The sequence below is a fragment of the Zootoca vivipara genome, chromosome 3, assembly GCF_965207765.1.
Source record: "Zootoca vivipara chromosome 3, rZooViv2.hap1.1, whole genome shotgun sequence".
NCBI classification, from domain to species: domain Eukaryota; kingdom Metazoa; phylum Chordata; class Lepidosauria; order Squamata; family Lacertidae; genus Zootoca; species Zootoca vivipara.
The window spans coordinates 91,786,861-91,858,949 of NC_142586.1; the positions used below are offsets into that span (position 1 = coordinate 91,786,861).

Consider the following 72,089-nt stretch of genomic DNA (forward strand, 5'->3'; position numbering starts at 1 on the left):
ATTTACCCAACAAAGCTTTCGAAAAGAAACACAAAAACAGTTGTTTCGCAACAAATTGTTTTTGAAACTCCAATCGGCTTCTAAAGGGATGCATCACGTAGCATAGAAATCCCAAAGTCTCCCTGGGTGCATGGAATTAGTTACACAATCCTCTGGATCCCAGCCTTGGTATCTCAAATTTCAATTAACTTTCAGAGTGCAAACTTAATAAATTAAAGAGAATTCAAAGCCATTACCCCCTCCACACACAAACACACATATGGAAAAAGGAGAGGACACAGTATGGCTACATTTCCTGGCTTTTCCACCTCCTTTTAAAATTAAGTTTTCATGGTCGTCTCCAGTTATATCAACGCTCAGAGACCAAAATCACACATTAATGGTTGCTTTATTACCTACAAAGCCCTTTGAAGCCAAGAAAGGTTAAGTCTCTATAGAAGCAAATAATTTTACATGGTAAGGGTAGTTCACTGTTTTATTTTATGAACTGATAAACACCTAGCCAAGTTACAAACAGAGAGGTGGAAATGCAAGCATCATGTTAATATTTAAACTCATAGAGACCTTGGCAAAAAACCCTCCCTTTTTCCGACTGGGCAGGTGCTGCTGTTTTGACTATACAGCTTTGTTTTGGAAATATGTATAAATTAGACATCTTTAGAGATTTCAGGATTGTTGGACGATGCTTTGTTAAAACAAGTTTCCCTTCAACCTTCAAAGAGACCGTCTGTAAGAAAAAAGGCATCCTTCCTTGAACAAGAATCTTTATATTAACCACCACCCCAAAAAAACCCACTAGTTTTTGAACCGCTTTGGATTTCAACGGTCTGAGTCACTTTCACTCTCCTCCTTGATTCCACTGTCTTCTCCAACAGCGTTTTCCCCATCACTCTGTTTATCCCAGTCTTTCATGGAAGCTCCCATCATGAAGTCGTCTCGCAATATACTCCAGGCCGGTCCCTCTTCCGATCTAGATTCATCCTGAGGGTTGGGAAAGGAGAAGAGTGTGAATGGTAATATCAAGCAGAAGCAAATTAAGTTACCTTAACTGGAAGCATCCAAGACTGACTATATTTAGAATTACAGATATGCTACCTGGTCCCTACATGGATCTTGCTTTAAAAAGTAATGGAAATATTTAAAAAGTAATGAAAGCATTCCCAGGCAGAGGGCCTTCTTAGTATCACAGTAGTCTCTCACCCACGGCAGTGGACCGCCCTCCTCTCAGATGTCATGGTACTAAACAACTATCTGACTTTAGAAGACATCCAAAGCCAGCCCTGTATGGGGAAGTTTTTAATGTTTGATGCTTTACTGTGGTTTTCTAATCTGTTGCAAGCCATCCAGAGGACAACCCAGTCATATGGGTGGCATGAAATGTGAAGAAGTGCATGCACACGAAAGCTCATACCTATGACAAACTTAGTTGGTCCCTAAGGTGCTACTGGAAGGATTTGTTTTGTTTTGTTTTGACTATGTCAGACCAACACGGCTACCTACCTGTAACTAGTAATATAAATTACTATTATTAATAGCTTCACTCAAACCCCACCTTACTTGGCTCACAACCGACACCTACTCACATGGCTAGAGCTTACAAAAGAAAGGCCCAAGATCCAATTTAAAAAAGAAATTAATGTACGTAAGCAAACCATCTTAAAAGCAAGAAAATCAGTAAGTCAAAGAAGCACCAAAATGGTCCTTTCTCCAGTAGCTTACTCATGACACCCCATAGAGTGGAGGTACTCAGAGAAGACGTGCCTCTACTGAAGGTTTTAGCAGGGAGTCCTTCACAGTCCTGAAGTCAACTAAACCCAGACTGGGAGCTTGCAGAGCTGACAAAGCACTGCTACAAACCGATCATGATGCCTGATGGCAGCCCCATGTAGTAGCCCAACCAGCAGGTTACTGAAACATAGGTTATCAGAAGAACATAGAACACTGAAGTTGGGCTATATCTACCCAAAGCAGACCTGTACCTGGCATGCCTGCCAACCTAAGCTGGTGAAAGGCATCCTGGCCTACAGAGGCAACATGTGCCCTCACTGACAATGCTGGAACACCCCCAGGCAGGCAGCCCCTTTTTGGGGTAGTACAACCCTGTCAAGAACAGGGTGAACCACCCACCAGGGAGACACCAAAACATGAGTAGAAGAACAACAGTCTGCCAGCACATCTTTTGGAAGAGGCCACTGAACAAAAGCACTTGAAAATGGTGCTTCAAATTCCAAGCCATAGGATACCGTGGTCAATTGCATTTAAAGCTACCGAGGAGAATTGCACGCAAACTCCTGGTGGTCTTGGTCCCTGGAGGTGACCAAAAGCAGGCCTAAATCCTACAAGAAATGGCTCTAGAGACTCAGCCCTCATCCAAGAGTGCTTGGCATTGTATGGCAATCACATAAGCTCCGTGAATCCCCAAATACGGGTGATTCCCACCTCTAAAAACTAAAGATGTTTAACCGGAGACTTCTTCAGTAAATAGTTTACAGCATACTCCATTATCAAACATGTTAGAGCGCTTATTTTGACATCTGTAAGAAATGCAGCGTTTTAGTAGTAATCCGAGGGCTGGCTCATGCATGACATACGTCACTTAATCTCTCAGCACTCGAGGACTAGCAGCTGAACGCAAAAACTACATCTGGGATCTACAGGAAAGCACAGAGCGCTGCAGAGTGTACAGGAATGCACAACGACATCTCCCCCAAATCTCTCTTGGTGGATCAAGTTAAAAAGCTTTCGGATCATGCATGCAACTCCCAACTCTGTGTCATTCCAAGAGATTTCAAAATACATGTGAACTGAGGACCGGCTTCATTTTATATCTGCAAACAAGGTGCGTGCAAGGACAAAGCATTGGATGCTTAAGTAGAAAGAGTGCTGGCTATTTTCAGACAGGCTACGAGCATGGCATGGTGCACTTTGACCTCTCCCCACCCCCATGGATTAATTTATAGTTAACTCAGGAAACAGTGTCTTTAAAAAAGACTTCTATGTGGCAATCCAAGCTGCCTCTCTTTTATTACTCTCAAGATACAGCTTCATTAAGATATTTCCTGGCACATTTCACCAACACAAAACATGGGTTTCATAAAGCCCTGAAACAAACAACTCACCCCAAAGTTAACATTTAGCGTATCTGGTTAGTTACCTAAAAGCCTCCTTGGTGTGAGCCAGTCATATGGGGAAATATCTGACGGTAGTCACTCAGAGGAGACCCACTGATTTCAGTGGGTCTATTCAGAGTATGACTTAATTGTCTATCATCCATAGCAGAAAGCTGTCATGTGGTTGTTGTTGTTGTTGTTCAACAAGTTCATATCTGGATAGCAATACACTGGTAATTTGGAAGCAGCTAGTATGAGGCTACTTTGAGAAGGTATAAAAGAGACAGAAGAGAGATGCGGAGTTTGGTTTTCACTGAGGATTTAGAACTTCACTAGTTGTCCGTTATTTGAGAATGAAGAAGAAAAAAGGACATTTTCTACAGTGCAACAGCACCACTTTGTGGTGGCTACAATTCAAGCAGTAGCATACTAAAGCATAGCTATGATAGCCTTTGCAGCAAAAGCTCAACGTGACCTGTGGCTTAACAAATTTAGTTAGCATTCCTATATACAATTACGTGGGGATAAATCCCACTGAATTCAATGGAGCTTATTTCTAGATAGACACATATAGGACTGCAGTGCTATTGCATCAACAAGGCATTTTAGCGCTTTCTTTTTAATAAACATTTACCAAAGAAAATTTACAGAGATCCAGTGTTAATTCAATCACCCACTCCCACCACGAGGAGGAAGTAATACCCCTTCCCACCCTCTCACTATATATAAGCACCTGGTGACTTCTGTTTCAGTGTATCTGAAGAAGTGTGCATGCACACGAAAGCTCATACCAATGACAAACTTTGTTGGCCTCTAAGGTGCTCATGGAATTGTCTGTGTCACCATTAAGAAGAAGGGGGTAGGAATAGGCCAATAGGTATGTGGACTGTCCCTGGATAAAGTGACTTTTTTCTTCTTTTAGTTCTCAAGGGTTGTCATCTGAAGTAGCCAGATGTTTAACTGATAATCAATCACAGTCAGTCAAACATTTGAAAAATAAGGCTTTAGAGCCGTCTTGCCCCCAAATGGCAACTAGACATTCTATTTGGGTGACTGTAACCTTGGTTTAAGGAGCTATTTGGCATCTAGCTTATATATCTGAATTTCTAACACTGATCTGCTATATGTAAAGTGAGAAGTCCTGGGTTTCTGTACCACATCTACATAGCAAAATATGCCCCTTTCATACATCACTGTGTATATGAAGAGTATATGTGATTTTCTACGTGGAAGTGACAGCCATATGGAAAATTTGTCTTGCGGGAGGACACCTATAGACAGAGAAGCACTGTGGGCCACCTAACATATTTTTAAAACTCAAAAGCCCACAAACACAAATCAGCACATCTGATGTGCACATTGACTTCACCCCAAGGGACAACATGTGAATCGATTCTGACCCAGTTCTCCTAAAAGAGAAGAGAGTCCAAAGAACACAATAAGGTCCTTGTCTACATGATTAGCAATTAGCTCACATCGACTCTCCCTCTGCAAAAACGTATTATCCAATGCCAGAATCCAACTTCCTCTAACAAACTTATTCCTGGCACCTGCAACATGATGCAACTTTAATTCTACCTTATTAAGCCAAGGCCTACATTCCTTGCCTTCCAAAATGGCACATTCCTGAGAAGCCAAAACAATTTGTATCTTGGCACAGCAGTGCAGAGGTGTGTATATTCACAAACCCCCACATCTACATAGGCACCTACATAGCGGTAGGCACTTCTTTTTGCTTTTTTGTAATAAGAATAATACAATCATACGGCTGAAGTAATAGTGTGCAAAATTCCTCACCCACCCAGAAAAGAAGGTGACTGGTCTTCCACGTTTGCTTCATTGGTGCAAAGCAAAAAAATTGTAAATTTCAATGGGGACTGGGTAGTCTTGTCTTATTTACTAACATTATCCTTGCATCAAAGGCCTGCTTCTGGTGGAAGAAACTGCAGTTTCTTCTACACCAGAAGCAGAAGCTTTGCCTCTCCTCTCCTCATACACACAGAGCACAATGGAGGGCCGAAATCCCAAGACTGGTGCTCATAACAAACCATTGTTTATTGTTGCTTCCCAACCAGTCCAACGTGTATGTGAGAAATACTTCTTAGAAACGGCAAACTTAAGCTCTTGTACTGAAATCAAAAGGACTTACAAGTAAACATGTTTTGCACTAGCTTTTTGCTCATTACTCTGAGGACTCATTTACAAGGGCAAACTAATCTCCATTTAGTAGAAACATATTGGCAGTCCAAGCTCAATTAGTAAAATAAAAATAGAGACAAGTTGGGGGTTCCTAGTTGGGGCACTGCAATTCTTACAGGGTGGCTGAATGTGAATCATTGTAAAGCATTCAAAGCTTCATCCCCCCAAAATTTTGGGGTGGAGGGTGGGCTTGTGACTTGTCTAGTTAGGTATGTAAAATCTTCATTTGGCCTTGCACAGGATTGTGGCCAAACTTTGAAGCTGAGAATTTACCTAGGAATTCTCCTGTCACTGAATTTGCCAAGCCACAGCACAAGCGAGCTTCTACCCATTTTCCCTGCTTTAATTCTTGATCGCATGAGCAGTCTTTGGGTGTAAAAACAAATTGAGTTTTTGATAGGCAAAGACATCAGCTGGGACATTGAGAGAACGCTATATACAGAGAATGGCTAAATACAACCACTGCAAGCTCTAACATTTAAGCTCCCTATGAATCAATGGGACTGAGACCGAAAAGGGCATTACTTTCCCAGCTATATTGACTTAGCATCTCTCCTTCATAGCAAAAGGAGATTTAAAGTAAATCTTAAGATGGCTTTTCCTTCCCATCTGCATTTGTAGCTACCATGTATATTGCACATCAGGAACAAACTTGACCTCCCTCACCCACCCCCCTCCTCAGTAAAAATAGGTAACTGAAGCAAACAGTGCACAGTGGGAATCAATGGCAATACAGCATTTAAAGGTAAAGGGACCCCTGACCATTAGGTCCAGTCATGACCGACTCTGGGGTTGCAGCGCTCATCTCGCGTTATTGGCCGAGGGAGCCGGCGTACAGCTTCCGGGTCATGTGGCCAGCATGACAAAGCCGCTTCTGGTGAACCAGAGCACACGGAAACGCCATTTACCTTCCCGCTGTAGCAGTACCTATTTATCTACTTGCACTTTGACGTGCTTTCGAACTGCTAGGTTGGCAGGAGCTGGGACCGAGCAACGGGAGCTCACCCCGTCGCGGAAATTCGAACCGCCAACCTTCTGATCGGCAAGCCCTAGGCTCTGTGGATTAACCCATAGCGCCACTTAAATACAGCATTTAAGTGTTCCCTAATGCTGTCTGATAGGACTTGAACTTGCTTCATTCTTAAGCCATTGTGACTTTGGTGCATTACTGTAATAATTACTGTACATCACAGGTCCCCAAAATGAGGAGGAATATTAAAGACATTTATTTCTTTCATCTGGCAACTTTGGTTTATCAGGTCGTTTAGAATTTCTACGATGAAGAAACAAAAATCCCTCTAGGGCCTCAAAGGGGCATTGCAGCTTTGGAAATATGCAAAATGCATTTAGATTTAAGCAAAGGCAAGTAATAATCATTTTAAAAAAAAGGCTTCAGTCAGTTGAGAGCCATACTGAAAATAAACTCCAGTCCTCTCTGTAGACTGTGCAATTTCAATTGGTGGGTGGGTGATGAAATTGGCCACTGCTGCCTTGGAACAAAACCCAAGCAGCAAGTTATACTGGCTTCAAAACTCAAAATGTGAAAAATGATGTACACAATTGAACACCCACAGTCCCATCAGCAGCTCTTAATCAGGAGGTTCTGCTGCAGCTGCTGGAAAGCATTCCCAGTAAGCAAACATTGCAGAGACTTGTTTACAGCACCTGGTCTCCATTCTATTCTGGATAACTTCATCTCCAGCACACAGAAGTGTTGTGTTTGTCCTGCTTTAATTAGCCACAGAGCTGTGGAATTACAGGTTCGCTTTCTGAGTCTTTGCTGGGGGACCACCCAAGGAAGGCAACCTGTCTCCATGTACACCCAATATTTAACAGCCTCACTTGGGTTCTGTTTCAAACCATGTGAATAAACACATGCCTCAGGTTGACACTGACCAAGGATGAAGCTCCTGCAATCTTAAGCCCAGCACTTAATCAGAAAAATGCACGGAGGGCATCAATGGGCCATACAGCACTTCTAGGATCAGAGGAAGCCTGCCTCTGAATACCAGTCAATAGGGAATTGTAGCAAGTCAGGGATATCGTGCTCACCGCCCGCCTGGGGTGCTTTCCCAAAGTATCTAGTCTCCCACTGTAGGAAACAGGATGCTTTGATAGACAGGTCTTTTGTCTGATCTGGCAGGGTAAGCTAAAGCATGATACAAATAGTGGACACCACAATTAACATCAGGCCTTTGGGTGCAACCTTACTTACTCCCAGTTTCATCCCATCTACCTTGCTTATGACAGAGTTTTTCCCTGGCCACATTCACTCCTTATCAGCTGGAATGTGCACAGTTTCTATAGCAGTTCTTTGACACGGAGGCAATGGCCACTTTCACACCATGCTGCTTTAAATGTATAGCATACAGAAACTCTGCACAATCAAACTGACAGATTCAGTTGCTTCCAATACTATTCCTCTCCAGCTGCTGACTGTTCCATTTTTGGCATTCAGGATTCAGCGACGGCCCAATACCATCTCTCCTCTACTCCCCTGGTTTATGCACTGGTACACGTCAGTGGCGGCTCATTTAATCAGGTCAGATATTCAGCACATACATAAAAATGGGTAAATGACTCATGTTTTCCTACTTCCAGCCCAGTAGTGGTTGGTGCCCTGGTTTTCCCCGCTTCCTCCTCTACAAAGTCAATACTGAGCCCAAGGAGCAGGATGCCGATGGGCAGTGCCACCCCCTTGACCTGGTTGCAAGGAGTCAGGCAGGTAGAAATCGAGGGCAGAATGTGTTTGGTGGGGCAGTGCCCCACTGGCCCTACGGAATCAGCCTCCAGTGCCCCAGTCCAAGCTGCTGAATTCCAGGGCACTAACAGATCGACAGGATTTGCTTCTGAATAAACAGGGATAAAACTAGACTGCTTTCCAGCCTACAGAACTTTACTTTGAACAACAAAACGGCAGTAGAATTATAGAAATGAGCATGCATAAAGTCACGTCAAAGCAGCTAGTTAAGCAGCAGCAGCTACAGTGGCTTTCAAACTACAACTCAATGAGCAGACAAGTGGCAAATTGCACCTGCAAATTAACCTGGAGGGGCCTTAGAAGCAGGGTCCTAATTATCCTTTTCAGTCCCATGGCTCTATGAGATTTGCAACATTGCCAGATAATTTCCATGTGACCCGCCAGTGTTCAGCGCTGTTCCACCCCTGGGATTCCATGTTCGAAAATATATACAATTAGTACTGGGGCAGAAAAGCTTCATTGTTCTATAAAGGGGAAAAAAAACACTTATTAACTTAAATCTGCATCACTAAACTTGAGATGTTTTCAATAGACCAAGATTCTCTGTAGAATTCCCCCTACTTTTAAGAATGCACTTCTTATTAGGGGAATATGTACAGAGCCAGTTGAGAGACTGGCAGTACTAGGGTCTAAATTCTCTGTTCATGAGCCAGGTAGGGTTAACGAAGGCGTAATGCTTTGTTGAACATCTTAATCCCGACCTGGAAAGATCAGACCGTCTATCGGAAAGAACCCATTTTTATGCTAGCTTAGCCCTTGGCCTCACTGGAGAAGAGCCTGCCAAATCCTGGCCATTCTGTACCAATTCCTAAACTGTGATATGGACCATATAAAAAAGCTTGGACTGCGATTTGCCAGTTAATTCCAAAGCCTCTATGATCTTTCCAGGTTGTTACTAAGATGCAAGCTCAATAAGGCACACAAACACACACACACACAATAAAAGCAAAACTGCTTCCCAAGGTGCACTGCTTACTGATGGTTAAACATGAGGCTCTGATAGCAGCAGGCTGGCTACTGAAAAGCAACAGGATGGTGGGTGCAAAGTCTCACAAACGAGGACAAATACAGCTCGATGCACCACGAGCTAAGGAGCAGGGGAAGAGAGAGAGGCATCCTCCTTCCTTCCCATCTTCTTCTGACTGGTTTGCTAGGAAATGCCCTTTCCTGACCACTTTCTTAACAGGGGGGGGGGGGGTAAAGTCACATCTTCATTACCAAGGACTTTCATTCCACATTGCTTAACACATTTCCAAAACCCTGAAGAAATCTGGAGGCAACGTTCTGCAAGAAAAAGGCACGCTGTCTATTCTATACAACTGAGTCCAAAGCTAGAAGTCAATTTGGAATTAAAAAGATACCTAACGAAAGCTTAGGAAGTTTATATTTCAGAATTTACTATGGTCATGGTAGTCCACAACAATGTGGCTCAACAAAGACCTGAATGGTGCCATTTTCAACTTCAATGTAAAAGACAGCTTAGGGTTGGGGGAGCCTAAATGAGAGGTAGTGCAGGTGAATGAGCATCCGAGACAATCATGACCACAGGAATAACAGAAGCTGTTAGTACAATGCTGTCAAGTTAAAACTCAAATAAAATATCTGTGACTATCATGCTTCTAAAGTTCAATAAAGCAGTCCTAATTGAATTAGATGTCTGTGCATAATACATGTACTAGATAAAAAGGTGTGTATCACAGGTTGTTCCAAGTTATTTTATATACCATTTTTATATTTAAATAAAAAACAAAAACAAAAAAACCATTCTGGCAGCAATACCAGGGGGAAATAAGGTAACAACCCGAGATCCCCTTGCAAGATATTTCAACACAATGGATAGTACTGGTTGTTAATTTAAGGTCCTGCATTACATATGAACACATGCACAAAACAGGTCATGTAATTGTTGATTTATCACCACTATGATTTAATACGGGGTGTTTTTTTTCTGTTGCAAGTTTCTACAATGCAGTCCTGTTCTTCGGGCTACTTAACACGTTCCAAACGTCTCCCTAGCTCATATATTATAATAGCAGAGGGAGATTCTGGTATGCAGACAAGCAGCTACAGTGCTTCTAGCAGAGCCACCCAGCAGAGGCACCTCCACTTTTGCACAAGAATTGTTAGGATATATGAGGTTCAGCTACACTTCGCATAACAAACTTTTAAAAAGCACAGAGGAGCTTTTTAACTGCTCCTCTCCCCAAGTGTCTCCTTAGTGCGGACTTGGACGCAGCCTGACTACAGAGTGCAGATATGCAGACGTACAACACAACTGCAGGAGCAAGGGGAGCAAAAACACAAGACTTTTCCCAATTGCAGAGGGGATGCATTATGATGAACAAGGGAGCAAGATCCTGACCAGTAGGGAGGGAGACTCTGCATCTTGCATCTAGCCTCAGTGGAAGAGGGGCAGTGTAGAAATCAACAGTACGGCGCAGCCTGCCAAGTTCTTGCATTATCTCCCTCCAAAACCACGCTGGTGCTCATCCTCTATCTCCCAGAAGATTGTATCTTAGTACTCCCTGTGCAAAGGGGTCCAAGGCAGGGTTGGTATTCCTGGCTGGCCCTACAGTGGGCACTGGAGCAGTGGAGATAAAACCCTTCAAGTACTGGGGAACATCCAATAAAGATATACTCAGAGTAGACTCAATGTCCCCATTATGCCTATGTGAGAGGCCATGCTCAGAATAACTCAACTCAACGCTGAGAATACAAATGTTCCAAGCCTGCCACCCCTCACTGCTACCACACTCTAAGTAGTGCAGCACAAACAAGCCCTGCTGCCTTCTCCAAGCAGGCTTTCCAGATAAGGAAGATGGGAAGAGGGCAGAGACCACAAGATCCTGCCCAGAAACAAGCATTGTGTACCTTGGAGAGAGGAAAAAAATATATTACAAAAGTCAGCAGGTTCGGCGAGGATTAAGAAATACTTTGATAAACCGTTAATGATATGAAAGGCAAAGTCCTTGGATCCTGTTCAAAAAAATAATTACTCCCATCTGAGCACACAAAATCTGCAGAGAGGGCTACAGTTTTTAAAAGAAGCATGAACAACTTTTTAAACACCAGACCGTGAAACCTCACTGCAGCTGTAGAGGAGACAGGCGATAGGAAAACCCTTCTCAGCTGGAGAACGTGAACAAGCATGCACAGGATCTGCAGAAGCAGCAAAATTAGGTGGCACGATAAAGACGGTATCAGATTGTAAGCAGGGGTGGGGAAGGAAATCAGACTGTGGTTCCCCCCCCAAAACACACACACACACACAAAATGCTGGCTTTCTAGCTGCATACAATTTTAGGCAGGGAAACTTCCCACACTTCCCAAACTTTGGGATATTACCACCTTATTCCGCTTCATGTAAAGATCTGCCTTACATCTTTTGCAGTTGTAGAACGCCAAAAGCTTCAAAAAGACCCCCCCAAAAAAATCCAGCTCACAATGTAGCGAGGAAGATGTACCACAAACCCTTCCTAGGAATGTACCCTCCATGGCATTAAATTCCTCTATTAAATAAAAAACAAGGCACTTAGGCAGCGAGGGTGGTGTTCAACTACTTCAGATCCTGCTTGTGCCGCTCTCTTCAACTTTGGGTCCCCAGATGGTGTGGGACAACTCCCATTGCCCCATCAATGCTGGGCAAAGCTGGCATTGGATCATGGGACCTAGAAGCCAACAACATCTGGGGCCCAAGGTTGAAGAATTCTGCGTTATAGCATGCTCTGTTCTCTAAGGATCGCATGTGCTACTTTGAGAACGTGGTGAGATAAGGTGTATGCTTGAACACAAGCAAAGCAGGTCTAACCTACAGCATGCAGTTACTTAGGAAAGCTATACAGAATCGCAGGCACTGGAGAGGTCTTGCTCTCTGTTTCAAGGTTTGATCAGGAGCACATCTGCTGCCCACACGACAGTTCAGGCGATGGTGTGTACTGCTGAGCAGGCAGTGTCATACTGGAGAGGCAAAATAAATCCTTTCATCATGACGAGGGCTTCTGAATGACCTGTGGCTGACCTTAAGCTACCATAGTGTAGGAACTGATAAGATTCCTTCCCTGTGGCCTTGGAATATCGACACTTACAAGTTGGCCTACCAGAGCATTTGTTCTTCAAGTTCAATTAAAACTTTTCAAGTTTAATTAAAACTTGCTTTCCAAAGCTGGATTTGCCAGGTTAAAAAGAGAGAGAGAGAGAGAGAGAGATCTGCTCAAAGCAGTTTAGAAACCTAATAACCACACATTTATAGGCATTCCCACACAAAGGACACAAAGTGGTGGTGCACACTTTTGGCAATGCATAGCACAAAAATGTGCACAGTTCTGACATCTACTCATTTCATAGAGCCAGAGGAAATTTTGTGTTCCCCACCTCTCTCTGATCTATGGCCACAATCAAGCTTAATAACCCCCCCAATTAATACATTGACAGTATTTATCCATTGCAAACTGATTACCCTAGAGATATTCATGCAAATTCCATCTTTCGCGGTTCCACTCAATGCATTAACAACCTACCTGTCACATAAAGGCTGCAGAAATCCTTAAGGAAGGAACGCTTAATACACATGTCCCCCAAATACCCCCCATCCACAAATATTTGTGTTCTGAGGTCAAGTTCCTATCTGATGCTAAACATTTCAATTCCCATTTATTTCTTTAGAAGGTGAAGGGTGGGGAACAAAAGCAAAACCAAAGCCAGCCTTGACTGAGAGCTGCATGGCAACCCCCCCCCCAAGTTGGTTTAGTTGAATAGTAGGAAGAGATTTAGAGTTCAAAAAGTTGCAGGAAGTGAAAAGGGGGGGGGGAGAGAATAGCCACAAATACCAAGGCATTACTGTAAAGGCAGATTTTGCCGCAAATGCATATGATCTAAAAATCCAGGATTTCGCACACCTCCGCACCAGCTTTATAACATTATTTCAACTAAGGGGTTGAGGGGAAGGTATCAGATGTTAGGTTTGGGAAGCTGACAAAAGCTTCTGCCATCCAAAATTGATTTCCTGAAATACCTACCAGGCGGGGGGTGGGGAGAGAACCAAACACCCCACATCATACTTTTTACCATGCAAAAAGACAACCAGGACATTTCAGCCGTACAGAAACAAGACGTCCTCCAGCGCCCGTTTCGCTCATCAGTTCTGCGGGTAAGATATGTATGGGGCCTAGTCAAATCACAGGAGTCTCTGCTTGGCAACTATGCATATTGGCTAGATACTGTTCACAGCACACCTGCATATACTGCCGAGTTGTGCGCAGTCTCCATTTAACCCACAGTAAAACTGAACACGAACACACACACACACACACACACACACACACACGACTTCACAAGAGGAGCTTGTTCTCTTCTCATTCTGCAAGTACTCCAGGCAAAAGGAGAGTGAAGACCCTCCCAAATGGGAGCCTGCCCAGTCCCGCCCCCCCCAATATACCATAATGGCATGGGTTTCATTCTCCTTGGCTAGGCCACTCTTGCATATTACCCCCTCCTTACTTCCACATAGCTCCTGGCCTGCCTTCCCACCCAACCTCAATGATTTTTAGTGACAAGACCTGCTCCATCAGCAACCAAAGCACCAACTCTGACCACAGTACTAGCTAGCTATGCAACACGCCCTGTAAGTCAGTTTTAAGTTTCTGTGTACCAACAGATTACGAACAGCAGCACTGGAGAGCTTCTATTACAACATCAAGCTTATTATTCTAATTTTTCCAGCCTTTGAAATCAAGCAAGCCGGGCAGATTTAAGGAGAAATGGAACACTTGGCGACAGTCTAAGTTACTCTTATTACCCAATGAATTTTTAAAATACTTTAATCGTACACTTGCGTGAAATTCAGAGGGCTCTTCATGCCACGGAGTGTTTCGGCATGCTTCCCGAAAGCACACTAAACAAAGAACGCATGACAAACTGTTGTCTCCCAACTGATTAAAGTATTTCTTGCTGGCACAGGAAAGCGCTTAGTTAACTCCAATGGAATGGGGCCAAGAGAAGTATTCCACCCACTAGCGAGCACAAAGTTCAAGCATGAACACAAATATGCATTATAAACATGCAGCTTCTGAAATTCTAGATTCCGAAACCCCAAGTCCTGCTCCCTTTCAAATATGACTGATCCAACATCTTTGCCCTTGAACGACTTTTTAAAAGCAGATTCCTCTCGGAAGGAATTCTTGTGTCGGCAGGAACCCTGGAGCTGGGCTGGAACACAGGTAACTCGGCAGAACTTTTCATGAAAACTAAAACACTGCAGGTAAAGTCTCTCCCCAATTCAAATCAGTGTGAACAAATGTCATTCTGAGGTCAGCCCCAGAACCAAGTCATTCACAAGCCCACCACAGGTAATGGTAAGTACCAGATGAAATGTAGGAAAGACAGAATTTCTAACCTCCAACCTGTTGTTTCAAGTTTTCAACAGTCTTAATATACAGAATGTAAACAGTCCTTCTGGTTCAGATCAATGGCCCATCAGTCAAGTATCCATAGCAAGAGTGGTTGACAGAGGCTGGGTTGATACGCAACACAAACTCATGATTTGCTTATTTTAAACCAGGCATAGGCAAACTCCGGCCCTCCAGATGTTTAGGACTACAATTCCCATCATCCCTGACCACTGGTCCTGTTAGCAAGGGATGATGGGAATTGTAGTCCCAAACATCTGGAGGGCCGGAGTTTGCTTATGCCTGTTTTAAACTGTAGTTCCATAATGTCTGATTGTGAGCCTACTCACATTTGGAGCTATCGAACTCAAAGCATGGCTTGAAGCTAGGATAAGCTGTGGTATACTTTTATGTTTGAATTGACAGATCACTGATAAGCTTGTTTAGGGCCACTGCTCCAGCTCATGAGGCTACTGCAGATGGAGATGGGAGTGAACTAACGAAGCTGAATGATGAGCAAATAGGAAACAATTCAGATAAGCACCATCGTTTGGCTTCTTAACTATGGCTTGGCATTATGCCTGAACTCAGCCAATGCATGTCGCAAAGATGTGCAGAGAAGGACAATAGGGGATAAAGTGGACCACTTGAAAGCAGAGATGGTAGCTTGGAGTTAGAACAATGCTGCCATAAGATCTCCTTTTTCCTCTTCAACCAAGATGAGAGCGCCAAGGTTTCCTGCAAGTGCTGACATAGTTTCTAACTCAAATTTCAATACCATTTCCCAGAAAAAAAAATCTGTCCAAGACTAAACACTGAAGGACCAAAAGGGGGAAATCTGTCTTAGAAAGTTAGCAGTACTGAATATGTTCATCTCTCCTTAAGATGCTCCAAAAGAAGATACCCAGGACTCTATTGAAAATGTGAAGCGGTAACTTCCAGTGGGGCATTTGGTGTCAATGGCTGTGTTCTTCTAAGTTCCATTGCCCCACCAAGCCCATTCAACGCTATCCAGACCCCAAGGAGGGCAAAACAAAAATGTGAACGAGATAAGGACTTTGCTTAGGGAAAACCTTAGCAACTGAATCTGTAAGAGCTCTTCGAGAGTGGACTAGACCCATAGCTGCCAAGTTTTCCCTTTTCTCGCGAGGAAGCCTATTCAGCATAAGGGAAAATCCCTTTAAAAAAGGGATAACTTGGCAGCTATGACTAGACCGCCTTGGGAAATGGTGGGCTTTACTTTCCTGGAGGTATCCAAGCTAGACTGCCATCTGTCAGGGGTACTGCAACTGCAGAATCCAGCACTCTCTAAAAGTCAGCAGCAAGGGTCATGAAACACAGCATGTCTGGGGAACCTTGGGCCCTCCAGGTGTTGCTGAACCCTCATCTTTGCTGGCCAAGCTTTCTGTGGCTGACGGGAGTCTTAGTTCAGCAAATCTGGAAGGCCTAAGGTTCCCCAGACAGGCTATATAGCTTCCAAAACTTTGAATAACATTCAAGCAGTAACTTACCTGACACCGAAAAAGTTCCATAATCATTTGAAGCCAGGAGAGCAAAATTACACAAAGACACAAGTTGAATGGGTCACTCTGCCACATTAGAACAACTGCTCCAAGAAGTGGCGCCTACCTGTTCGCTTTTCAAGGTCTTCCTGGCAGCTTTTTGCTCCGTTTCCATCCCTTCCATTCCTCTCAATACGTTGATAAAGTCTCTCTTTGAAACGGAGGAGATCAATTTTGCCCGTTTTCTTTCGGAACTCCCTGCTTCTTTCACCTTCTCACTGACGTTCTGTTGATGCTTCCGGACAGCATTAAATAACTGAACGACTCCCCTGGCAGATGAAAGGAGGAGTGGTTAGGCACCTGTTGTTTCATTGCCACACCTCCTAGGTAGCATGGCTTTGATAAAGCGTCTCCTCAGCCCCACTGCACCAGACACACAAAGTAACAACAAGAGGAGTCAGGGTAATAAGTCGGAACGCAAGTGGGTTTAAAACACAATTCAAAAGCCAAAAGGGATCCAAATTATGCACTTTTCGTAAAGTCAAAGAACAGTGAAATGTCAGGACACCGCATACAGTCACCGACCCAAAGGCTAAGAGACCTTGGCCCCCAATTTGTGACGGCAACAATGTGTACTCCTTCAAGCATCCAGTAAACATTCTAAGCCCAGTTTAACACCACACACCAGTTTGCGCTTGGAGAGTAGCACCATGTTAAGGAAAATCAAATTAAGAGACATCACAATCCCATGCTACTTGTGTGCCATGAGCATCGGTATCTTCAGGCTTGCTTGTAACCTTAACCAAACCCACGGACCAGTATTGCCACAAAAAATGACGTGGCCCTATAGAAAAAGCAAGGAATATTCCTACCATTAGCAAAGTGTCCTATGAACCAGGCTGTTGATGCCCATTTTGTGTTAGTGAGTTTGGTTTGTGTGCTGTTTGCTGCGACGGAACTAAGCCTCATTTCCAACACTTTTGTCCAGTAGGTTGTGTGGAATTATTCTCAGTATTTTACAGTATCTTTCAGATGGCCTATAAAAATGTCTTATTCCTGAAACGATTTACATGGATACACAGGATTCATCTCCTCCTTTTATAGTGCCCCTGGGTAACTGTTATCGAAGAACACTGGGCTTAATTCATAAACGACATATTTTCAGTGCACCGTGGGGGTCACCTCCCCTATTGTTTTAGTGCCTCTTCACTTTCCCCCCATTTCTGGGAACCAGGTGGCCTTCTGTGGCACCCAGTTTGAGAAAAGACTTAGTAAAAGTTATTGGTCCCACGTTTTAGCAATTACTGGAAGAAGGGTGGATGCCTCCCTCACATTCCAGAGGAATCTCAAGCAGAGTTTTTTTTTACCATCTCCCTTGGTCTGAGAGAAGTAGCTGTTATTAGCTGCATCCTCCTGTACTTAAGTCAAGACGCAAGTCGCATCTTCCTCTGAGGACAGAAAAATCAAAGAACCCCTTGGCTCTGTAAGCAGAGTCAGCACAGAAAAGGCATTTGCTTCATGCAAAACCTCTCTTCTTGGCATGGAGTGCACACACTGGCAGAGTATCTGTGTGCATGTCTATGCAACCTGTCAGGTGTGTGTATGCACACTGGATAAATTATCAAAATGCTTTTATTCCTGCTAAGGGTCAGTGCACGCAAAAATGACAGAAGCAGAAGGGAAAAGGAACTCGGAACCAACAAGTAGTAAACAAACTGAAAAGTGTGACACTAGGTTCTGGGACATACCAGAGGAGTCAGCCAATGACTTAGCACACCCACCTCCGCAAAGTTCAGAGGCAAGCTTTTAAAGCAGTCTCTGTGGAGGTAAGGATGTCAAAAACAAGCCCACTGATATGATCAAGAAAATGCACTGGTTATGTGCTAGACCAGAGCCATGTGGTGCAATGCTAGGTTAATGCAAGACAGTAATCTGACCGCAAGAACAGCGAGTTTTGGTGAATGCACTTTAGAGAAATACAAAGAGTGGGAGAAGTGATTGATCTGTGTATTTTCTAAGTATGGAATTAACAAAAACGATGAGCTCAGGCCCAGAACTCCTGCTGGGCGAACACTTAACACGTTATAGTCTTGTCCAAATTTTAAGCTTTCATAAGACTTCTGAAATCTTTTGTTGAACTTGATACTGTACGAGACAGAACTAGGTATAAATCATTTGACTCCCACGAGTCACTTCTTAAGAGTTCAATTTGATTAGAAGCAGATTACTCAGGCATGCCTTTAGATCTGTTTTCAAAAGCCCAAACACACACTCTTACCTCGTGGCAATTCTCTGAAGGCTTCTCTCCATTTCTCTGTCTTTCGCAACATCTGGCTTCACTCTGCACATCATTTCCCACTCCCGCTTTTTATCAAGCTGCATCATAAATATTGTTATGTGAAAGAGCATTAGGCATTTTAAAAATGCAGCATGCACATATAGATATTTCTTAAGAAAACCGAGTTGATAAATCATGTAGGACGACGTTAGGTGAGGATGGGGAGAATACAACTACGCTTAACAGCATCATTCCTCTAGTGCCAAGCAATAGGCCCAACAGGTCAGTGGTGTGGATTTTCACATAACAGGCTCTCCAGTGAACCTTTCCAACTACAATAGAACCAATGGATCAAGCGGATTCCTGAGCAGGGATGTTCTGGGCGTTGAGTTCTCCTGCCAGTCAAAGTCAACAACTGCAGTGTGACCAGGACCTTTGGGTGCTCACCCAGGCAGGCGATTATTTGTTCTCACCAAGAACAAAGAAACTCAGTCAAACAACATCACACCTACTTTGAACCATTTATCCTGGGCAAGTTAATGTTTAAAGCTGATCTGCAAGGTTGAAATAGTTAACTTAGAGCATAGCCTCTTATGAAATGAATTCTAAACTAGAGTTGAAGGGTATGCAGGTCCCAACTCATTTGTGGGGCATTACCCCCTTCCCAGATGGTTTGCAGCACCATCTGGCCACCACAGATGAATAATATACAGGGCAGCTCTTCAAGAATGACTTGAGTAAGTTTGCCCGCAAATAAGCAGTGGTGCCCAGTGATAGTGACCTTGTATTCAGACTCTAAATGTTTTGGGAGCAAATGAGCAACCTCAGTACTCTGACAATATATGTGACTATTGCATTTTATGGGGAACCTTGAACAATATCCGAGACTAGAAATCATTCCAATGGTACAACCATCCAAGCCTAAGACACTAGAAGCAAAGAAGCTTCTAGATCAGTGGTGTCCAAACTTTTTTCAAAGAGGGCCAGATTTGATGAAGTGAAGGGCCGTGAGGGCCAACCAAAGTTGTTGCCTAGGATTGAAGTTGTTGAGCTTTTTTTAGGACTGAAGTTTTTTATCCCAGGAAATAAACTGCCACAGGGGCCAGATTAGACCCCTGAAATGGACTTTGGACATGCCTGTTCTAGATGCACACAACTTTAAATTGGAGTATGATACATACTATAGCTATGCTTAGCTATTGTCCAGACCTTTCTTCAACTTTTAAGGAGGTGTGACAGAGAAGATACTTCCTTCCAATACTCAACTCCCAGTGTCTGTTTTGAAATCCACCTGTCTTACTGATGCCAAAACGTTTCTCAGTTCATCCGCTATTTTGTCAGACACTTTTAAAGTTGTTTAACATAGCTCAGAACAAATGCAGTTAGTTTTTCAAAAATAAAAGGATTGCCATTTTTAAGTAGGGTGGAGCCATCAAACTTCTTCATACAGCCAGACTTCAACTTTAACACAACAGTTAAATCAGCTTGCTAAAAGTTTATATTAAATGTGTAACACTTGAGAGAGAGAGTTACATATTTAATATAACATGAACCAATTGTTTTCCAGTAATTATTTACAGTTAAAACTGGAGTTTATGCTTTACATGAGAGAGCAGACAGCTTCAATGCCAATATGCAGATGTCTTAGCTGCAGTTCCAAAGCAAATATGCAGAAGCTTGTCAATTAGAGATAAAGAGCGTTATCATGATTTTTGGAATACTGGAGACATTTCCCACTTCATTTTAATAACGTAGCACTTTACTTATGAAGATTAAGACTGGGATTTACGGTATTATATTTTGAGATAGCCCAATGTTTAGTGAGAAAAAGAAACCAGCTTCAGTGTGTAAAGATTTCTTGATTTAGACACGAAAACCAAACCCAATCACGGTTCCTATCTTTATCGACAGCAATTTCATACACACACAAACACACACATCTATGTTTATTATCCTACCTTTCCCCGGACTCTACTTTAGCAAAACCGACTGTCATGCTTCTTAAAACAATTGAACAGCAAGTTAACATTGTTTGAACCCTCTTAACACTAAGTCTCCATTACCCACAGCCTCTTTTTATGAAGTTATAGAAAACTCTTATCTTTATAATTCCAGGCAGACCGCTATGAATTCATGTCTTGATGACTACGCTCTGGCCTCTGATCAAACAGCTAACCCTATTTTAGTTTTCCATCAGCATGGAATCAATAAAAGGCAGGCTGTTTCAAGTTTATCTCATGATGAACAAATCAGTTTATAGACTAACAGCACACCACCAATTTGTGGTACCCCACATATTTATCTGATAAAACCAGATTCAGAGAGCAAACAGTGACTGAATAGATCCTATATTATAGCCTTACATTTTCATCCGAAAATATCGGGAGTAAGTAAAGCAGCTGTGGTCTGGTAACACAGTGGTATTGAAATGAAGCCGTTTCAATACACATTAGAGCTTCATTAGATTCATACCAAGTAAGAGCAGCTGGCTTACTTGGTACCCTGGCTTACTTGGGTAATGAATCACACCATATAAATCAGTTCAGTTTATACAGCACCACTGTCCAGTCATTAAAAGATGTGAAACACCAGACCCAAGAATTGTAGCCCACCTTATCACTGTCATCAACAGAGTGGAAAACCTAAGTGTCTTTCAAAAGAGACTAGTACCTTGTTCACCAGGTGAATCAGCAGTGACCTAAGCATGTCTTATTAACTCCCAGAAAAGCACTGCTTCCCAAAATTTTACACTTTGACACAGGGAGCACTGTCAGCCGTAAGGACCAGGAACCATGCAAACCCCGGGCCTAAAATGTAGTACTACACAAATTATTGGCTCATTTACAGGGCCAGGAACCAGCATCCTTCAAACAATAAATAACTTTAAATCACAAAAGTGCCAACCAGTGCTTTGAATTCTGATTTAGGAGTTGGCTTATTGAGGGGAGGGGCCTGTTCCTTCCTGGACTCTGAGACACAACAATGCAAAGGTTGAGTATGCATCATCTGTTTTGAGTGACATGTTCATTCTGCATAGATAACTTGCCAGAACTCGTCCCAGTTTCGGTTTTCCCAGTGCTAATATGCTAACTGAGATGGAATCAACAGTCTGAGGTTGAATTCAGATGGTACTTTTAGTAAATTGCGGGCATGGTCCCAGGTCAGCAGCTAGGGAGCAAACTTGCTCCTCCAATGAGCTTTGAACTCCTGCACAAGCATAACTTTGCTTATGTTTCGGCTGCTTTTTTTTACCCTTGGAGCACACTAGTGATCCCTACCATGACACGCCAAAGCATATGCACAGAGCGCAAGCTTCATAGGAACCCAGAGGTGTCTCTCAAACTGACCTTTCATAAATCACTGCCTGCAAAAGGTTAGCAATCTGGCTACTGAGAGTTAGTGTGAATAAATGCTAAAGGGGAGGACTGTTTTTATGGAAGACATAATGTATGGTATCATAATGTTGCATCTGCTTCCTTACCTTTCTCCTCTTCTCCAGCCTCTCCTGCTTTTCCTTCTCTCGTTCCCTATCCCGCTCTTTGTTTTTAACCAGTATGGTGGGCTTACTCTGGGGAACTTTCTTACTGAGCACTTTTGCCATGGCATCAGCCCAGCCAGCATTTCCAGCATCTTTGGCTTTCGTGTCTGGGGTCTGAGGCTCATCCTCATCATCGCCATCAAGTTCTTCACCCCCTGAAGAGAAGCTGTCCTCTGGAATGCCTGAGCTGCACTCAGAACCTAAAAGAAGAGCAGTGGAGAAAAATCAAACTCAATGAGCATGTATGCAACGGTCTTCGTTTTCTAGCAAGATACCTTTATTTGCCAGAGGGAACGTTCCTCCGCAGTCCCTGGGGGGAACTGGAGCAGATTTTAGGGGCACAAAGCAGGAGAAGAGGAAGGCGAAGTCCCACTACACTTGCAGAGTTGCAATTGTAGAGCTTTGGCTGCAACCCTTCATATTTCTAATAGATTTGGGATACCAATACAATGGGATAGCTCAGTTGGTAAGAGCATGAGGCTCTTAATCCCAGGGTCATGGGTTCGAGCCCCACATTGGGCAAAAATAATCCTGTATTGCAGGGGTTTGGACTAATGTCCCTCATGGTCCCTTCCCTTAACTATGATTCTATGACTAATTTAAAACCATCTTAGATAAGTGTGTTAGTCCTAAAGTTCATCTCTAAACAGAACCAATGTCTCTATTACATACACTGAGATAAGGAAGGGTTTTCTCCACAAATGACGAACCAATCAGATTACTTCTTAATACATGATAAACTTCCACCTACCACCCAAGCACAGCCAGGTATTTCATGTTCACCTAAAAATAAATAAAGTGTTCGAGTTTGTTCAGCAACTACTCAGAAAGTGCTTCAACCTGTCACTCACAGGGTTTTGTAATGTTTTCTTTGCGTTCTGTTTTTGTGAGGGTGGGATTGCACCAGCAAAATGGAGCAACTCTGGCAAGAGGAAGAGAAAGTAAAGTTTTCCAGTGCTCAGGGTTCCTATATTCCTAGGCTTTGCCTTGGCTGCAATACCCAAGGCCACTTCTATTCTGGACAAGCTTCCTGGGGGCACATGCCAGGCAAAAGTGGGCAGAGAGGTGAATGTGAGTTTTGCCTTTGTACAATAGACTGGCTTCTACCCACACCCCTCTCTACCCTCCATCCAAACAAGCAAGAGGCAGAACTCTAGGGCACATTCCAGCCAGGCAAAGATGCTTAGGATGCAAAGCAGAGTTATGGAGGAGAGTGTTCCTAAGGGCAGAAAAAGAGGCTGTGTATTTGGCCCCCAGGTCTGAAGTTCTCTAGCCCTATCCCAGTCATACCTTGGTTTTTGGAACAGCTTAGTTCCCAAACGGTTTGGCTCCCAAATGCTGCAAACCTGGAAGTGACTGTTCTGGTTTGCGAACTATTTTTGGAAGCCAAACATCTGACAGGGCTTCCATGGCTTCCAACTGGCTGCAGGAGCTTTTTGCAGCCAATCAGAAGCAGCACTTTGGTTTCCAAACGTTTTGGAAGTCGAATGGACTTCCAGAACGGATTCCGTTTGATTTCCAAGGTACAACTGTATTTGGAAACATTTAAAAGATATTCTCTCTAGAGGTAGAAAAGCAAACCATGTAAAATTAACACATACCACACAACAAAGAAATGTAGTGGCTGGTTGTAAAAATGAAACAATAGTGCAAGTAATTCTCCAGTAAGCTATTTTGTTTAGTGGTCAAATTTGCACCATTACAAAACTATCCACAGGAACCTTTATTTAATAAGACAATAGAAATTGGCCTGTCTCCTTGCTGTTAAATCATGATTTAAACTGCAATTCACCCTGAGAGGAGGTATGCCCAGTTCCTTGCTACTTGGACAGCATCTTTAACCAAGGATAATTTGTCCCAAGTTACTGGAATTCAAAGGACCAGTCACCACTTCCTGCTGTAACTAACCTGCAAAAAAACTATTTGCAGCAAATTGAGAAAATATGAGGATCCACATCATGCAAAATAAAAACAAACACAAAATCCTTTTCAGAACAAAGATTTCAGAAGTCATGGCAGAAGAATCAACAAAACCCCAATACTTTATTATGGAATTAATGTTTTGGGTAAGAGCAACACATTTGAGGGGGGAAACGTGTTTCTGGTTTATTTAAAGAGATTACAATCACAACACTGACATCTAGTGTTGAAATGCCAAAATCAAGATAGATTAAAATAAGCATGTGATACAAGCCAATTCAGCATATACGGTACATGCCAAGTGTACCTCTGATTTCACTTGGTGCAAGTTTGATTAAAACGGTCACTGGTATTTCCTCCATACAGAGAAGATAATCTGAGGCTTCACTCTGCTGTAATTGTCCATCCCTTCTATTCTGATACCTCTTAAAGGAATAAAGCTAAGGCTACTACATCTATGTTGTAAGAATTTAGTTGACCAGGCTGTAAGAATTTATAGTTTGTTAGTGGTTGATAAGGGGAAGAAAACATCCAGCAGCCCATTGGGAAAAGAGAAAAGATTACTAGGACACATTTTCTTACTGCTCTTCCCACCCAATAGTTTCAGAAAACCCCACAGGGAAGCAGGCTGAAAAGACAGCCAAAACACCTTTCAATACACTTTGGTACAGCTTTCTTGTTTTTTTAACAGATTAAGTAGCTGGCAGTATCAGCCACAGCCTACCACCAATCAAAATCCTTACAACCCTTAGCTAACATTATTTCAGAAAAGACTAAACACAGTTCATGTTTAATCAACTCTAATTCTCAAACAAACCTCAGTCATTCTACAACAAATGATGGGCAGAAGAATGTACAGTGGAACCTCGGTTTATGAACACCTCGGTTTATGAATTTTCAGTTTATGAACGCCGCGGACCCATCTGGAACGGATTAATTCACTTTCCATTACTTCTAATGGGAAAGTTCGCTTCAGTTTATGAACGCTTCAGTTTATGAACAGACTTCCGAAACCAATTACACCCATGTTTCAGTTTATGAACGCTTCAGTTTAAGTACTTCGCGGACCCGTCTGGAACGGATTAATCCACTTTCCATTACTTTCAATGGAAAAGTTCGCTTCAATTTATGAACGGTTACTCCGCGGACCGTCTGGAACGGATTAATCCACTTTCCATTACTTTCAATGGGAAAGTTCGCTTCAGTTTATGAACGCTTCAGTTTATGAACAGACTTCCGGAACCAATTGTGTTCATAAACCGAGGTACCACTGTACTGTACTTTGGCACATGGCACAGAATTTGCTCCCACAATATATAGCAGATAGCACTTTCAGTCTCTGAACTGGCTGACAGACATCTGCCACAAGAGATGTTAAAGTGACAATGCAGTAATAATAATAATAATAATTGTATTATTTATACCCTGCCCATATGGTTGGGTACTCCCATCAATAACATCCCAGCCACTCCCATCAATAACATTTTCTCATCAATTTCTGGCTACCAACAACATATGCAAGTCTGAGTAACACAGCACTCTACATGATGTGCCTGACCTATTATGTATGCTATGTTTTCAGAGAACAAAGTATCAATTGTCCATATTATCCTGTGATGATATTTACTTGTCAATCATCAGGGAACAAAGTCCCTCCAATACCCAAGGTGAAAGCTTGCTTACAAGGTACCTACTAAAATTCAAATACAGTACTGTAGACTACTGTCAATCTGTCCAAAAGTAGATATGAAAAACACTGCTTAGCATCTGATAACATTGAATGACCTCATCCATCTCTATGAAGTACAGAGTATGCAGACTAACACTAGCCGGCCACCAAAACCAAACCAAATTAACCACTAATCCACCTTTGACATTCAAAGAGGATGTGGGAGAGAGCATTTTGCCAGTTCAAAAATATTAAATGAGTTTCATTCTAGTGAAAGAGCATCAGATTAATTCTGCATCTGCACTTATGTACAAAGATTAGCATAAAAACAATATGTGTTGGGCCTTAAGAAAAAAAACTGCTAAGTCCTCATGTTTGTAATACTTTTATTCAGGCCAACCCCCCCCCCCCAATCACAGAAATGTGGAAAGTGACAACCCAAAAATGGACTGTAAGAATTTGCCTATTTTACTCACTGCAGCTGAGCAGTACAAATATATTCATAAGCACAATAAAATCATTTCCTCAGCAGCTGAAGTTCAATATTGGCAAGTACAAGCAGTTCCTGGCTCAGTTAATAAATTCACAACAGGATGCCGATTTATCAGCAGCCAAAAAACATCCCCTGACCTAGGACAAAGTTAACTCAGGAGTTTCACCATTATTTCTAGATTGCAGTACATGCTTTCAAGCCCTTAATCCCAATTATCCTTAGCGTAGAGGTATTTCTTATCACCATTTGACAGACTGTAATTTGCCAAGCATCAGGTGATATCACTTAAGTAGATGCCAGCCTCAGCTATAAAGGAGTAAAGCACTTGTATAGAAAGCATGTTCAAGATCACAAGTATATAAAAAACATGAGAAGAGGCCAGCTGGATCAGAGCAAAGGCCCACCTAGTCCAGAATTCTTTCCTCACAGCAAACTGTCCTTTGTGTAGATAACTGTCTGTACAACACAACTGCATGTCTGATGGCATGATCCTATACAAACCTATCAAGGAGTAATTCCCATTGTGTTCCATGGAGTTTAACTCCCAAATGGGTACAAGACTGCAGAATAAAAATCAGGGGTTCGAACAGATAACCCTCGGGGTCCCTTCCAACTCTATCATTCTTGGATTCTAAGTTATAGGATCAGTACACAATCACACACCAAATTTGTCTTCACTTGTTCCACTCTATATCACCTTTCATATCAAAATTTTGTAAGGTGTAAAACAGTCCTAAACTAGCTAGTTAAGTTTTTAACAAGGACTAAATCTCTTTGACACTGGCTACTGCAGTGCTATTGGGCCAATATATAAGCCAATAACACACTGGGTGATCTTCTATTTGCAACTACCCTTACTTTTCGTAGCTGACACTTGAGTGATGCTCCATTTTTGTCCAGTAAAAAAATGTGTGAAATCTAAAGGCTTTCAACTTCATCAGTAATAATAAATAAATAAATAATAGTACAAATAATTTAAAGGTCTAAAAATTGACCCAAGTCATCAGATTCTGTCTCCCAAAGTGATTTCTATTTCTACATAATGAGGATATGAACCAGAGCAATAACAAGGCTGCATCATTAAGGAAAGGAAAGCTCATTACTGTTCCCTGCTATTCAGAGAAAGCCATCCTACTGTTCTTTCTCCTTCCACTCCCCACAGCATAGTGGGTGCTGTCTCTCCAAGTGTGCTGAGAGAGAGATAGAAAAGGGGTATATGAAGAACGGGGAGGGTAAATACATAGCAATCTTATCTAGGGGGGGGGGGTTGTCATAGAATTGAACGGTCCTCCAAGGCTCATCTAGTCCAACTCCCTGGAATCCAAATCTCAACACGTGATCCCCGATCCAATTTGAAACCATACCCGACCCTGTTCAAGCTTTGCAAATAGGCTAGCAGGTTTTTGTTCTTGTTTGCTGCACCACATAATCCAGGAAGCTTAGAAAAGACAACGAAGATCAAGATTCAGGCATCCTGGATAACAAGTTCGCGTTAGGCACAGAAATGAAACCAGCAGTGGGTTGTTGTTTTTTCTGGGGGGAAGCATAACATTTTGTGAATCTTTGTACCGGTACTTTTGTCCATTTACTGTATTTATTTTCCCCGATTTGAACTATAAAATGGTGATTTTCTTGAGTCAAAACGAGAGTGCCCCTAAACATTTTTTAAAAGAAGGGGGGGAGCACTGGAAACCAGCATACAACAGTGGGAGAGAAGAACACGGAACTGTGTAGAAAGCAAGAATGAGGCGTAGAAACAAAGGGAACGAGGAAGTGGGGCGAAGACCGTACTTGATCCCAGGCACTTTCGCCCCATTCCACTCTCCGGCGGTGCAGAGGAGCGAGTTTCTCCACCGCTGCCCATCCACGCGCCCCGTAACTTCTCCCTTTACAACACCTGGCTGCCACCCCCTTCCACCACCGGGGTTCCCCACCCAGCGCAAACAGGGTCCTCGCGCCCGTTACCGCTCTCTTCGACTTCGGCTCCGGCAGCCTCGGCCTCCCCACGTGAACCCGCCATGGCAGCGGCCATCTTGCCCTCGGTATGTCCCTCTTCTTAAACCGTCCGGGTGACCCGCGCAGCTGTCACGGACGTTCCGGGAAGAAACGAGCACCTCGAGATGCCTGGAGAGAGGGAGGGGGCGGAAAGGAAGCTCTCGCGGGCAGCAAAACTGCGGGCAGCATTTTATCTTAAAGGAGCTGCCAAGGCATACGCGCCTCCGGTTCTCAGTGAGACGTACTCGGGGCGACGGATACGAAAACACCCCTGGAGGCATAAATATCCTTATTAATGGGTTACCATCGAGGCGTGGGGCTGGATACATACAGAATTGGAATAAGGAACAGGAAGCAAGAGCTGTGCTCTTCGCTTCTCCTTCCCCCATCTCTTTGGTTGCGGGAGGTTTCCGCTTCATGCAGAGATGGGGCGAAGGCGCGAAGCTGAACCCCTCCAGATGTTGCTGGACTCCCAGCCCCGACCAGCAGTGCCAGTAGTCAAGGATGGTGGGAGCTGTAGCCCTGCAACATCTAGAGCATCTAGATCCAATCCCTGATCATTGTACTAATTGGAGCTGGTGGGAGTTGATGCCCTGGCCATATCAAATACTGTATCATATTTCATATTTGTCCAAAAGGGACTCAAGGCGGCTTACAGATAAAATAAGAACAACTGTAAACATGAGTTTGCAAATCATATTTTTCATTCATTCATTCATTATTAAAAGTACTTGCAATCTGCTCTTCACCCAAAGGTCCCAAGGGGAGAAAATTACAGAGTCCAAATCAAAAGTTAAGCAATAAAATTAAAACACTATAAAGCAAAATACAGTACAGAGTTCAGCTCTATAAGCAGCAACAAGAGAAGTTCAAATTCCCAATACAGTATACCTCTACCCTTCTTCAAAAGGCAAAGAGGTGTCTCTTCACCTGCCGACAAAAAGGCATCAGTGTCTTGGTTAGATGCAGGGGTCACGAAAGAGAAAGGTTGCCAGTGGGCCCTCACACAACGAATCTCATAAGGCTGTTGGGACCACCAGCAAAACGTCCCTTGCAAATCTTAAAATGTACGTAGGTTGGTGTAGGACGACAAACTTCTCCTTCAACTACTTGTGGCTTAGGTCATTTGGGGTCTCAAACATTAACACATTAAATTGGGACAGGCAACCACTACAATTGTTTTCAGAAATTATTTATTTCTTTATTTATTGCACTTATATTTCAAATCTCCACATAGTTCTTCGCCCCACCCCCCAACAAACCTGTGAGGTAGGTACGGCTGAGAATGAGTTAGGTGAATGATCCAAAGTCACCATGTGATCTTTATGGCTAAGTGAGGATTTGAACCCACGCTGCCCAGGTGCAAGTCTGACACTCTAACCACTACCCCACACTGTCTATTCCAGGACACCCGCTAGCAACCAGACCACAACAGTTGCAACTTCCAGACCATTTTCAAGGACAGCCCCATTTTCATAGTTCCACCTGGGAAGTTCCCAGAGCATGAATAACTGAACTACTTCTGTCCAGGAATGGCTAAAGCTGGTGTACCAGCCACTGCAGCCAAATGGTGAGCCAGTGTGGTGTAGTGGTTGAAGTGTTGGACTAGGATAGGAGACCAAAGTTTCAAATCCCTACTCAGCTATGAAGCTCACTGGGTGACTTTGGGCCTAACTTACCTCACAGGGTTGTTGTGAAGAAAAATGGGGAGGAAGAGAATTATGTACGCTGCCTTGAGTTCCTTGGGAAGAAAGGTGGGATACAAATGCAATAAATAAAAAGTGACAAAAATGACTCAAAGAGCCACATGCCTGTACCTTCAAGGGGAATGCAGCCCTGTATAGAACAGGCTGCCTCACCCATGCCTGTACCCACCCACCCACAGAATCACCATAGATTTCCACCCATGACCTATGTGCATCCATTCAAAGATTGAAGAGAGCCCCCAAGGGTACAACTTTAAGGAGAAATACTGCAACTCAGTGGGAGAGCATTGCTTTGCAAGCAAAAAGTCCCAGGCTCGGCTGCCTGAAACTCTGGAGAGGTGCTGCTAGTCAGTGTAAACAAATACGAAACGTGATACAGCCTTTATGTCAGGCTGTCCCGATCTTGTGTTCTCCCGTTGTTTTGGCTGTAGTGGTGGTTGGGGATGGTGGGAGCCCTGGCCCCAAACAACTGGATGGCTGGGCACCAGATTGGAAAAAGGTTTCTGAACATTGAGAGCTGACTAACAGCTGCAGCAGACAGCAGAAGGGAGCAATTGCCTTTGTGTCGTGCTTGTGGGCTTTCCAAAGGTATCTGCCTGACCACTTTGGGGCAAAAGGAAGCTGGGCTAGATGGACCAGTTAGTGTGAGCTGGGAAAGCTCCTCTTAGGAACAAAGGAAGCTGCCTTAAGCAAGTCAGGCCATTGGTCCATCTAGCTCAGTATTGTCTACTCTGACTGGCAGCAGCTCTCCAGGGTTTCTGATATGGGTCTCCCCCAGCCCTACCTGGAGATGCTGGGAACTGAATGTGGGACCTTCTGCAAAGTGAATTCTCTACCACTTAGCTACACCCCCCATCCTCCTAGAGTTTCAGCAAAATGCTGCTCCTCTCTTACATGCAAGGCAATTTGAGTGAATAAAATTTCACTGTGGGACCAGGCCAGTAGATATTACAGCAAAGGACTGGGTGACATCATTCCCGGATCAAGCCTGGAAATTAGGCCCTGTGCTTCCAGGACTGTGACAATGATAAGAAAATATTATCCAGACCCTTTTAAAACTAATTATGAGAGGTGTGTGAGAGAAGCCCTGATGGAACCTTGCAAAGGCTGCCTCCTTTTTGGCTTCAGGAAAGGGTGTCCCTTTATATTCTCTCTACAAGTCCATGGTATGTACTTACGTAATGGATTCTCGCCTCTCCCTCTCTTTTTATTTGCATGTGTTAGCCTTTTTTATTGCAAATAGGGTTCTAAATCTTACTTTGGAAAAGAAAATTGCACTGTATAGGAGTGTGTGTTCAAAGGAAGCTATCAATAATGTTAGTTATGAAAACCTGATCATAAGTGTTTTTAGTCCATTAGCCATTCCGGTTTATTTATGTCCCCTTTCCGGCAGAGTTTGGAGCCAGTAATTCAAGAGATGAAATTTGGAAGAGGCACACAGTGCACAAGGATATAAAACACTGACATATCCTTTATGCTAGAAGATCCTTTTTATTTTCTTTTAACTAAACTCTGCAGACACCTACTTTGGAAAGACCACGGGATGTTAACCTTCTTCTAATCTTTGTTTTTCCTAGGGCTGTTAAAGCATAATACCTCTCAAGGATCAACTGGAAGCATTAAATCCAAAATAACCCTAACCCTAACCCTAACCCTAATTTCCTGTGTAAAATTAAAGCAAAGAAGCAATATTAACCAAGTAAGCCTCTCTCCATCAGACCTGGTGGCCAGGACAGAATTGCTCCTTACTACCCTTCTCTGGTGCTGGTGGAAAATATAGTGGTGCCTCGCTAGACGAATTTAATTCATCCCGCGAGTCGCTTTGTATAGCGAAAAATTCATTTTGCGAAGCGGCTCCCATAGGAACGCATTGAAGTGCGGTTTACCATAGGGTGCCTCGCAAGATGGGGGGAAAATTAGTCTTGCGAGGCACCCTATGGGACAAAAAAAAAATCGTCTCGTGAAGCGCGCCATAGGAAACTTCGTCTTGCGAGTCTCCATTGAAATCACAAAACACTTTCGTTTTGCGAGTTTCCATTGAAATCGCAAAACGCTTTCGTTTTGCGAGTTTTTCGTCTTGTGAGGCATTCATCTAGCGAGGTACCACTGTACATTACAATGACATAGCAATATCCTTATTTGTATTTATTTAATTAGTTGCTTAATTATTTGTAAAATGCACTGCAAATACGGCGAAGCAGTATACAACATAAAAACACAATGCTACGATAGCAACAGCATATCAACAAAAACCGGTTGGTAAAAAACACACAAAAGAAATAAATCACATTCTAAACACCAGTCTAAAGAATACAGTTTTTAATCGCCATCTGAGAGAAAACTAAGCTTCTGTTAGCAAGAAGTTCCACAAGGCAGGAACTCAGTAGCTCTGATGGATAAACTACATTTGTCTGTATATACGAGTATGTGTGTGTTTGTGTGCACTTTCAGTGTATGGTCCGTATGCAGCTAGAGAAAAAGGGGGACAAAATTCCAACACCCTAAACCAGGACTGTGCAACAGAACACAGGTTGGGTTGATTCCCCCGACTCCACATTTCCCCAGGCCGTTCTTATGTTTTACGAAGGTTAGTAAAAGAGAGGCTTACAGCAATTAACGAAGAAATGTTGCTGTGAATCAGATTTTCTTTATTCCCCAAATCAAGAATGGTCTTTTTTTTTCTTTGTTGGTCTGAGGGCGTTTTCAGGGTTTCTTTCTTTCTTTTTTCTTTCTGTCTTTTAATGCTTTAATTAAATACTACACAATAATACAATTTGCAGTATATTCCACTGGGCCATGTTCGAAGGCACAGTAACCTCTTTAAAGCTTGGTTGATGGGAGTGGAAAACTTGTTGGACGAGCCCCTCTCAGTTCCCGTCTTGAACTTCTCTTCGCTGGTATTGGACTCAGGAGCCTTGGCCCTTGGATTTTCCGTCGGGGTCTTCTCCGCCAACCCTTTGCCTCGTGAGAGCTCTGGGATCGGATTAGCTCCTTTCCTGCTGCTGAGTCTGTAACATTATTCTGCTTAAATAAAGCTCACTTCCTTGTTCTTACAGTATTTCATATCAGTTATACACCAGAGGGGAGGACGACCTTAAAACGGTTTACAAGCAAGAGAGTCTGCTGAGATGTTTTGGGGTGGGAGTTAGGAGAACCACCACCAAGACGGTGGAATGCATTCCCAAGTGGGGCTCATCGCAACTCAGAATGCTACAAAATTAATAAATAATTCTTTTTAATTTTTTTTATTTTGTTTCAACTACGCCAGACCAACATGGCTACTTAGAATCATAGAATCATAGAGTTGGAAGAGACCATGAGGGCCATCCAGTCCAACCCCCTGCAAGCAGGAAACACCATCAAAGCATTCTTGACATATGCCTGCAAAGCCTCTGCTTAAAGACCTCCAAAGAAGGAGACTCCACCACACTCCTTGGTAGCAAATTCCACTGCCGAACAGCTCTTACTGTCAGTTCTACCTAATGTTTAGGTGGAATCTTCTTTCTTGTAGTTTGAATCCATTGCTCCGTGTCCGCTTCTCTGGAGCAGGAGAAGACAACCTTTCTCCCTCCTCTATATGACATCCTTTTATATATTTGAACATGGCTATCATATCACCCCTTAACCTTCTCTTCTCCAGGCTAAACATACCCAGCTCCCTAAGCCGTTCCTCATAAGGCACTGTTTCCAGGCCTTTGACCATTTTGGTTGCCCTCTTCTGGACACATTCCAGCTTGTCAGTATTACCTACTTGTAATCAGAATGCTACAGCACGATTGCTGGCAGGAAGGAAACCTTCACGTTACACCAGGCCAAATTAAAGGTTACTTTTTGTATAAATAGTGTTGAATGGCTTGAGACCAGTTTGCTCAAAGGATCACCTTACTTCATATATGCCCACTCAAGTGACTTCAATCTGTGGAGCTGCCATTTTAACAAGTGTCATGTAATGTTTATTCCACACTTATAAAGAACCAATCTTTTCGCACCCATGCACAGAAACTCCCTGCCCATTGACATAATGCAGATGCCTTTGCTGTACTGTTTACAGCGGCTGCTAAACACTATTTTTTAAAGGCAAATCTATGGTGGGATGCGGGTGGCGCTGTGGGTTAAACCACAGAGCCTAGGGCTTGCCGATCAGAAGGTCGGTGGTTCGAATCCCCGCGACGGGGTGAGCTCCCGTTGCTCGGTCCCAGCTCCTGCCAACCTAGCAGTTCGAAAGCACATCAAAGTGCAAGTAGATAATAGGTACCGCTCCGGTAGGAAGGTAAACAGCGTTTCCATGTGCTGCTCTGGTTTGCCAGAAGCGACTTTGTCATGCTGGCCACATGACCTGGAAGCTGTATGCTGGCTCCCTCGGCCAATAATGCGAGATGAGCGCCGTAACCCCAGAATCAGTCATGACTGGACCTAATGGTCAGGGGTCGCTTTACCTTTACCCAGATATTTAATGCTAATATGTATTTTGCTATGCTTTTTTATTTTTTTAACTGCTGCTTGTATTTCTGTTTTGAAAAATCTTTTAGGCTACCTTGATTTTAACTTCTGACTTTTATCGATAATTTTAATGTATCTTTTATATAACCCACTTGGAAGCTTTTACAATTAAACAGTAAACAAATTCTGTTAAATAAAACACACAAATCCCGATTTATCTCTTTTTTAGGTAACGTATGTTGCATCTAGGTTCCATTGAGGTTTATTTGTGTGTATTTAACTGCCGTTGCTTCTGTTGGTGTATTTTTTTTTAAATAAAAAAACCAGTCACTTCAATCTGTTTCTGACCTATGATATTCAGTTAAACTATCATGTTAAAACATGATATTATTGTTGTGAGCCACTGTGGGGGTCTGTATGAGTTAAAACGCAGAGAGTTATACCCTAAATGAATAGTAATACAGACAGAGAGCGTTTTCAGGGATGCTAGTGTTCTCATTGAGGAATCCTTAATAAGCTTCCCAAACTCCTCAGGCGCTGCTGGAAAACAATCTGAAGACCCTTCGTACACACGGAGATCAGCTGCCCATTGAACCTGGGAGCAGGTCTGATTAATACCTACTTAAAAATCCACATTTTAAATCTCCAGTTAAATCAATTGATTAATTACACCAATTAATCAGATAATGCTGCCAGGCACAATAAAAATTGTATTTGGGTGACATAAATGGCACAGCCAGCGTTTTAGTGATTGTGTCCAGCTCCAAGGCGGAAGTTCAGTGCATTTTTCTCTGCACGGTGATAACTTCCCCTATAACTTCCAAACTCATTTCATTGAGGGGACGATGCCACATATCTGGACACATAATTTAGACAAAAACGAACGCAAAGGCAAGATCCTTGAGTCACCTAGTCCTTCTCACCAGAATTGTTTCTAATTGAATGTTAAGATCAAAGTTTAAGTTTATAAGAGTAAAAAACAAGCACAGATAAATAGTTATTATCTGACATCCTTATGAAAATTCATGACCTGCAGCTTTATCGGGGACCTTTTAAGAATTCTAATTGTGAAGTATGCAGAACTGTTAAATGGCTAGTGCTCCAGTCTCTTGATAAGAAGTGAGTTAAATAATTGTCCTGTTTAACTTGTGCTTGTTAACCTTTAAGGTCAACTAGTTTGAACATACGTTTAATGAAATCCTGGAGCCAGAATTTATGATACTGCTGCTGAATGTTAAATTGGACAATTTACATAAGCAGGACATTAACCTTCTGAGTACTAAATAGCATTTTAGCACTTAGCCGCTGGGGACAATAAGGGACATGTTCTATATATTTGTGATTAGCTTGCCTGGAAACTCTCATGATGACCAATTGGCCTACCAAGTTTAGCAGCATAATTAAATGAATGGACTCAGCCTAAGTAAATTATCATTGCTGTGTACAGTATATCATTATAGTCCTAAGGAGGAGGGGGAGGGGGGAGAAAGGATATGAATAATTTAATATTACATTACTAATTTATCAATGCTAAGTGACTGTGAGGAGACTCTCTGTAATTCATTGGTTTAAATTTGATATTTGATTTACTGGTGGTGTGATTAAACTTGAGCCTACTTAATTTCTTTATCAGAAATTTATGGTAACTCAGAATTTATGATAGCGCTCCCAACTGCCCCCTCCCCTCTCACACACACATACACACCTTCCCTTTCCGGCAACGGATGCATTTTTCGTTTTCTTCTTCTTTGTTAATAACAGCAAATGCAAAGTATTACGCATAATCAAGCTTGTCATTAAGCCATTTTTCACAGCTCGGGGCGGCTACTTTTCCTCCCTGGCTGGGTCTCTCATAAGAGCCACCTTCAGCTTCACCTGCGGGGAAAGCGGGATACAAATTTAACATGTTAACCAACTGATAATAATTAAATAAATGACGTGCCAGCCTTGGAATTCCCTATACGAAAGTCATGTCTCCAGGGAAAATGTCCCAATCAGATCTAAAAGATAAAGCCAGCCTGATAACCTGCTCCTTCTCCTTGCCTCACACTGAGCCTAGGGCTTGCTGATCAGAAGGTCGGCGGTTCGAATCCCTGCGACGGGGTGAGCTCCCGCTGCTCGGTCCCAGCTCCTGCCAACCTAGCAGTTCGAAAGCACGTCAAAATGCAAGTAGATAAATAGGAACCGCTACAGCGGGAAGGTAAACGGCGTTTCCATGTGCTGCTCTGGTTTGCCAGAAGCGACTTTGTCATGCTGGCCACATGACCTGGAAGCTGTACACCGGCTCCTTGGCCAGTAATGCGAGATGAGCGCGCAACTCCAGAGTCGGTCATGACTGGACCTAATGGTCAGGGGCCCCCTTTACCTTAAATGTCAGGTAGTTGTTTATCTCTCTGACCTCTGATGGGAGGGTGTTCCACAGGGCGGGTGCCACTACCGAGAAGGCCCTCCGCCTGGTTCCCTGTAGCTTTGCTTCTTGCAGTGAGGGAACCACCAGAAGGCCCTTGGCGCTGGACCTCAGTGTCCGGGCAGAACGATGGGGGTGGAGACGCTCCTTCAGGTATACTGGACCGAGGCCGTTTAGGGCTTTAAAGGTCAGCACCAACACTTTGAATTGTGCTCAGAAACGTACTCATTGTAGGAGCCAGATATGATGAGTAATCAAATTTGTCATTTTTCACAGCTGGCTGCATCTTGCTCCCCCTTGCTACACGTGACATAGAATCGTAGAGGTGGAAGGGACCCTGAGGGCCATTCAGTCCACCCCCTGCAATGCAGGAAACTCAAGTAAAGAAGAAGATGGCCATCCAAGCTCTGTGGGAAAACCTCCAATGAGGGAGGTCCTTCCGAGGGACTCCAATCCACAGCCATACAGCTCTTACCAGGGCCGTTTTTACCCAGGGGTGCAAGGGGTGCGGGGCACCCGAGTGCCAAATTTTGGGGGGCGCCAGGCACCCGCCGCTGAAGCCGCCTCAGCATATTGTATTGGGCTGCTATGCGGCAGCGGGGTCAGTGGCGCCATTGACATGACTGATCTCGCACACAGGCTCCGGAACCTTCCCAAAAAGAACTCGTATATGTGTGCTCGCAAGGGCCCTCCCAGCTCCTCTAGAAATAAGGTTGCTCCCACAATGAAAGGCTGGCCGAGATGGCTCTCCCACGCATGCGCACTATGCCCGACCGTCTCATATTTCAGACACCTGCCTACGACCATAAGCGTGCATGCGTGGAGTCTTTACATCGACTCCCAGTGTGTTCTTTGTCTTTAGAAAAGCTGGTTTTAAACAAAAAAAACCCCTCCTTTTGGAGCCCCGCAGGTGTGAGCACTATTTATCAAATGATAATAGTGACATAAGCATAATAAAAGTTCATTTGGGGGCTAAACTAAATTTGGGGGCGCTGGGCGGATCTTTGCACCCCAGCGGCGCATATGCTATGACGGCCCTGGCTCTTAGCATCAGAAAGGTATTCCTAATACTGCAGACATGACTCCTCTGCACACCCAACCAATCACTGTGCTCTGTGGGAGAGGACATCCTACAGATACCATCATATCAGGAGGTCCAATCCACATTGGGGCTTTAGTGTGACAGCACCTGCCCCACAATGCCTATCAGACAGGCACCTTCTATATTGATTTTCCATTGCCTTCTAAAATATCCCACTTGGTTTCTGTCCTGGATCTAAATTAATCTTATGTATTTACTGCTGTTGTTGTTTTTTATCTTTTTTATATTTATAGTTGTCTTTGTCCATTGAGTTTTCTTGACAGGGATACTGGAGTGGCTTGCCAGTTCCTTCTCCAGGTGGATCACGTTTAGTCAAAACTCTCCACTATGACCTGTCCATCTTGGGTGGCCCTGCATGGCATAGCTCATAGCTTCTCTGAGTTATTCAAGCCCCTTCGCCACGACAAGGCATTGATCCACTGGAAGGACAGATCCTGAAGCTGAGGCTCCAATACTTTGGCCACCTCATGAGAAGAGATGACTCCCTGGAAAAAACCCTGATGTTGGGAAAGATGGAGGGCACTAGGAGAAGGGGACGACAGAGGATGAGATGGTTGGACAGTGTTCTCGAAGCTACGAACATGAGTTTGACCAAACTGCGGGAGGCAGTGGAAGACAGGAGTGCCTGGCATGCTATGGTCCACGGGGTCACGAAGAGTCGGACATGACTAAACGACTAAACAACAACAATATTTATAGTTGTTTTCTAAAATTGGTTTAATATGCAATAGGGTTTTTTTTTTAAAAAAAATACTTTCCTATTCAACAGCAACCCCAGCTGCTTTTCACCACACAGAGAGGAAAACCACTATGTATTCCCCCCAAAAAATATGAAGAAAAGCAGCCCAGAAGGATTTTGAATGGGGAAAGAGCCCAAAGGGGAAAGGGCTGAGCAGCCTTTCTCCGTACAGTGTTCAGCTCAAAACAGTATCTTCCAACCACATTTCTTTCAAAAGGGGGTGGGTGGGTGGGGAAGAAGACTCGGGTAAATTTACTTGCAATTGCATGCTATGTATAGTTTGGCCCTCAGCCATTAAGGTGACTCGGGAGTCCAAGCGGAAGAACTGAGCAAGGCATGATGGATGGCAGTTCAAGAAACCGTGCAGACTTCCCGGCTGTTGCTGCTGTGCCTCATATAGGCAGAGCAGGGCAGTTATTAGGCCCTGTGTTCAGGTTAAGCCTTTGTGGCTCTGATGAAGGGAGAGACAATGGGAAGGCCATGACTTGCTCCCTAGAGCCTCCATTTACGGCGGACATGGCGGCGATGGGAAAGGAGCGCCGAGGCTCCACAGCCTAAATGCTCTTCCTGGTGCCTGCTGCTGTTCCTTAGTCATAGGGGAAGGGGGAAGCCAATGGGGTTGCAGGACCCCGATGAAACCGAATCTGTCACTGTCGAAGCACGAGAGCAGAAACCTCACGAGATGATTTATACGCTTCAGCCTGGATGTGATGGATCATGCAGATGCCGAGCCCAACTGCATTAGCCCAGGAGCCAGGGTGGGCGAGAACCAACCAGACACCAACAATGGCACTTGACAGGGAGTGGGGGTGGGGAGGAAGGAGATGTCAACATAAAAAATGGCAGTGTTGACATTTATAGTCTGAGTCTGATGCAGTTTTGCAAAAGCTCAACAAATAGCTCCAGGATGGATGCATGATGTTAATAATGCTTCTCTCAGAAAACACTCATTTATAGTGGGGTTTGAAGTTATGCAAAACGATCCTATTTCAGAATCAGAATACTACATTCATTGTTTATAAATGCATTGTCTCAGTGGCCGTATCAATACTGTAGGAACAGCTTGTCTGTGATGTTCAAATAGCTCCCTCTCTGACTGCCTTCCTCTGGCTTCTGAATGCTTTGCAATTATCATTTCTGTGGGCTTTTAACTTGACACACTGGAATAGATGTTTTATGTCCCGGCCTTTGCTTGGTTGATTTTGCGCTTCTGATTTCATATAGTGATTTTAACTACTGCAAACCTCCTTAAGTAATGCATGCGTAAATATCACAGTATACATTTTTATAAGAAAAAACAAGCACACTCAATCAAGGCTGGATTAAAAGGGGCAAGGGCTATAGGCTGAAGCATTTTCTTTGGTCTCTCCCATCGCCAATCCGAACGCTATACATTGTTTTCATTAATTTTCCTGAGACAAGTGCCCCAATGTGCACCTGTGTGTGTATAAGTGCACACAAACACATTTTCAACTTCACGACTTCTCTCGCCTATCCTGCTCTGTCTTCTAGGATGTTCTTTGGCGGGTTCTTGGATTCACACCATTTGGGATGGAGGCCAACATTTATTTTTAGCATCTTTATGCCACAATTCTCTGCTACAAACGGTACTCAGAATTTCAAAAGCATATAGTAAAAACAACCCAATAAAAACCAGCACGGCTAAAACAATCTGCAGTCAAAGTTAACAACAGGACAGGACAGCAGCAAAGGAAAAAGAATGCTCAGTGGGCACCTTCCTAGGCAGCATGCAAAAATAAAAAAATAAAATAAAAATCCCACAAAAAAACCTCCAGACCCCCTCCAGACTGGTGGAGTTTTTGCAGTCATATTCTGCTGTGTGTCACTGAGCTGTGCACATAGCTGCCAAGTTATCCCTTTTTTAAAGGGATTTTCCCTTATGCTGAATAGGCTTCCTCGTAAGAAAAGGGAAAACTTGGCAGCTATGGCTGTGCATTAGCAGTGGGCCGGGGGGGGGGGCTGGGTCCCTTCAAACTCTATGATTCTGTGGTTGTTTCAATAATAATGCATTAGTGCTGTATTCATACTGGATCATCCAAACATCGGCTACATTCATACCATACATTTAAAGCACTGTGATACCACTTCAAGCAGTCATGGCCTCCCCCAAAGAGTTCTGGGGATTGTAGTCTGTTAAGAGTACTGAGTGTTTATCAGGAGAGTCCCTAGCCCCCTCACAGAACTACAAATCCCAGAGTTCCCTGGGAAGAGGAATTAATTGTCAAGCCACTCCGGAATTATAAGTAGCTCTGTGAGAGGAATTGAGAGGCAGACTCCCCAATAATGGATTATTGGGGATACAGTGATTTCTTGTCTTGGATAGGGAAAGGATGGCGAAGAAATAGCATAAATCCCCAGTGAGGACCCAGTGACCCCACGTGAGAGTAGAGATCTCGCCACTCATTTGCACAGGGGAAGGCATAGAACCATGTAAAAAATGCAGTTTTTAATTCCTCCCCCAGTTGGAGTGCCTTCGGAAAAGAGTTCACTGTCATGAAAATCTCAACTTGTTCCTCAAAATGAAAGATCTCCCACTTCTCCACCCCTCCCGTCTTGAGGTCAGGATGTTTTTCCCCATCTGCTTGGTCTCACATCTCAGGAGGTGGGGTGTCTGTGCACTTTTTGGACAACCAAGCCATACAGCCTCCCAGAAGCTTAGGGAGCCAATGATCTGCATCAAGACACTTAGTTAACAGTGTGATTCAACTCAGAAATGTCAAAATCACCCCCAATTCAACCCAGTTCACCTGGTATTGTTTTTTTTAAAAAACATTTTCATTTCACCAGCTGTTGGCATCCGTCTGTCTCAGGAGACATTGAAAGAGCGTGCCCATACTATCCATATCCATCTGAACCACTTGTTAATTATTTGTTTTTTTCAATGTAACATCAACTAAGCCTGTGCAGTGTTGCAATGGAGTTAACAAAGAACAAACCAGGGAAAGGCAGGAGTGCCATGACTTCCATATTGCAAACATGGTTTGGGTGAATGGATCCTGTATCTGTCTGAGCAGTGGGTTCCGCATTAATATAAAGGGTAATGCCCTTTTACTTTTCTTTTACTTTCTTTTACTTTGACTGTGACAGCTCCCCAGGTGAAGAGCAGTCAAGTCTTCACTAGCCATTCTAGGTACTAATACCTGTTTAAGAACAGCAACAACCTTGGACCACATTCTAAATATATTTCAGGGCTCAGTCCTGAGTAGCAATCCGGAGTAAGTCTTAGAAACTGGGAGTCTGAAACCAAGAGAGAGGGCTGGAAAACAGGTCTCTGGCTGGAGGGTGCTTGGGAGGAAGGTGGCAGTTCGGGCACCCTGCCTGAAAATGCAGCATGGGGCCGGCACATGCCAGCCACATCCCTGCTAGGCGCTGCAGTCACTCCAGTATGCACCCTGCACCCATGGTGTGCCATGCCCTAGGCGCCAGTGGGGTTGCCACGCCACTGATGAGACCCAGGTAGACCATGTTGCTCAAGCAAGTCTCAGCTGGAAAAGGAAGTCTCTTTATACTCCTTCCTGCAACTTGGCTCCCAGGACATTTTCGAGCACAATTCAAAGTGTTGGTGCTGCCCTTTAAAGCCCTAAACGGCCTTGGCCCAGTATACCTGAAGGAGCGTCTCCACCCCTATCGTTCTGCCCGGACACTGAGGTCCAGCGCCGAGGGCCTTCTGACGGTTCCCTCACTGCAAGAAGTGAGGTTACAGGGAACAAGGCAGAGGGCCTTCTTGGTAGTGGTGCCTGCCCTGTGGAACGCCCTCCCATCAGATGTCAAGGAAATAAACAACTATCTGACATTTAGAAGACATCTGAAGGCAGCCCTGTTTAGGGAGGTTTTTAATGTTTGATGTTTTATTGTGCTTTTAATTCTGCTGGGAGCCGCCCAGAGTGGCTGGGGAAACCCAGCCAGATGGGCGGGGTATGTATAAATAAATAAATAAATAAATAAATAAATAAATAAATAAATAAATAATTTATTATTTATACCCCACCCATCTGGCCGGGTTCCCCCAGCCACTCTGGGCGGCTTCCAACAAAACAGAAATTCTAAAATACAGAAATCCATCAAACATTAAAATACAGAAATCCATCAAACATTAAAAGCTTCCCTAAACAGGGCTGCCTTGAGATGTCTTCTAAGGGTCTGGTAATTGTTGTTCTCTTTGAGCTCTAGTGGGAGGGCATTCCACAGGGTGGGTGCCACTACCGAGAAGGCCCTCTGCCTGGTTCCCTGTAACTTGGCTTCTTGTAGTGAGGGAACTGCCAGAAGGCACTCGGAGCTGGACCTCAGTGTCCGGGCAGAACGATGGGGGTGGAGACGCTCCTTCAGGTATACCGGACCGAGGCCTCCAATAAATAAATAGCAACAGGATAAACCAGTAGCCAACCCGGATGGGTAGAAATCAGCCATCTTCCCAGACAGGCTGCAGTTATGCTACAGTTGTGCAAATTGGTGGTGTTTTTGAGGGTAGAGGAGCTACTGAGGATACCATGTAACTGGGCCTCCAAAACAAGAGGTGTGCAACATTTTTGCTACTAGATTGTTTCCGTCCTGTTTTGAGACTGAAGCTGATGAGGGGCAGGCTGACAGATTTTTAACTAATTGATTTTAATTGGAATTGAGTGACCCAGCATTGGCTTAAAAGCAGTGTTCGAATCTCCCATTGTTCTAGGCGCATTTTGTGATAGGGAATTTCATTAGCCGTGAGCAGCTTCTGAGCTCTGCGCCTAAGATTTCAGATTAAAACCCCAGAGTGGAAGGAGAGGAGGACCTTTTTTCTGCCTCCCCACTTCCAGCTACGCTCTGAAGACTGGAGAAGAGACCCTCTTAAGAATATTGGGGGTGGGCGGGCAGGGGAAGGACTAGACCATGTGAAAAATGAACATAATATTTTGGCTGCAGTTCATTTTCAGCTTTGTATTCTTGTTATCAAAAATGTGCACCCAAACATTCCTCTACTTAAAAAAAAACAAATGCAAAGGAAAACCCACCACCTTCTGAAGCGTCAGTAGTGAGTACCACCAGGAAGTGCTCCCTCATTTGCTTTCTTGTAATTCAAAGTCTTACTCTCTGGAGCCAGAGAAAAGAAGAAGAAAGAAGAAGAAGAAGAAGAAGAAGAAGAAGAAGAAGAAGAAGAAGAAGAAGAAGAAGAAGAAGAAGAAGAAGAAGAAGAAGAAGAAGAGGAGGAGGAGGAGGGGGAGGGGGAGGAGGAGGAGGAGGAGGAGTTTGGATTTGATATCCTGCTTTGTCACTAAGGAGTCTCAAAGCGGCTAACAATCTCCTTTCCCTTCCTCTCCCACAACAAACACTCTGTGAGTGGAGCTGAGAGACTTCAAAGAAGTGTGACTAGCCCAAGGTCACCCAGCAGCTGCATGTGGAGGAGTGGAGACGCGAACCCGGTTCCCCAGATTACAAGTCTACCGCTCTTAATCACTACACCACACTGGCCACTTTCACCTCTTGTTCTGCCCCATGGAGGTTGTGCAGAAGGGAATGTGCCCCCCCCCCAGCTGAAAAATGTCCCGTCCCTCCGACCAAAGAGATGTTCGCTGGTGGTTGCAGCAGATAGAACACATCTAGGTGGTCGGCTGGTCTGACATGTTTCAGTTTGAAAGCAACTCATTGAAGGGAGCACATCTTTTCTTATAATGACACCTCAAAGGAATCAGGCCCGGGTATATTTTGTGCTAAAAGGAATCTAGAATACTGCAGCGACGTCATCCAAATGATTTGCTCGAAAAGACCGAATTCTCAGAACAGTACAAAACCAGAACTTCTGTTACTGTACTTTTTTCTTTTAAGAAAAAAGAAAAACATATACACTTTAAAATGTCAAATACAGGAAGCACATCTGAAAGCACACGTGTTGTCCAATGAAAACACACAGGCCCGGCAACACTATCAATACTTCCAGTAATCAATCACTGTTTCACAGAGTATAAAACGTATAGATCTAAGGATTTATTACCATCTTCTCATTAGTCCCATTTCATCATCAAGCAGAATTGAGATAAGCTATATGTGTGGCCTAGTCATAACCACTAAGTGAAAGGGTTGTGACTGTTAGCTCCTGTACCAGCCATTGGCTATAAGGGACAAATTGTCCAGGATACTATCTCTAATTATAAGCTGTATATAAATTTATTGACACCAACTAGGAGCTTGTTTCCAATGCTAACTGCAGTATGTCTGGGGTGGGGTGGGAGCAATTTCCTGCAAGATCATAGCTAGAGAAGGAAGGCTTAAACCTCCCCTCCCTATTCCCATGCCATTGGTGTCTAGATCAGGGGTTCCCAAACTAAGGGGTTCCCAGATGCGGCCCAATCGCCTTCTAAATCCAGCCCGTGGACGGTCCGGGAATCAGCATGTTTTTACATGAGTAGAATGTGTCCTTTTATTTAAAATGCATCTCTGGGTTATTTGTGGGCCATAGGAATTCGTTCGTTGTTTCCCCCCCCCCCCCAAAAAATATAGTCTGGCCCTCCACAAGGTCTGAGGGACAGTGGACCGGCCCCCTGCTGAAAAAGTTTGCTCTTATATATGTTTTAAACTGCTGTGTAAATGATGTTTTTTTATCAATCACACTCTGCTTTGCACCCATATGTTTGTTGCACATATTCATGGCACTGTTTGTAAAATGTATGGTTTTGCATTGACGTTTGAAACGAAACTGGACTGGACGGAATCCCGTAAGTCATACATCAGCCTTTTTTTAGCTCAAGAAAGTGGTGTGTGTGTGTGTTTAAGATACATTGCCTGCATCACCTGGCTCTATTTTTCTCCTTTGTTGTTGATGTCACTGCAGTGCATCAGTGCTTTCAATCAGCTGTCACCAGGAGTACAAGGAGCAGGGGTCCTCAGAAACAATTTGAAAAGAGCTGTTCCATGTCAGACGTGTTCCTCTCCTTTCCCTTCCTCCACCTTCCAGGTTATTCTTCATTTGAGACACTTCTTCGTGCATCTGGAAAACCTTCTTAACAAACAAACAAACAAACAAACAAACAAGCATCACAACTCGACACTTTGCACTTTCCCACAGAGGTGAAGAAATCCCCAAAGCAATGCATGGACAGAATGTATTATCCCAGTATGATGTGCTATGAGAAGACTATTAGTGTGTTGTGGGAAATTATGTTGAAAAATTAAGAGCATTGAGGGCCCATCAAAGGCCCCCGTCTGGGCCAGCACCCTGGCAGAGTATTTAAAAGCAGATGCTCTCACTTGGAGGGTGCCTCAGTGTGCTGCGTTACACACAATGACCAGCCAGATGCCTCTGGGAACCCCAAAAGCAGGACAGGGAGGCAGTAGCTCTCCCCCACCACTGCTCTCCAGGGACTGCAGGAATCACAACTCTCTGTGAGTCATTCCTCTGGCATTGCCCCTTTCTTATTGGCATCTGTTGGAGAAGAGCAGCTCTAAGGGAGATGGAATGGCTTAGCCAAGCCTGCCCAGTGTACAGAGATGAAGCAAAATTGCATGTCCTCAGAGGAGTTTGCCAGTTGCATCTCTGCATGATTTACTGTTCTGGCCTTGTCCCCTTCCAACCAGCTTTTGCTGTGGGCAGGTCATTCTGCAACACACCTCTGAACTGGTAAGTCTGGCTCACTCAGTTGCTTCCAGTGCAGAGACACAGCCAAAGTGTTTGCCCGCAGCAGAGGTTGCCCATCTTCTCTCTGCCTGAGTTACTGCACTGAATTTGCCTTTTTCCAGTCAGAAGGCACATGCAGAACCATGACTCATGCAGGACCAAATGAGGTGTGTTGTGGCAATTCTGTGTATTGAAACACAGAACTGCACTCGTCACTTAGAAAGAGGGAGTGGTAGAAATCTGACATTTCCCAGCGAAAGGAACACGACTGCAATACTTTTCAGGGGACCCAGGAAAATCCAAAACAATATTTGGCTTCACATTAACTTGTTTAGAATCAGCATGCCAGTTTTATTAGAGGACATTAAGCTTGTCTCCCACTTCCTCCCCCTTTCCCCTCATTTCAAAGAAATTATTCATCTGAGCAAAAGGTTATGTTTTCCTTCTGAATCTCTCTCTCCGCTGTGGCATATCGAAGTATTTTCCAATGACGCTCCTCAAGAATTATTTTAGATAAAAGCACCCATGTAGCAGATTGATGGAAGGTAATGTTTTTTTTTTAAAGATCTCTCGAATTCTCTTCTCTGTAAAACACCCTCTCACAAAAACAGACTTCCCTCCCAGAAGAAGAAAGAATCTCCCTCACACCCAGCACCCCCCCCCTTTACCATGTAGTTTTTAAAATGTATAATCTCTTCTGTTGCTTTGGTAAGTCAATCACACTAACAGGTACAACGGCCTCAGGCTAAGTACAGCAAGTGACAAAAATGCTTTCAGGTTGTCATGTCTTAAAGCTGAAAGGTTGCCTCCCCCCCTCCAATCCCCACTGCTTATTCATCTTCATCGGCTTGAATAATGCTTTTCCCATGTTGTTACGTGTTGGTAAATTAAAGAAGCCTTCCAGACAGTTCTGTCAACAATTTACTGAAATGTACCTCATTAGTGAGGTTGAGCTGTCACATGAACATAATTTAATCCTACCAAATTATCACTCAAAAACGCTAGAATATCCAGACCAAGGAGGCGAGGTTTAGGGGAGTGCTGCCACATTTCGCCCGTGGGTGAAGTTTCACATGTCTTCCTCTCCCTCCCCATCACCCCCCCCTTTTTTTTTTAAAAAAAAGTTCTTGCAGTTTAGTTTACAATACAACACACACCAGCTCCATATTCCACAGTTTAGCAGTGCAGATTTATGTGTTTTTCTCAGAGATATGCCCCACTGTAATCGATGGGGTTTACTCTCAGGTAAGTGTGCCCTAGGGACGCAGGTGGCGCTGTGGGTTAAACCACAGAGCCTAGGGCTTGCTGATCAGAAGGTTGGCGGTTCGAATCCATGCGACGGGGTGAGCTCCCGTTGCTCGGTCCCAGCTCCTGCCAACCTAGCAGTTCGAAAGCACGTCAAAGTACAAGTAGATAAATAGGGACCGCTCCGTCGAGAAGGTAAACGGCGTTTCCGTGCACTACTCTGGTTCGCCAGAAGTGGCTTAGTCATGCTGGCCACATGACCTGGAAGCTGTACGCCGGCTCCCTCGGCCAATAACGCGAGATGAGAGCCGCAACCCCAGAGTCGGTCACGACTGGACGTAACGGTCAGGGGTCCCTTTACCTTTAAGTGTGCCCAAAGATATGCAACCTGATGGATGTTTTGGTTCTGTGCTATTTTATCACACTGGTTTTGTATTTGATTTTAACGTGGGCTTGTCTCTCAAGCTACTTGTGAATTTTTATTGCCATGTGGTTTTTATTGTTGTTCGTTTATTGTGGTGTTTTATTCTTATTTCTTATTTTGTATGATGCCTGGAGCATGGACTTTATGAGGTGTCTCATAAATAATAATAATAATAATAATAATAATAATAATAATAATAAAATACATGGCTGGTTCACATACAACAGATTTTCTGCTTAGTTCTGGGGGTAGTGGGGAACAATGTGTGAAGATCTCACATGTGTTTATTTTGCCTCATGTACATGCTTTGGGAAATAGAGGCTTCTCAAAATATGCACAGTCTTTACACAGAACCATCTGTATGGCCACACACATATTTTCCCTACGTGTTGTCAGTTGTACTTTGTCTCCAAACAGGCACTAATAACTGGTTGATTAAGTAGGGGCTTTACAGAGCACTCAGACAGGCCTCTAAATACAGGCCTGCAGCAGGGTTTTTCTTAGACTAGGGATGAGGAACTTGTGGCCCTCCAAATGTCATTGGACTCCAACTCCCCATCAACCCCAGCCAGCATGACCAATGGTCAAGGATGATGGGAGTTGTAGTCCAGCAACATCTGGGGCTGCTACAGGTTCCCAGCCCCTGTCTGGGGTTGTACTGAAGAGGACAGTGCTTGACTACAACATACCTTCTATCCACTTATGCCTGTGAAGTGAGCCAAATAGCATCAAGGCTATGTGTGAAATATATGAACCGCTGATGCCTACTTGGCACAACTTGGCACCTAACGAACTAAACACAGTTCACCAAGCATTGCTGTGCACCCTACATTTATTTAATTATTTTCTCACAGAACGTGTGTGTGTGTGTGTGAGTACATGAGGCTTCCCAGATGGTTCTCTATGGAGGCACTGACTGGATACAGGCCGACTTAGCTTCAGCAAGGTGGTAGCCCTGAAGGATATGTAGCTATGGGTTGCCTCTGAAGACTTCTCAGAAACATATATATATATATATATATATATATATATATATATATATATATATATATATGTGTAAAAGGACCCCTGACCATTAGGTCCTTTGGCCGAGGGAGCCGGCGTACAGCTTCCAGGTCATGTGGCCAGCATGACAAAGCCACTTCTGGTGAACCAGAGCAGCACACGGAAACGCCGTTTACCTTCCCGCTGTAGCGGTTCCTATTTATCTACTTGCACTTTGACATGCTTTCGAACTGCTAGGTTGGCAGGAGCTGGGACCGAGCAACGGGAGCTCACCCCGTTGCAGGAATTCGAACCGCCGACCTTCTGATCGGCAAGCTCTAGGCTCTGTGTCTCTCTCTCTCTCCCCATAACACTCTAAACAGTAACACACATGTAGGCAATCTGCAGAGAACCTTTGGGTCTCTCCTGAAGGTCCTTGAATGTATTCACACCACAGCAAATATGGCCGACATGGAAAACCAGGTGCAGGGTGAAGAATTGAGAAGAGCCTGGTAAACAATGCTCTTCAAGCTTTCTCCATCACCTCTGTAGAAATTTTCCATGTTGAGGATTGACTGCTGCTTTGCATATCAGGAAGAGCAAATAATAAATGATTCCCTCTACTTTATGCCATATTTCAATTGAGAGGCATTCGGCCTCTTTTGTGGAAATGGCCACTCCCCCCCTTCTCAGGAGGGTGGTGGTTGTGGACCTTGCCTCCGTCCATCATCTGCAGCAGTTAGGAAATTCCCTGGCCGGCAGATTCAAGGAGTGGGGATTCATTGTCAAAATGCGGGCTTCAAATGGGCCAATCGGAGGCCCCAGATGTGAAGTACCTTGCTGGCTGGCTGGCTGGCTAAGCATTGTTGGAGCTCATTCTCTCATACCTCATAGTACTCACTGGGAAGGTGGTACTGCGACTGGTATTACCATCAGGAAGATAGGAACACGGGAAGATGCCTTATATCGAGTCAGACCATTTGTCCATCTAGCTCAGCATTGTCCATATTGCCTGGCATTGGCTCTCCAAGGTTTCAGAAAGGCTAAAGGGAAAATTCCCAGCCCTACCTGCAGATCCTGTGGACTGACAATGTGGTCTTCTGAGCGCAACACAGATACTTTACCACTGAGGTGTGGCCTTCCCTACAAAAGGCTGATTTAAATAGGAAGCTGCCTTATACTATCAGTCCAGGGAGCTCAGTATTATCTGCAATGACTGGTGATGGCTGTTCCTGGTCTCAGGCAAGAGACATTTCCAGCCGAACCGGGAGCTGCCAGTGATGGAACCAGGAACCGTTTGTATCCAAAGGTCTACTAATAAGCTATAGTCTTCCTCCTGAGTCCTCAACTGCACAGAGTATCCCTGCGTAACTTTCCTTGTTGGTAGCTCTGCTGGCGTTTTTTACAGTTTAGTTTTTTTTTAAAAAAGGCATTGTAAATTAGCAGCCTTCCATGCCCTTTCAGACCTCCTTCCACCTCCTTGCATTGTACCTGCCAGGCTCCACAGGCTCCCCTCTAAATTGCAGAAGGGAGAACTGCTGGCTTTGCATAACATAAATTTACAAAGTTAACAGAAACATTGCATTTCCATAAAGATTGCACAAGGAAAGCCTCAGATGCTTCTCCTAACTGGATGTGAAAGAGCAAAGGTCTGTCTTTGTGTGACTCTCACGCAATGAAATGCATGCTACTTTAAAAAGGCAGTTGGAGCCTGGTGCCACATACTTTCCAGTGGGAATGAACTTTCAAAGCTTTTATTCAGAAAAACTAAACTAGCATGCTGTGTTTTTTAAACCACTGCATGGAAAATTCTGAGGTTTTTTTTAGCAAGCTTATCAAGGGTTTGCGTGTTTAGACCTTTAAACCTCCCCCTTAAATAAATTCATACAAGACTCAAATTTTTGGTTTGTTTTTTGGCAGAATTTAGGCCACAACTTTATTGATTACAGCAAGTGAGTGGTTGGATAGGTTCTGGTTCGAATAGCTCCCTGCACCATTGCATTGGCATATATAGGTCCCTTGATCCATTTGACTAGCGTCCCATTGGTCAGATTAAACCTAGCATCAAGGGACCTACCAATCGGGTGTTGTGGCTATCCAATTGTACCCACCCACAACACAAGGGTTTGGTTGCCAGGTCTCACTGCAACATGTGCCCTCTTTGAGGGAGGACACAATTTCTCAACAGGCCACATGCCCTAGGTATAATAATAATAATAATAATAATAATAATAATAATAATAATAAACAACTTATTATTTATACCCTGCCCAATCTGGCTTCGTTTCCCCAGCCACTCTGGGCGGCTTCCAACAGAAAAATAAATATTAAATGCCTTTATCGGGTTGTATGCAACCAACCTTTCCTTAGAGAAGACCCATTGGAATTAAAAGACCTGTTAGTCCACTCTGTATTAGCTGAATGTTGTTGTTGTTTAGTCGTTTAGTCATGTCCGACTCTTCGTGACCCCATGGACCAGAGCACGCCAGGCACTCCTGTCTTCCACTGTCTTCCGCAGTTTGGTCTGACTCATGTTGGTACCTTCGAGAACACTGTCCAACCATCTCGTCCTCTGTCGTCCCCTTCTCCTAGTGCCCTCAATCTTTCCCAACATTACGTTTTTTTCCAGGGAGTCTTCTCTTCTCATGAGGTGGCCAAAGTATTGGAGCCTCAGCTTCAGGATCTGTCCTTCCAGTGAGCACTCAGGGCTGATTTCCTTCAGAATGGATAGGTTTGAAGGCTTAAACTTTAAAGAAGGCTGATCGCCGAAGAATTGATGCTTTTGAATTATGGTGCTCTTGAGAGTCCCATGGACTGTGAGAAGATCAAACCTATCCATTAGTTGAATACAACCCAATAAAAACGGACCAATTTGAAGGATGTTTCCTGTTTTTGTTTATGCAGTGGACAGTTATAACTTTTTCGGGCACTGCTTTGGAACGTTGCAGTATACAAGTATATATATATAAATAAAAATGAATAATATAAAGTGGTATATACATACATACATACATACATACATACATACATACATACGTGTGTGTGTGTCAGACTGAAACCACACCACCTCTTTAAGTTGTAAACTCTAGTTTGTTTACTGTTCAACCAATATGGAAATTTCATATCATAGTTACTCTTCAAGGATTTTTCCTTGTGCAGATTTTGTTTTGTTTTGTTAACTAAGGACCCAAAATGGTCAGCCACCTCATGATTCTTCATTGCTGGTAGAATGATATGGTTGTACAGGCACACCAAAAAACAGACCTTTCCACAATAAACCTGTGTGTGCATAGCATCCAGGACACAAATTTTGCCGAAGGTCCACTTACTTTTAGCGCTGAACTGAACCATTTTTTTGATTTTTAAAAAGAAAATCAAAAAGGTTCTGTGTACTTTTTCAATGACATTTAACAATTCAACTTAAAAATACAGAAGATAGCATTATAAGTTTTGCCCAAAATGATTATGGCAGCCATTTGAATAAAACACAGATTTTGCAAGCTGTAAAGCATATCATTAGAACACATCCTGGCCTAAGGTTTGGTTCACAAACTACAGTGCTCAAACCAAGTCATTAAATCTATCTAAAAGGGCCTCATTTGAGAAGCAATAAAATTTTTAATCATTTTATTATTAAAAGAGTGTTTAATATGTAGCTAATTAAATGCCAAAGGCAGGTTATCTGAGTTTAACCTTCAAAAAGAAAATGATGTATCAAAGTGTGCCTCTGGCATCATGGGATAGAAATGTCATCCTCATAATCAATGCGTGACAACTAGCTAGTGGCCTTTTCTGGAGGTATAGTTAAATTACCTGATTAAATTAATAGCCATTTAGATGTTTTAGGAACTGCACAGGCCTACACTAAATGAAAATTAGGTCCATTAGATTTTCTGAGTGGGCTAGATAGACCCTAAAATAAAACACGTATGCCATTGTCCACATTTCTGAGATTAAGCAATTAAAAGCCCTTTCTAAAAAGCGACTCATTTTCTATAATGTGCAGACAACTAGATTTGTCCTAATGATCACAGATAGGTTTCTATCTCCTCAGCTTCCCTTTTTTATGCTGCTGGTGTGAAACCGCAACAGAGCTTGTGTTCGCTGGAAGGGTTAAATTTCACACCAAGATTTCTACCGACCTCCTGTTCAAGCAGCAGCCTGTAGGGACCAGGAGCTAAACACAGAAGCATTGTGCTAAACACCACATTAATATGGGGGTGGAGGAGAGAGAGACCCACCATGTGATGGTGTAAGTTAGGCATAGGCAAAAGGAAGACTAATCTACAGCTTGATTAGTCAGATGAGTGGGGTATAAATAATAAATATTTATTTATTTATTTATCATCCTCAACAGATTGGGAAAGGTTTCTGATTGCAAATTTTTTAAATCCAGAGCAAGTTTTTTTTATTTTTTATTTAAAAACCCCCGCTATAGCTGCCTTGTGCTAATCACTTCTGCCTCAACCTCAGCGATCCTCACCTGTAAAATATGAACATTAATTGGCTGCTTCTCATGAAATCTTTGCATAGCTCTTGCACGGAAATCCCTAATTTGAAGTAACTCAGATGCAGAATTGAATCTCAATGTATGGTTCATGGGGTCAGGGCCCAGTGCTATCATTAGACCAACCAGGCAGATGCCTTGGGCGCAGACCTCAGAGGGGAGCCGTGCTCACCTTTGAGGGGCGTGGTTTCCTACAGATTACACCTGGATAGTGTTGTGCTGATAATGCCAAGGGTGTAGGTTCAAATCCCGAATGGAACAGCAGGCAGTTGGACAAGATGATCATTAGGGTCCTTTCCAGCTCTGCAATTCTATGATTAGTTTTTGCTATAGCCCATAAATTCCGGATAATAGTTTTTATTTTGAATAATTTTATCATTTCTACAAGGTTTTGAAAACCGAAGTTAGCCATTTTTTCAGGGGGTTGCACCTGCAAGTAGTTAGCCTTACCTATGGCTCAAAATAGACTAGCACTGGGGTTCAGAAGATACTACAGCTAGCCTTTATGTGGGAGAACTCAGCAACACACAGTAATGCTGTTTTTTGAGGGGTAGCTCCAATGTCTCACATAATATGCCGTGCTGTCTCTGTGAGACCTACTAGTCATCCACTGTATTTCATTGTGGGAGCATCAAGGAGAAGGTGCTGTGCCACCACGAAGCCCCCTGAATTCCTTGGAACTTGCACTGGATTTAGGGAAACGTTAGCTGGCATTAGGGAGCTACAGAAACCAATACATCTCATTGGAAGAAAGCTACCTCCTTGTTACAGTGTGCTTGTGGCTGTTGGAGGATGATTTACACCTTGGCCTCAGGAGAGGAAGGAGTAAAAAGACTGCAGGCTGTGAGGACTCAGGCACCACCCAGGTAAGGGAAAAGATAAAAGATAAATCCTCCTCAAATAATTTTTAGTAGCCCTTGGGATAAAAGTCATCCCTGACAGTGATGATTTAACAGTATCTCAAGGTGGGAGGGAAGCGCCTTAAGGCTCAGTGAAAGCTTTTCTCTTTTTTTTTTACTTCCTTCAAGAACTCTCTGCCTCTAGCTCACTTTTACTTTTGACACTCAGACATTATCCTTATGTTTGGGGTCAAATAGGGAATTGGACGAGTGCAGGACTCCCAGAATACGTCCCTCCTGTGAAATAACTGTTCTCTGTACTGCCGTTCCTAGAAAGAGAAGCATTGGCGCACTGAAGGATATTTGAAATCACATAATAGCCGATATTCGGAGGGAGGGGAGGCAGGGGAAAGTCTTTCATCTCTCCAGATCTCAAAGTACTCCGCGGCTTTGGAGAGCCACCATGGGCAGAGGAATCACGTCGGCCCCGCCAGAACGGCAGCATCTATTTATCAGAGCACAGCAAGGCGACAGAGAACAATCTGCGACAACATCTGAAGAACGACAGTGTGAAGGCATGCAATTACCACAGCGGGCAGTGCATAAGGACACACCAACTCAAATCTGTCCCCCCTTTTGTCTGTGGATATTTCTTCCCATTAAGCAGGAGGCACTAGCCTTTAGGTCATAAACCATTAGCTTGTGGTGGTTTTGTTTTGCTTGGAAATAAAATGTGCAAATGACAAATCCTGACTGCGTTCTATGGGGAGATTTGCGCAGGTGCAACCGTGGTGGCATCAGGTGGAGCTTATCCCCTTTCTAATCTCTGCAAGCAGAGGTTAGGCTGCTGGAAGTAAAGCCCTCAGCTTGGGGCAGGATAGTCATTCTAAGCCTCCAGAAAACAATAACACGCACACACTCCTTTAAAATACTAATAGGAAGGAACAAACAAGCCTTATGAGCCAGCTGGGGAGAAAACTGTCAGACAGCGTTAATTGCACCAGCTGTACAAGAACATCACTCTGAAAATGTCCGCCAGTGATTTCCAATATGCTTTTGGGGGGAAGGGGAAACATATAATTAGAGACGTCAGAATGAGGACATTGGTTTTTTCCTTTACAAGCAGAGGTGAGGCCAGCCCTACCATGAGACAAAGTGAACCTTAGGAGGTGGGGGAGCAGTAGGCAAGGTGCTGTAGGACTAAGTTAGTGCCTCCCCAGTCTGCTGTTTTATTGTGAGTATATTCTGGTAACGGTGCATTAGTGGTGGATAAGTTCTACTTTTGTTTGTTCTGGGGTGGTTCCCCAAGGCAGAGGCAGATTTCGGGCAGCACAGGGGGCACTGCAGGGCATTGCAATGCAATGCAATGTTGACATACTGAATTGAGTAGAATGGAAGGCCTTGCACAGGGCGCCATTGAAATTTGAAAGGCCAAAGTCCGTCTCTGCCCTGGGTTACAACATTGTTGCTGCCCAGAAGGGCTGCAGCACAACAAAAGCAGGGCAAAAATAAACCTGAATATCATACCCTCCAACATTTCTCTGATGAAAATAGGGACACCCCATTCCTTAATGGTAATTCTACTATTTATACCCCACACATCTTACTGGGTTGCCCCAGCCACTCTGGGCATCTCCCAACATATATAAAAACATAATAAGACATTAAACATTAAAAAAAGCTTCCTTACAGGATTGCCTTCAGATGCCTTGGGGGTCAGATAACTCCATACCACCCAACATTTCTCCAATGAAAATTGGGGCATCCTAAGGAAAAGTGGGACATTCCAGGATCAAAGCAGAAACTGGGATGGCTTCTCAAAATCAGGGACGCCCCTGAAAAATAGGGACACTTGAAGGGTCTGGAATATGGGTGGTATAAAAAGTTACAGGAGTTCAGCAGTAAGTGACGGGACATGCACTGGTTAGAAATGAAGCCACGGCGGCAGCAAATATCTTAAAGATGACACCCCCCCTTACCTACAGATCCTCTCAGGTAGGAATGTCAGCAGTGGGGGCCCTATTTGTAGTTCTGCCACCCTCTGAAGTTCAGTGGGTGGCCCAGAAGAAGTTGTTCTCTGCGGCAGCCCCTGAGCTGCGCAATGCTCTTCCCACCAAGGCATGCCTGGCCCCTTCACTCTACGGCTTTCAGTGAATGCTGAAGACATGCCTCTTTATGTGGGTCCTGGATATCTGAGGTGTGTGTTTTTAGGACCCACTCTATTCCTATGACTAATTTGTGTTAACTACTACAATGGTACCTCAGGTTACAGACGCTTCAGGTTACAGACTCCGCTAAACCAGAAATAGTACCTCGGGTTAAGAACTTTGCTTCAGGATGAGAACAGAAATCGTGCTCTGGCGGCGCGGCGGCAGCGGGAGGCCCCATTAGCCAAAGTGGTACCTCAGGTTAAGAACTGCTTCAGGTTAAGAACGGACCTCCAGAACAAATTCAGTTCTTAACCCGAGGTAAAGGTAAAGGGATCCCTGACCATTAGGTCCAGTTGTGACGGACTCTGGGGTTGCGGCGCTCATCTCGCGTTATTGGCCGAGGGAGCCGGAGTACAGCTTCCGGGTCATGTGGCCAGCATGACAAAGCCGCTTCTGGAGAACCAGAGCAGCGCACGGAAATTGCATTGTGAACACTGGAGATGTGATTGTCTAACAGCAATGACAAGTGGAGAGGACATGGGCATCTGCAAAAAATAAATATTAAACGCTTGCCCCGCCCCCCCAAAATGACACCCCGCCCCCGTGGGCGATGCGCCCCGTCCCCAAAATGCGTGCCAGCCCCGCCCCCGCCTGCCCTCCGCCCCCCTAGTGGCAGAGCATGAAGCTATGCCAGTGACCCAGAGTAGAAAACACACACCAAAAAATCCCCCCGAAACAAAAGCAAAGCAAGGAAAAAAGAAGAAAAACCAGGGAGATAAAAAGCAACAAAAGAATAAGGAAAGGAACGAAAGGGAAAGAGAGAGCAAATAAAAAGGGCTTTCAATTCCCCGCCTGCCAGTTATATGTAAAAGGATTATTCAGAGTATTCACTCCAAGATGGTGGACTAGATGGGCCTATGATCTGATCCAACAGGACTCTTCTTATATGTGTGGGGAACTTCTTCCATGTGGGGAACCTGTGGCCCTCCACATGTTGTCAGACTGCAACTCCAAGCATCGTTGACATAGCCTTGCAGATCTGGAGAGTTTCTTATCCCATGCTACAAAAGGGGGTCAGAAGCATTCAGAGCAGCTGAATAACTGTAAACTTTTTTAAAAACTTTTTTTAAAAAGGAAATATGTGTGCAACCCTGTTATAAAAGGGCTGGTTCCCCCTCCCTGCAAGCCAGGATTTTTAAGAAGAGGGGTCATTTGTGAAAAAGGCACAGCTCATCCATAGGCATAATCAATACGACAATGCACTGACCAAAACAATACAAAATGCTTATCAAATAGAGCTGCACAGCAGTCTTGCCAAAGGCTCTTCATTATCCACCAGCGGCCTCTTAAGAACAGAAATCTATTGCTTTAAAGAAGCCACTTGAAGAAAAAGACAACGGCTAGGGCTAGGCTTTGCAAAGCAGCTGAGGATAAAATAGGATGCTTTCTCTTCCTATACAGAGCTCCCATTAAAGGAACAAAATGACTCAAAGAATCTTTGAAAACCATCTCAGATATCACACATACCCCTCTCACCAGATATCAAGAAAAGACTGTTTTCCAAATGCATGAATGAATTTTGTACTTTGAAAATGTTTCCTAGAAGGTCATTTTCTTTCCTTCAAGGAAGTACTGTGGATTTTGGTGTGGGTGGGTGCGGAATTGCCACATCATTAAAACAACTGAAACCTGGAAAACACCCCTGTTAGCAGGCACATTTTGGGCCATCTCTTACCCTTTCCTCTTTCTTACACAGAGGAAAATCCTGATGTGGGTTGGAGCCCCTTGCACTTGCTACTCCTGGCAGAAAATGTGTCCAATAAAGGACGTATAGGACCACCTACCCGTATAATATGGCTCCCCCTTCATGGGTCACTGCAAAGGGGCTTGAATAAGTCAGAGAAGCTATGAGCTATGCCGTGCAGGGCCACCCAAGATGAACAGGTCATAGCCGAGAGTTTAGACTAAATGTAAGAAGGAACCGGCAAGCCTGGAGAAGGAACCTGGAGAAGGAACCGGCAAGCCACTCCAGTATCCCTGCCAGTAAAACTCCATGGACAATAACAACAGGACGAAACTCTGGGAGGCAGTGGAAGACAGGAGTGCCTGGTGTGCTCTGGTCCATGGGGGTCACAAAGAGTCAGACATGACTAATCGACTAAACAACAACAATATTTCAGCTCACACCTCTTATACTCCATCCCTGATACACAGCCTCCCTCCCTCCCTCTGCTATCCCACAGCCTTCCTGGGTTGAACCATTGCTATGCATTGCAACTGCATTCCTTCCTTAACCTTCTGTTGCAAATTGCGATTTTCCTTGACACACACTCCGAGCATAACAGCTCAGAACGTAACAAAGAGACAGAATGTTGGGAACTCAGGGCCATCTTAAGTATATCCGGTGCCGTGGTGCAAAAATCCCTCCAGCGCCCCGCCCCCCCCCATTTCCCAGAGTTGCTGACCTTTTGCGGGGCTTGATGAGGCGGGCAGCAGCTGGATAGCAGCTCCTCTGGCAGGGACTTGGTGCCCTGGCACCCCCACGCCCCTTGCCTCTATGGGCAAGACACCCCTGTGGGAACTGAGCATATGTAGAGACAATGTACTTCTATTTGAGTTTTCTGTTTACTTGGCCGGAAACAGTCATCCTAAAACGCAATTCTTGATGTGACTTATGCTAACTGCATGAGCATAACCTTCATCTTTTACACTCCTGGCTTGGAGATACAAATATGCATGGCTTACCCTCCTACCTAAGAAGCGTGTTTATCATTTTTATTATTGAACCTTCCGCCTTGCAGTGTTGATGCAAATGCCTCTAATACTGTTAGGAAACCTGTGTGTTTTAGCATCTGTGCAATATCATCAGTCCTCCAAGGCTGAGCCTGGAGCTACAGTGTTTAAGAATTTATATGGCCGTCCTTCTCTTCTCTCTCTCTCGCTGTGGCAAAAACAATAATGAAATGCACAAGCTACACCCTTAGAAAATATAAGTGGGCTATTTGTGATTTTGATTCACTGTTTAGTCCCCATCAAATAAATTGTTTTACAGGTATTCATCTTCAATATTTATTTGTTAATGGTTAAGCGCTAGACAGATTTCCTTCTCACAATGTAAGTATTTGAACTTGGAAGAGAAAACGAGTCCTTCAAACAAGTTGATTTCTTTCAGGGATTCCTCCCCCTCTCCTCCCCAGTATGTGGGCTTCACTGTGTAGTGACTACTCATAATATTTTCTGTTATCATCTTGTCAGGGTTCAATTCATTATTCCATTCATTATTCAATTTGTTGGGCTATGAACATCTGAATAATTGAAAACGGCAGAAGTATTATAAATTATCATGTCTCTATGAAAAACCCCTTTTAGAGATTTTATGACATGACTTTAAAGCACACACGCACACTCCACCAGAATTGGCCTACAAGCACTCATCTTGGAAGGACAGTTTCACATGTGTGTGTGTCTGAGAGAGGGAGAGGGGGGAGAGAGAGAGAGAGAGAGAGAGAGAGAGAGAGAGAGAGAGAGAGAAGAGAGAGAGAGCATTGGGAGGAGAGATTAAAAATATTTTCTGCATATGCATAAACACACACAGCCCCTCAAGTGCACTAAACCTCATACTCATTATGTGCACATTACATCATTTTAATTACTGTTGCATTCACAGCAGTGAACATTGTAGTCCAAGGCGGTAACATAAATAACCGACCCATAGTGATTATTAATGAAAGCAGCTTTCCTCTGGTTAATGCCGGCATGTCAGTATACAGTCCTAACACTACAGTGCCCTATATTATCTCAGACAAGAATGCAAAGCAAAACAGTACCTATAAATTGGGATGGCTGAACAATTTTTGGGCTGCGTTGACCCAGCTTGCTTTGGGCTGCATGTCAAAGTGAGTGGTATGAGATGAGGTGTGGCCCAAAGTGGTCACAGTGAGTGTGGTGTGCCCCTTTTAAAGCGTTGAAGCTGTGCAGAAGAACAACATTGCCGGCATTACTCCTCGGCATATGAAAGAAGGCAGACTTCTTCTCCCAGATCCATCTGGTCTCCCAATATGTTTGCAGCTGTATTTCACAAAGCTGCGGTGAGAGCATTTGTACCGGATGTTAAATCTGCCAAATTCCACCTGTCTCAGAAGTAGATGGAAACCTGAATATAGTGGTACCTCAAGTTAAGAACTTAATTTGTTCTGGAGGTCTGTTCTTAACCTGAAACTGTTCTTAACCTGAGGCACCACTTTAGCTAATGGGGCCTCCCGCTGCCACCGCGCCGTCACCGCGCGATTTCTGTTCTCACCCTGAGGTGAAGTTCTTAACCCGAGGTACTATTTCTGGGTTAGCGGAGTCTGTAACCTAAAGCATCTGTAACCGGAAGCGTCTGTAACCTGTGGTACCACTGTATTCATTCAAGGAAGGTGTTGTAAATCAAAAGCTCCTGTCGGATTTATCCCGGCCACTATTTATGTCCATAAGTGTAGCAGTTAAAGGTGCAACAAAAGGATCGACTTCTGTTCCCCGCAAATAAATATTTATGTGGAATGGCAATTCAAGCGAATATTGTATTACTTAAGATACTGTGCTGCTTTTCAAAACCAAAGTCCTCCCAAAGCAATTGCCCCGTTTCAGTCTATGAGTAGTCAGATATCTGGGCAACCTAGAAATGCATGATCCAGGGACTGAACCTGCATGTGAAGGAGGAACATAGGAACATAGAAAGCTGTCAGACCATTGTACCATCTAGCTGAAAACTATACCCACTGACTGGCTGTGGCCCATAGCTACTAAGTTTGGGCCTGAGAAATAAGAGACTGGACCGGAAGTAGCAGACCGGAAGTAGCACTGCTGCCATTTTGGAACTGGGCGGAGCATGCTCAGAAGCTACAGCGTGACTTCTGGTGCGGTGGCCATTTTGGAACAGGGCAGAGCAGCATCAAAAGTCGCTTCTGAGCATGCTCCGCCCAGTTACAAAATGGCCACCACGCCAGAAAAAAACGGGAAAAAATAATAATCCGTTTTTTCGGCTGGGGACAGCTGGAAAAACGGGGGTTTCCCGGGGAATACGGGAGACTTGGCAGCTATCCTGTGGCCCGCTAGAGTGTCAGACCAGCATGTTCCAGTGAACAAGCTGACTGCTTTGCCCTGAAACCACTCAAAGACAATGTAGAGACTGAGAAAAGCAAATGTGGCGTATCACTTTGTCCCAGGCACCAATATGTCCCCGCCATTACAATTTGGATAATTCTAAGAGAAGTTCTCATTATAACATTTAGTGATATAGTGATTTGGAGAGATTCCATCACTTATATTAGAGGGTGTTCACTCAAACCTCCCTTTACATCACTGTAATTTATGTCAAGTCTGGAATCTCCCCCCCCCCATGTATTCTGTTGAGTGGGGCTCCAGACATCTGCCCCCAAGTCCTACTTTGATGGCATGCTAAGGGCCCTCAACACTGTCATATTTGGCTCCTGCCCTAGAAATGTTGCCTGAAATAGGTCTACATATAACAAGCATGTCCTGATCTGCTCATACAGTCTTGGATTACAGTAATTTAGAAGCCTTCCTCCAATGCAAATCATAACTGTATTCATAAATATAAGCAGCCGCTTTTAATTCCTATTGGGGGTGGGGGCAGATTGTAAAGGTTGGCCAAATATCCCTATAATGGAAATTACAGCCGCAGTCAGCTAAAGAAAGCCTGCTATAATTCCACAATATTACTCGCAAAATTGAATCTAAAAGCTATTTTGTTTACTGTTGGAGAAGGATTGTGGAATGAAGACATAAAAAGCTACTGAGGGTTTTTGGTTTTTTTTAATGCAACTTTTGCATAAATCTTGTATCTATAACCTGATCTTGGTGACATAAATATTAGGAGGCTTGTTTCCATTTCATCTCCCATAGAACCCATGCTGTCCTACAGCAATAACCAGCCAGAGAATAGAGCTATTTGCTGCTGTCATAAATAAGGAAGGGTGTCACGGATGTTTTCATTTGACTGAGCAGTAATGGAGTTAATTATACTTCCAGTCTCTTTGTTTTTGATCTGTGTTTCCAAAGTCATCTTGGTGTCCTGAGTTCTCTCAGTATTTTTAACCTTTCCTACTCCCACCACCAACAGTAATTTTTCCTAGTTTGATGATGAATTAGGAAATGTTATTGGTGAAATCTTGCAATTGAGTATCTATAAAACAAATACCAGTGAAAATTTTCATTACTGTAGAAGTATTCCAAAATGAATAGTTATAGGCTGACAGATGAGATGTAGAAAATGCTACTGAATATGTTACTTATTAATATATCAGTACGCCATTAAGAGAAAAGGCCCCTTCTAGAAAAGCACTCTGTGCTAGTAAGAAAATAAGAAGAATCAGTTATGATACATTGGGCTAAGGATGCTGGTTATAATATACAGTTAGAAGACTGGGTAAAATTATGGAAGGATGGAATAAATTTTACGGCTTGCAGTTCTCTTAAAGAAAAATATAATGAAAATGATGTATAGATGGTACATAACATCAGTGAAATTAGCAAAAATGTACAAAACAAATAACCAATGTTGGAAATGCAAAGAGAAAGAGGTTACCTTTTATCATATGTGGTGGGTTTGTAAGGAAGTGAAGGCTTTCTGTGAAATGGTTTATAATGAACTAAAAAAAATTGTTGAAATATAAATTTGTAAAAATCAACAACCAGAAGCCTTCCTAATTGGTATTGCAGGCAATGAAATACATAAGCAAGATTTTTTTAAAAAAAAATTATATGCAACAACTGCAGCAAGAATATTATTAGCCCAACGATGGAAGCAGGAAGAGATACCAATGAAAGAAGAAACGGATTTAACAGTAATAACTACAGTAAGAAAATGCAGTATCAGAAAGTAAGTTGGAAGACCATCAGGCGAGGAGGATGGAAGTCTTAGCCAAATGTATGTTATTTTATATATAAGTTGGATGTTATGTTTAAAAATATGTGTAAAACTAATAAAAAATTATTATACGAGAAGCCTCAAAGCAGCACCAGAGAAGAACAGCAGTTCCTTGCATGTGATTTCCAGCAACTGACAGTGGAGCAAATTTCCTCTGACAGTGGAGACAGAACAACATAACTGTAGCAAGTAGCCATTGATAACCATGAATTTGTCTAACCCTCTTTTAAAGCCACCCAATTTGCTGGCTGACATTACTTCTTGTGGAAGCAAATTTCATTGTTTAATGAAATTAGGAAGCACTCTTTTGTGTTAGGAAGTACTTTCTTTCGTCTGTCCTGAATCTTTCAACATGCAGCTTTCTTGGATGTCCAGAGGTTCTTTTTGTGTTATGAGAGAGAGAGAGAAAGCTAGGGGGCTCTGGGGGGGAGGGGTGGAAGGAAACCCAATTACAAAAATGGACCTCCTTTGGATGGTCGCATCTCATAGGTTCCTCTTGTGGCAGGAGGGGGCCTGTGGGGAGGCAACACAAAGAAGGTGGAAAATAATGTTGATTTTAAAGAATAAGAATTGGAATTAAGAATAAGAAACCCGCTATAATTATATTAAGAAATTATGAAAACCAGGAAGAGGGGATCTGAGGAAGTCACAAATATAATGTTTAACAAAGTAAGAAATTGATATTTTTAATTGTCTGTTTGTTTGTGTGTCACGTTGGAGGATTATATATAAACAGCTGGGGGGAATCCAACCCTAATCACTCCTTTTATCTTGGGGCCTCTTGGTGGCAGGGGGGGCCCAGGGGTTAAGGGGGGGGAGGACAAACCCAGCTTTAAAATGGACTACCTTCGACTCTCAGCACCCGCAGGACCTACTTGTGGCAGAAGGGGACTTGTGGGGGGAGGGAGGGAAGGTGGATGGATGGATATGTCTTTTATGCTTTGTCTTTTTTGTGTTATTATATAAAACCAATAAAAATTATTTTTTAAAAAATGAGTGAGAGAGAAAGCTTTCGCTATTCAATTTTTTGACACCGTGCATAATTTTATGCTCTTAACATGTCTCTTCATTGGCTTTTCTCTAAACTAAAAAGCCCTGAATGTTGTAACCTTTCTTCATAGGAATGTTGTTCCACCCTGTTGATGATTTTGGTTGCTCCTTTCTGCACCTTTTCCAGCTCTAAAATATCCTTTTTGTGTGTGTGGTGAGGTGATCAGAACCGCACACAGCATTCCAATTGGCATTGCACCCAGTGCTATTTTTTCTAGAAAAAGAGGTGCCAGAACTCAGCATGAACCTCTCCCTCATCTTCTTTGAGTGGTGATGTTGCCCAACTGAGTTCCAATGGGTTCTGGCTGAAAAAAGCCCCAATTGCACCATAGATTTGTATAATGGCATTTTGATATTTGCAGTTTTATTTTCAGTTCCTTTCATTATGATCCTTAGCACGAAATTCAAATTTTTCACACTGGGTCAACATATTCATCGAGCTGTCCACTGCAACCCCAAGGTCTCATTACTGGTCAATAACTACCAGTTCAAACCCCTTGAGAGTATCTCTCTGTGTGTAGGTTTATTGTTGTTTTTTCCCCTAATGTGCATAATTTTAGATTTGTTTCCACTGAATTGCATTTGCCATTTTTCTGTTGATTCACTCAGTTTGGAGAGAGCCTTTTCGAGCTCTTCATAGAACCATAGAATCTTAGAGTTGGAAGGTACCCCAAGGGTCATCTAGTCCAACCGTGTGCAATGCAGAAATATGCAGCTAAAGCATCCATGACAGATGGCCATTCAACCTCAGCTTAAAAACCTCCAAGGAAGGAGAGTCCACCACCTCTCGTGGGAGCCTGTTCCACTGTCGAACAGCTCATACTGTCAGAAAGTTTTTTCCGAATGCTCAGTTGGAATCTCCTTTCTTGTAACTTGAAGCCATTGCCTCAAGTCATACCCTCAAGACCAGGAGAAAAGAAGCATGCTCCCTCTCCCATGCGACAGCCCTTAAGATATTTGAAGATGACTATCATATCTCCTATTGGTCTCCTCTCCTCCAGGCGAAACATACCCAGCTCCTTCAAGCACTCCTCGTAAGGCTTGGTTTCCAGATCTTTGATCATCTGGGTTGCCCTCCTCTGCGCAGGTTCCAGTTTGCCAACATCCTTCTTAAATTGTGGTGCCCAGAATTGGACGCAGTACTTCAGGTGTGGTCTGACCAAGGCAGAATAGAGCAGTACTACCGTATTGCTTTCCTTGACTGGGACACTATACTTCTGTTGGTGCAGTAACTTTTTTGTTTTAACCAACCTGACCCACTTAGCCCTGCATCCATCAATTTCTTGAAAGTTTTATTTCCCTGTGAAAGAGCTTTCCACTTTCCTGCATTATTCTCTGGGTGCTTTAGAATTTCTTTAGAATTTTGATTGGTGCGGGATTGAGTCTACCTTATCGTTGCAAGGCGTAAATGGATGGCGAGTGTGATCATATTTACACCACACATTTAAAAGCACAATTATACCCATTCCTCTCATAGAGCTACAATTCTTAGAGTTTCCTGGGAAGAGGGTTTGTTTGTTAACTCATTCTGGCAATTGTACCTCTGTGAAGGAAACAGGGGTATCCTAACCATTCTTAGCAGACTATAGAAACTACAGTTCCCAGGTTCTTTGGGAGGGAAGCCATGCTTGTTAAAGTGGTATAATAATGCTTAAAATATGTGGTGCTGATGTGGTCTTTTCTTTCCATTAAACATTTCCACGGTGCTTTGCAGCCTCCCCAGCTGCCTGAGCAACTTGAACATTGGGGGGGGGGCATGAGAGAATTTACCTCAGAATTTCTCCCTGTGAGTTTTACCTGAAACAGAACCCCAGAGAGACTGGCTACTGAGCGCCTGAGATCAGTACACTCTCTGATGTTGTTTTTAAGGCAGGCTTCCTCAAACTCGGCCCTCCAGATGTTTTGAGACTACAATTCCCATCATCCCTGATGACTGGTCCTGCTAGCTAGGGATCATGGGAGTTGTAGGCCAAAAACATCTGGAGGGCCGAGTTTGAGGAAACCTGTTTTAAGGGAAGGCCTTCATTTCACCTTTCTTTCTTTTTTTCTTTTTATTTTTATTTTTAAAAATATTTTTATTAATTTTCCAATTAAAACCAATTATATCACATTCAATATTTCAAATTATACACATATATATATCAATCAGACCGAATGTTATGCCAAATCATCTAAAGAATTTTTTATTTGGGTTCCCATGCTTCAAGAAATTGGGAATTCCTCGCAACTGTCCACTGCCGTCTTTTTTCTAAAGTTCAAATCGTCCTTCAAGTTCATAATAATCCAGATCTTCCCCTTACAGTCACATAGATGTTTTCCACTTTCACGATTGTTTCCCAGCTGCTGATATAAATATCAAACAAAGTCTCACAGATGTTCTTTCTCCTGTGTGAGTTAATCAGTCCAGCCTCCCCATAAATCTTCTTAATGGAGCTCCTGTTGCGTTGAAGCAATTCGAAGTAGCGCCATCTTAAAAAGCTCAAATCACTTTCGCTTTTCTCTCATAGCCATGAAGATTTACGATCATTATAGAATTTACAGCTTTTCCAGGCAGGAGACCCAAACATCAAACCATAGACTCTTGGTAAATTAATGGATCTCCTTGCCCTATAGCTGAACTTAGCTTCAGGTCGCTGCTCCAATTTAAAGTGCGTCACAGCTCATAAATCCTCCGAACGCATTCAGAACTCCTTCCGTCCGACTAGGGGGGGGCTTTTCTCATCGGCAACTCCACATCTTTAAAAAAATATGCTCAGTAACAACAGTTATAAGGTTCAACTCACACAGTCTTTTGCTTCTCTTTCACTCCAAACAAGCCAGGACATCGCGTCCGGGAAGGTACGAGGCAACAATATGAAGAAAAAAAAATAAAATAAAAACTCACTCCCCTTATCGCTCCGTCCCCATCAATCCTTCTTCCAGATGCAGTACAATCTTTGACTCCTCTCACTCGGCAGCATAAATTTCTCAGCAGTAAACAGCGCTTCTTTCCCTCCTTCTGAAGTATGTCCATAGATTTAAGCCTAATTATCTTCTTTAACCATGGAAATCCCCGCCATGCAGATTAGCGTCCGGGAGTCCTGGCCCTTGTAAGTGCTCAGCCCAAGCTCCCCCCACTCCAAAAACAGTCGGAGTGGGTCTGGGGGCATCGCGGGCCAGCGGCCCCTCTCCGTAACCCCCGGAGAGGGTAGGGGGTTGCCATTTACTCCCCTAGCAACCGCCAAATTCCTTACAAAGGTCAGAGAGATGGAAAACAGGTCCGCCATTCCTGCAGGCGGAAACCGGAACCCTTCTTTTTTTCTTTTTAAATCCACATAGATTTTTTTTTACTTTAAAAAAAATTCACGTGGGTTCATTTAAAAATAATAAACATCTGTCAGGGCACATATGGCTATCTCCACACATTCCCATGCTTAGAGGAAAGCCCAGCGAAGGATATCAATGAGTTTTCAAGAAGCACAGGCACCCAGGAAAGGTGGTAATATGCAGAGTACCAGAAAGATGATCTGAGGAATTAAGGAAAACTTCTTTGCTGCCTCAGAAGTAGGCCAAGCACAACCGAAGCCATGCATAGCACACATAAGAATTTCACTGATTTCTTTCTCTCTCTCCTTAGATAATTTTCAAAAGCATTGTTTCCTCATTAATTGATAGAGAAAGGTAGAAAAAAAAGTGGAAGACATTTTCTGCATGGCACTACCTTATGCTCATAGTGTGATTTCATCCACCTGACCCCCCCCCCCTCAATGTAGCCATTCTATGAGAGTAGATTACATGTAGAACGATTGTGTTGGAATATGTTATTCTTGTGATTAGTCTGTGAGCAGGCTTTGGCAGGAATCTAGGATTATCCTCAGAGGATTGTGGAAACAGTATACGAATAACCAGTTCTGATGCAAATCCTTCCACATGTGTGCACCCATGGGATCACTTTCGAAAAGGTCATTCATGGGCAACAAATTGGTAACATAGACAAGTGGGACTTCAACAAAATGTTGCAGTGCGGTGTGTTCCAGTCAGTTAGCCATGCCCTTTTCTCAGAAATTCCATTATTCCTCCCACCTAATCCACCCCCCCCCCGGCAATAGTTAGCCAGCTTGCTATAAGCACTGAAAATGCTCAGTCCTCAACTAACTGTTCTTGTGGTCTCTGCCCAAGGTTTATTTCCTTAAATTCCTTTGTACTTCTGAAGACCTTGAGACTCCCCTTCCCCTGCTCATACCTCCATCTTGAATGTGGATGGCACCCTTTTGACTATATAACCAACACCAGGTATCCCCAAACTCCGGCCCTCCAGATGTTTTGGACTACAATTCCCATCGCCCCTGACCACTGGTCCTGTTAGGGATCATGGGAGTTGTAGGTCCTGTTAGGGATCATGGGAGTTGTAGGCCAAAACATCTGGAGGGCCGCAGTTTGGGGATGCCTGATCAACACCACTATTCAGAAATAGTGGAACGATCTACTCTTAAAGCTCTGTTCTTTGTCCAGGAAAAAAATAATCTGGATTAAGACACACTTCCTACATTCTCTCTAAACCCAATCATGATTGATATGCCAATAACTCACTAGCATGCAGGTTTACAATTTAAAAAACAACACAGAAACACTTCCGGTTGATCGCCATATGGCCATATGGCTAAGACCTATTCACCCCGCTGGAAAACTTTGTCAGAACAAAAATGTCTTCAATTGTTTTCACCCACCCACCCCCAAATGTAGCTAGAGGGTGCCTGTCATATCTCAACAGGTGTAGCCAATCTAAAAGCCCTACTACAAAGGGGACTTCTGAGATCTTTGGAACTTGAAGGAACTTGAACTTCTCCAGACTCCAGTGACTTACATCCTCATCACTAGGCAGTGCTTCATTTTGTCTTTGCGGCATGTAGGTAAAGGACAGAAAACTGGGAGGATCAGTTCCTGCTTGTGGTGGAAGTGACTATGGGAACAAAAAGGAGACAAACTCTGGTGCTTCTGGCAATCAGCTGCCTATTAAGCTCAAAGCTTTTCAGAGAAATCTCCTTCATCACAAGCGGTACAAGCCGTTCAGCCTCCTAACTCCAACAAAGTCTGTATGTGTTAGGTTCAAACATGAACAAATTAATCTTGCAGTGTCCCCACAGGATGGAGTGATATTCCCATTCAGAATGCAAGGCCAATGGACTTTGGGAATAAAGGAAAGGTTTGACTGTCTGCAGCATCATTTCTGCACTCATGAAAAATACAAGACTCCAGGCTGGTCGACTAGGTAGCCATTCCCATATCTGTACTTTAATGTACCATGGCTATAGAATCATGGAAGTGTTGGAAGGGTCCATGAACCTCATCTAGTCCAACCCCCTGCAATGCAGGAATCTTTCACCCAACGTGGGGCTCAAACCCTAGGATTAGGAGTCTCATATTCTACCAGCTGAGTGCCATCTGCTTTTTGCACTACCCTGAGATTTTAATAACAAAGACTGGTATAGAAATGCTTTGAATAAAATGAATTAAGGGGAGAAGGACCCTCCAACAAATCTCCACACTGACAGCAACCCTAAAGAGCCAAAGGAACAAAGAAAATAAAAATAAGGTGCTTACAGCATGAAGGATGGTGCTTGTTCTACTGGTAAATAGATCCATGCCATTTCGAGACTACATTTAAAGGAGGGGGGTGGTGTGGTGGGAATGGTATGAAAGAACGGCTAATGGGAAAGAAAACCTTCTTAGACCTAAGGTTTATAAATTGGATGCTCGTTTAGATACAGGAGGTCACTCGATCCTTTTCTTCTTCTCTGTCATTGTGTTGCTGCAGTAGTGAGGCCTCCTGTTTTTTCTAAAACATGCAGCTTTCCAGTTTTGGTTTGTGAAATTGCTTTAAGTTTATCTCTCTCTCTCTGTGTGTGCATGTTGTATATATACTATACATGCAATCAGCATTCCCTGGTTTCACTCTCTGATCTTTCTACAAAAGCAGTGAAAGAGACAGAAGAAACTCAACCCTCTGAGCTCCAAAAAGCTCTACTGTCTATAGTGATAATGGATTTATCCAAGCTTTGCCCTTTGTTAGGGAAGGTCAGGGTGTTGTGTTCTTTGGTGTGTGTGTGTGTGTGTTTCACTCTCTAAATTCTTCAAGGCTCTGAATCCAGTTTGCATATTGAGCTTCCAGGAACTATTTTCAACTTCCAAGGGCATTTGAGCATGAAGAACACATTTCTTGATGTCTTTAGCTACAAATTGGCACGCAGCTGGGCTTGCAGTAGCATCGTGAGGAGGGGGCCAACATCTTAAATCCGCTGTTTATTACCCAGGAAGTTCTGATCAAGTTTATGGTTCTAAAGACTTCAACATATCAACTCCACTGAAGAACAGGACAAGCTATTGTAAATATGAACCATCAAAGCACCAGCCATTTCAATGAAATGAAGCAAATCAATTGTTTTTCGCAAAGGTGCCTTTCAGATCTCCTTTTTCAGGTTCTCCATTACTTTATTGGTTTCAGCGTTTTTTGTATGTTAGGCTATTGAATGAAAATAAACTAACTGAAAGGGTCTCCCTCCCCTAATTAAACCTCTGAAGATCATTTGTCTCATTATGGCACCTTGACATGTTTTACTTGACCAAAAACGAGTGGAGTTACCTTGAAATGTTGCAGACAGAGGCACACCTCAAAGATCACAATCTTGCAGAATAATGTCCTGCACATCACTTTGAATTTTCTCCTCCTGGTGAGGGAAAGCTGAAAAAGAAGGAAGTAATGAACAGTGTTTGAGGAATCTGAAACCTTTCAATGGGAGAAAGTGTTCAGCTGGTTCATCAGGTTTCCTTCACATGGGAATATCACTGATTTCCCCCACTACGGAGGCACTGATGCTTTCTGTGACATCAGTAGCCATTTCAACCACCACCACATACATCTCAAACCTATTGAGTCAAGGTATGTGTGCATTTGCCCTGCCTGTACCCCAAATAGTGAGGCAAATCAGGCTGATTTGGGGTGGTCTTTCAGGTTGTTGAGTGGCTTCATACTGTTAAAAAGACGTGTGAAGGTGGATCCAGGAGTGCCCAACCTTCCAACTAGCTCTGCTGCCACAGTTTTCCCATGAAGTTAAATATATTGCAGATTCTCCCCACTTCACCCCCAATTTCTTTTCTTTTCAGAGAAATTAAGCCGCGCTGAGTGGGGAATGCCCAGAGATCGAGAGGGGAGGGTCCTCTCCATCCACTTCGGGGCCGCAATGGTCCTCCACATTCTTTAGAGATCACCCCTTCTCAAGGCTGTGAAGCAAAATGGGACAATTATCTCCAGCAGAGGTGCATGGATAGAAGAAGTGAATTGGCCCACACATGCCTCAGAATTGGCTGTGCTCTTTTACAATTGGCTGGCCAACCTGCTTGCTCTCCTGCAGCTGCCATCATAACCAGCATCCCACCCACTGAGGCGAGATCAGTCTGACTGCTGCCCCCTCAACACTCCTTTGGGTTTGTAATTTTGAGCAAGGTTGCCAGGATTGTGCCTCAGCTGTTGCAGAGGTTCATTGCCACAGCTAAAAATACAATCATAGCGTCTTCTTCTTTTTTAAAGTTGTAAATATTGTTCATAGAATTGTAAAGTTGGAAGGAACCACAAGGATCATCTCTAAGTCCAACCCCCTACCAACTTTGAAGTAACTTTTAAATGAAGCTTAAATGGGATTTGTAGCTACAATTTTAATAGTATTAAAATGACATTTAATGGCACTTCTGTAGCAGCAGCAGTGTAGGGAGTCACCCAGTCACTTTGCCCAGAAGGATCCCCTTAGTTCCTTCTCGGTGTGATGTGTGTGGGGGGGGGGAGGTTGAGAGGGGCAGAGAAAACTCCAGTGCTGCCACCAGCAATGAAACAGCAAAACAAAATGTAGCTGGGGAGGAGAGATTTATTGCTGAGCCACTCGGGGAATAGTAGCTCTGGGAGGGGAATACATATTTTTAGGCGCTAATAATAATAATAATAATAATAATAATAATAATAATAATAATAATTTATTTATACCCCGCCCATCTGGCCGGGTTCCCCCAGCCACTCTGGGCGGCTTCCAACAAAACAGAAATTCTAAAATACAGAAATCCATCAAACATTAAAAGCTTCCCTA

The 72,089-nt window shown here is 43.5% G+C and overlaps 1 protein-coding gene across 1 annotated transcript; it reads right to left on the bottom strand.

Annotated features, from left to right (window-relative positions):
• Window positions 1-369: 369 nt before the first annotated feature.
• On the bottom strand, window positions 370-27,899 carry RRP15 (ribosomal RNA processing 15 homolog). Its single transcript, XM_035111354.3, has 5 exons — window positions 27,819-27,899; window positions 21,715-21,971; window positions 18,234-18,331; window positions 16,083-16,284; window positions 370-981 (listed from the first exon to the last, which is right to left on the bottom strand). Exons 1-5 carry the CDS (start codon window positions 27,883-27,885, stop codon window positions 820-822), a joined length of 786 nt encoding a protein of 261 aa, XP_034967245.1. The 5' UTR covers window positions 27,886-27,899; the 3' UTR covers window positions 370-819.
• Between the last annotated feature and the right edge of the window lie 44,190 nt (window positions 27,900-72,089).

Coding starts and splice junctions, on each gene's coding strand:
- RRP15 (XM_035111354.3), bottom strand. CDS start 27,885: ATGGCCGCTGCCATGGCGGGTTCACGTGGGGAGGCCGAGGCTGCCGGA. Junction 18,332..21,714: donor GGCTGGAGAAGAGGAGAAAG/GTAAGGAAGCAG, acceptor TTTATGATGCAG/CTTGATAAAAAGCGGGAGTG. Junction 982..16,082: donor AGACCTTGAAAAGCGAACAG/GTAGGCGCCACT, acceptor CCCAACCCTCAG/GATGAATCTAGATCGGAAGA.